Source organism: Salvelinus fontinalis, chromosome 34 (assembly GCF_029448725.1).
Source record: "Salvelinus fontinalis isolate EN_2023a chromosome 34, ASM2944872v1, whole genome shotgun sequence".
In the NCBI taxonomy this organism is placed as follows: Eukaryota; Metazoa; Chordata; class Actinopteri; order Salmoniformes; family Salmonidae; genus Salvelinus; species Salvelinus fontinalis.
Genome location: NC_074698.1, coordinates 12,986,774 through 13,048,850, shown reverse-complemented (window position 1 = coordinate 13,048,850; position 62,077 = coordinate 12,986,774). Strand labels below are relative to the sequence as shown.

The 62,077-nt window shown below is 42.2% G+C and overlaps 5 protein-coding genes across 18 annotated transcripts; 1 reads left to right on the top strand and 4 right to left on the bottom strand.

Annotated features, from left to right (window-relative positions):
- The first annotated feature begins 1,352 nt into the window (after positions 1 to 1,352).
- On the top strand, positions 1,353 to 4,348 carry LOC129833169 (60S ribosomal protein L23). Its single transcript, XM_055897530.1, has 5 exons — positions 1,353 to 1,456; positions 2,585 to 2,668; positions 2,958 to 3,086; positions 3,317 to 3,430; positions 4,219 to 4,348. The coding sequence occupies exons 1-5, from the start codon at positions 1,444 to 1,446 to the stop codon at positions 4,299 to 4,301; spliced, it is 423 nt and encodes a 140-aa protein (XP_055753505.1). The 5' UTR covers positions 1,353 to 1,443; the 3' UTR covers positions 4,302 to 4,348.
- Positions 4,349 to 4,465: 117 nt separating this feature from the next.
- Positions 4,466 to 9,851, bottom strand: LOC129833163 (von Willebrand factor C domain-containing protein 2-like). 5 transcript variants are annotated; one of them, XR_008756046.1, is made up of 5 exons: positions 9,260 to 9,851; positions 8,668 to 8,797; positions 5,974 to 6,227; positions 5,197 to 5,250; positions 4,466 to 5,113 (listed from the first exon to the last, which is right to left on the bottom strand). XR_008756046.1 is itself a non-coding variant. In XM_055897517.1 (4 exons), the coding sequence occupies exons 1-3, from the start codon at positions 9,728 to 9,730 to the stop codon at positions 5,986 to 5,988; spliced, it is 843 nt and encodes a 280-aa protein (XP_055753492.1). In that variant the 5' UTR covers positions 9,731 to 9,851; the 3' UTR covers positions 4,466 to 5,250; positions 5,974 to 5,985. The 5 variants fall into 5 exon arrangements, 3 of the variants coding, with proteins under 3 accessions (XP_055753492.1, XP_055753493.1, XP_055753491.1); XR_008756045.1 differs by having other exon boundaries at positions 5,197 to 6,227; XM_055897517.1 differs by having other exon boundaries at positions 4,466 to 5,250.
- Positions 9,852 to 9,932: 81 nt separating this feature from the next.
- LOC129833155 (SWI/SNF-related matrix-associated actin-dependent regulator of chromatin subfamily E member 1-like) lies at positions 9,933 to 18,083 on the bottom strand. Of its 10 annotated transcripts, none has more exons than XM_055897496.1 (11): positions 17,989 to 18,083; positions 16,532 to 16,583; positions 14,384 to 14,427; positions 13,774 to 13,914; positions 12,901 to 12,993; positions 12,408 to 12,539; positions 12,121 to 12,292; positions 11,846 to 12,018; positions 11,667 to 11,768; positions 11,143 to 11,407; positions 9,933 to 10,906 (listed from the first exon to the last, which is right to left on the bottom strand). In XM_055897496.1, the coding sequence occupies exons 2-11, from the start codon at positions 16,536 to 16,538 to the stop codon at positions 10,686 to 10,688; spliced, it is 1,350 nt and encodes a 449-aa protein (XP_055753471.1). In that variant the 5' UTR covers positions 16,539 to 16,583; positions 17,989 to 18,083; the 3' UTR covers positions 9,933 to 10,685. The 10 variants fall into 10 exon arrangements, with proteins under 10 accessions (XP_055753471.1, XP_055753473.1, XP_055753474.1 ...); XM_055897498.1 differs by having other exon boundaries at positions 12,913 to 12,993; XM_055897499.1 differs by having other exon boundaries at positions 13,810 to 13,914.
- Positions 18,084 to 22,469: 4,386 nt separating this feature from the next.
- LOC129833160 (carbonic anhydrase-related protein 10-like) lies at positions 22,470 to 50,182 on the bottom strand. The gene is made up of 9 exons (XM_055897512.1): positions 49,741 to 50,182; positions 47,631 to 47,705; positions 41,621 to 41,766; positions 33,070 to 33,255; positions 32,201 to 32,296; positions 31,988 to 32,060; positions 28,042 to 28,196; positions 27,725 to 27,899; positions 22,470 to 26,477 (listed from the first exon to the last, which is right to left on the bottom strand). Exons 1-9 carry the CDS (start codon positions 49,796 to 49,798, stop codon positions 26,455 to 26,457), a joined length of 987 nt encoding a protein of 328 aa, XP_055753487.1. The 5' UTR covers positions 49,799 to 50,182; the 3' UTR covers positions 22,470 to 26,454.
- A 1,049-nt stretch (positions 50,183 to 51,231) lies between these two features.
- LOC129833165 (uncharacterized) lies at positions 51,232 to 52,509 on the bottom strand. Its single transcript, XM_055897520.1, has 2 exons — positions 52,373 to 52,509; positions 51,232 to 52,177 (listed from the first exon to the last, which is right to left on the bottom strand). Exon 2 carries the CDS (start codon positions 52,130 to 52,132, stop codon positions 51,383 to 51,385), a length of 750 nt encoding a protein of 249 aa, XP_055753495.1. The 5' UTR covers positions 52,133 to 52,177; positions 52,373 to 52,509; the 3' UTR covers positions 51,232 to 51,382.
- Between the last annotated feature and the right edge of the window lie 9,568 nt (positions 52,510 to 62,077).

Below are 62,077 nucleotides of genomic sequence, written 5' to 3'. Positions count from 1 at the left end.
CACATCTCATTCCAAAATCATGGGCATTAATATGGATTTTGTACCCCTTTTGCTGCTATTACAGCCTCCACTTTTCTGAGAAGGCTTTCCCTTATATGTTGGAACATTCCTGCAGGGATTTGCTTTCATTCAGACACAAGAGCATTAGTGAGGTCGGGCACTGAGGTTGGGCGATTAGGCCTGGCTGCAGTCGGCGTTCCAATTCATCCCAAAGGTGTTCAATGGGGTTGAGGTTATGGCTCTGTGCAGGCCAGTCAAGTTCTTTCACACCGATCTCGACAAACCATTTCTGTATGGACCTCGCTTTGTGCACGGAGGCATTGTCATGATGAAACAGGAAAGGGCCTTCCCCAAACTTTACAGTTGGCACTGCATTGGGGCAGGTAGCGTTCTCCTGGCATCCACCAAACCCAGATTCGTCCGTTGGACTGCCAGATGGTGAAGCATGATTCATCACTCCAGAGAATATGTATCGACTGCTCTAGAGTCCAATCAAATCAAATTGTATTTGTCACATGCGCTGAATAAACATGCATTAATCGAGGTCTGACAGCACTGCATCTTTTTTGTTATTTTGACCAGTTGTCAGTTTCTACAAATAAATGCCCTAAATGACATTATTTTTATTTGGAATTTGGGAGAAATGTTGTCAGTAGTTTATAGAATAAAACAAACATTTTAATTTTACCCAAACACATACCTATAAATAGTAAAACCAGAGAAACTGCTAATTTTGCAGTATATAGTGTATATAAACCCTGGATTGCTAATTCTATGTAATGGCCATTGAGAGGCTTTGAAGCCATATTGGCACTTACTAGTAGGCGCAGTCCTCCAGGAATTAATGGAATTCTACAGTATTTCAATTAAATGTTTCAAGGACAAAATTGCATTTATTTAAGTATTTACATGTTTTCAAGTAAAATGTTTTTATATATTTTTTTATGTTTAGATCACTTAATGTAATGTAAAAGTATGCATTAAGGTGTCTGTAAAATGTCAAAAACTAATGTAGACATAAACAAATGCTTTTATATAGCTCCCCCAAAAATATATATATATATTTTTTTTACAATTGACGAGTATCAAGGTGGCTTCAATACAGCGTCCCCTGTTAGTCATTCAGGGTTTATCCAGACACTTGGTCTTCACTCACCTCATTTTTTCTTTACTGTTTTCAATGTTCCACGTGTGACCCCTGCCATTCATGACTGGACAATTAGTAAATAATTGCACATGAAGTTGCACAATGTTTACTTTGTTTTAATTTTGAAAGCAGAGACGCTCTGGTAGTTGTTTATGACCGCCACCTGTAAGCTGTTGTGCCCAACACCAGAGGGCGATATAGGCTTAATCGACCGGACGTAAAATGTGTGTGGTATGTCTGCGGAACTTTATATCCCATGATTCCTGTTTCCGTCTTCCTCTTTCCCTTTTGCAGCAATGTCTAAGAGAGGTAAGAGACTTGTTAAGAAAAATCCACATTCATCTACCCGTTTGCAGAATGTCTAAAATAGGAACATAATGTTATTTGGATAATGGACGTTTTATGAATACTTGTCATTCATATTGGCTTGAAAATGTGAAGGACTGAGCATCATTCAGAGGGATGATTTTAGGCGCTTGTTACGGAAGCCATTTTTGGTGTCATTTAGCTGATTAGCTTTTGGCGTGTTAGCTAAAATACATGAATTGGTGAGTGTGTTTTCTAATCACTCTCACGTATAAGCACAGTTGCCATTCCAGTACAATGTCCAACAAATGAGTGGCAGGTGAACACATTTTTGAGTGGTGTTACAGCTGGTGCGTGGTAGCATAGCGTCTCTGACTAAAAACAAGGCATGACTGCGAATCATGGACACCGCTGAAGCACCAGGCTAACTAGCTACGTGTGCAGTGTTCGCAATGATTTCCCCGCCTAGCCAAGTTGAGCCACGGTGTATTGTTTTAACTTTAGAAAGGGGGACTCTAACTACAAAACATTTAACCAAAGGCACTGATTTCATCTGTGATTGAACGTTATTTTCCTTGCCAACTAGCTAGTTTCCTCCAACTGTTCTTCCAGGCCATGCAAGTAATTGCTAACTAGCTAGCTATCACCTTACATCAGCCTACTAACAACACATTGGCCAATTGCTTTGCAAGCTACCCTGGTTAGGCGCATTAGACAAGGGGTAGAACTGTCAACATAGGCTGTCTTTTTGTAGTACAAACAGTAATGTTAACCAGTGTTAAGTCACTTCTAATCTTGAGGCCTTATGCGTTGGTTGTATGGTGACTTTACCATGCCTCCAACAGTGCTGTGGCTGCGTGTTCTTGGCAGTAGTGTAAATCTGAAAAGAAAATGACAAAATGTGAAGTTGAAACCCTTTCAAAAAGCACTTGCTTTGTCTGATCAGTAGTTGGGTGAGTTGTCGAAGAAGGGTATAGTAAACATCACTGGTGGGTGAGATGGCAGTCACCTATACTGAACAATCTCAATCCGTGATGGAACAACTTGGATAATATTTGCTTGATTTAAGCAGTGTGCTTTGTCTGTGCACTATGCAAAGTTTACTTAAATGGAATCTCTTCTCTTGTTCAGGACGTGGTGGGTCATCTGGGGCGAAGTTTCGCATCTCGCTGGGTCTCCCAGTGGGTGCTGTCATCAACTGCGCTGACAACACAGGTATGTTACATTCAGATCTGTTAGAATATATACCTTCAAAAAGCACTTGCTTTGTCTGGTCAATAGCTTGGCAAGTTGACGAAAGGGTATAGAAAGATCATCACTGTGGGTGAGATGGCAGTCTCATTTTGGCTGAGCAATCTCAATCAGTGATGAAACATGTCATGTAGTTCAACCTTGTCTTGTCTTGAAATGGCCTACAAGGATCTGTACCTTGAATCAAGCCTGGGCAGTGGAGCCATCTCCATCCTGTCATATATTAACCATCTTCTTCCCCCTTTCTCACCAGGTGCCAAGAACCTGTACATCATCTCTGTCAAGGGCATCAAGGGACGTCTGAACCGTCTGCCTGCTGCTGGTGTGGGTGACATGGTCATGGCCACTGTCAAGAAAGGCAAACCAGAACTCAGAAAAAAGGGTGAGTGTTCTGCATTATGTATTCAATTACTAGAATAGGATGAACTGGGACTAGCTAATCAAGCGATTATGGCGGTTGGCATAGTAATTTGACTGGTCTTTAAAATTACTTGTAGTTTTCACCACAATAGTAGTCCCAGACCAATCGTTTAACTGACTGGTGAAAATCAACAGTGTAGCGATGTGAGTTGTCAGGTAGCTAGATTCTGAAAGTCTTCCTCTTTCCCACAGTGCATCCTGCGGTTGTGATACGGCAGCGGAAGTCGTATCGGCGAAAGGATGGCGTGTTTCTCTACTTTGAAGACAATGCAGGGGTCATAGTGAATGTCAAAGGAGAAATGAAAGGTGAGTTGGGATTTTGAGTCTTTGGTCCCCCAGCCCATCATGAAGGTTCTTCATAAGGATGTTTGGCTGGGCTTCTTTGAGTGCTTTTCCAATTTTGGATGTGGATTTTGAGTAGTACATTTTATTTTCTAATACTCTGTTGCGAAATATAAATGACACCCCTTCAAAAAGCACTTGCTTTGTCTGGTCAGTAGCTCGGTGAGTTGTCGAAGAAGGGTATAGTAAGATCATCACTGTGGGTGAGATGGCAGTCTCATTTTGGCTGACCAATCTCAATCAGTGATGAAACATTTGTGTTCACTGGATAGTGGTCATCCTTTGAATACATTTAGATATAGTGAAATAATGGAGGCAGTGTGATTCACTACCTTTCTACTGGAAGTGTGTACATCCTCACTCAGTCATTTATTTAAAAACATTGGATTGGTATGCACACCTGTCCATTCCTTTCAAGTTCACTTGGGTAGACTACATGTCATATTTTGATGTTACAATGCCAAGTGGGGTTATTTTGTAGGTAACGCTATAGAAATTGACCTGGAAACAGTAGTGATTTGTTTGTCAGCAACCAAAGTAAAGTGTGGATCTTCAAATCAAGACGGTGCAGTCAAATTGAGTATTTAGTTTTCTTGTGGATGCATGAGCTCCATAACTATGTTTTTGTTCACATTGTAAGTGGCAGGTCTACAAGGAGTGAAATGTTACTACACTGATGCAAGGCCAAAAGCATCTTGTTCACTATTTTATCTCATTTTTGTTGTGGGCTAAATTTGTCTTCTGTGTTACAGGTTCGGCCATCACAGGACCGGTGGCCAAGGAATGTGCAGACCTGTGGCCCAGGATTGCTTCAAATGCTGGCAGCATAGCATGATCCTTGACCCTGGCTTGTTGTTTTCAATAAAAACCGTTGTAAAGTCAGTGTCCTGTTTGCAAGATCCCAAGGCAGTGTCAAACTACACAGTATCTACTGTATACATCTGTTTAGTCTCACTCGGTCTAAGAACAAGAGCACATTCAACAATATTGACACAGCTATTCTTTTTTGACCTTTTATTTATCTAGGCAAGTCGGTTAAAGAACAAATTCGTATTTTACAAATGACTGCCTACCCTCCCCTAGCGACACTGCGCAAATTGTGCGCTGCGCTATGGGACTCCCGGTCACGGCTGGTTGTGATACCGCCCGTGATTGAACCATGGTCTGTAGTGGCGCATCTAGCACTGAGATGCAGTCTCTTAGACTGCTGTGCAATTCGGGAGCCCAAAAAATTGTCAGATGGAGCCAGTGAATTGTGGTTCGAGTCAGGATATATTTGATAACTTGTTAATGGATGACTAAATTATGGATAGCAGAGGTAAATTTATCTAAACGGCTGAAAATACAAATCCATATTGCAGGGGGTTGCACATCTAATAGCCTAAATTAAGTTTTCGTTGAGGGATATGAAGAAGGCCCGCACAAAAACAAATTGTATTTAATAATGAGATGGGTACGTGTAGTACCGGAAAATAATATATATTTACAAAGTTACCACGTGGGTAAACATAGAAGGCAAGACAAAAGTGACATTCATGTCAGAGTCCCGAGATCCGATAGAATCCTTGTCCAGGGAAAAGTGTAGGGTGGGGTAGGAGCCCTGGTCCTGTAGTGCCACAGCCACTTCATGTTTTTGATTTAACTAACCTGGAAGACAAGGTGTGTTGAATTTAGGCAATCACTGAACTAATCAATTGGTCATGTGGTGCCTAGTTGGAACAATACCCTACCGTACTTGTGGAACTCCAGGAACAAGGTTACCTATCCCTGGTGTAGTAGCTTGCCTGCAAGTATAAGGATGGGACATTGTCATTCAACTGGGTCCGTATCAAGCGTCTCTGTAGGAGTGTTGATCTGGGGTCAGGGCCCTTATCCATGTAATCTTGTATTCGTTGTAATCTATTACAAGGCGAAACTGATCCTAAATTGTCACTTGAATCTGAGACGCTTGATACATACGGTTCCTGATTATTTGATATGTCCATCAAAGGTACACATCATAGAACTACAAGTCAATTTATATACAGAAAAAGGAACATTTCCATTTCAGCATTAGAACCGTTCTGAGCTGGATATCAATGTTAGTAAAGAAACAACAGTAGTCAAAGAGAAGTATACAGAGCAATGTTAATGTGCACTAGTGTAAACCTGAGATTAATGAAAGGGTGGATGTTGCAACCATCTCTACCCCTAAGTGTCCACTTACACCAGCCCTTTGATGACAAGACCAGACTACTGTAAGTGAAGGAAAATGGAGACAAATTAATTTCACGGGACTATATGTTATAGTTGTGTATTGTCTTGAATGTGCACCATATATTGTCCCTGTGTGCAAAGTTTTACATAATGTTGCACAAACACTACTAGCTAGTAATGTTATTGTGGTTGTATAATGTGTAGTAGGTCATCCCTGGCCCTAAGCCCTATGCAGACTGCACTCAGCAGGGCACGGAAATCAACCTGCCCCATCGTTTCCCCTTGGCGCACTATTACCCTCTCACACCCACCCTCCTGCCTGCTCATGGGATCCAGTCCAGCCTGGGGCGGAAGTCCCTGTCCATCTGCTTGGTTTCGTCTTCCCCAGGGGGCTCAGAGGGGCTGGGGTTGAGATCGGGGTCCGGCAGCGGGCGCTGCTCGCAGGTGGCATGGGGGTGCATCTGCCAGGTGCCGTCCCGGTAGGTGCAGTAACACACAGTCTGCTTGCCTATCTCTACTCGCTCCCCTGCCGAGATCACTCTGTCGCCCACAAAACAATTGGGCCCTGTAGGCAGGATGCAGAAAAATGATGTACAATAAATAGATGTTATATCAGATGTCACCATAAATGTGAATTGCATACGTTTTTGACAGTTAATTGTGTACGTAAAGTGCTCTTTTTATCAGCATTGCAATGAGAAACTTCTGTAGTCTTATTAAAATCATCCTACTGTCATTTGCAGCACCAATATGCTATACTTTGTAGAGTTACTTACACATCCATAAAGGCAGACACACAGTTGTGGCCAAATAAATTGGCACCCTTGTACTTTTCTTAAATAATTCCCTACACAAGAAATGCCTATTGAACTTTGCAAAAATCCACTTAAACAAGCCTAAATTCTGGGGAAAATGTTCTGTGGACCAATACAATACAAATCAGCACTATCTTTACTGGTGACCAAATTAAGCATTCAAAGAAAGACCCTTCCTGCTATCAAATATGGGGGAGTTTCAAAAATGTGTGGGATTGCTTTGCTGCCTCTGGTACTGGGGGCCTTGAACATGTGCAAGGCATCCTGAAATCAACAGATTATCAGTCCAATGTTACAACCCAGTGTACAGGAACTGGGTCTCTGTCGAAGGTTGTAGGTCTTCCAGCAGGACAACAAACCCAAACACGCATCAAAAAGCACCCAGGAATCATTCAAGAAGAAACACTAGACTGTTCTGGAGTGTCCAGCGTTGAGTTCAGATCTGATTCCCATCTAAAACATATGGCGAGATCTGAAAACAGCAGTTGGTTGAAGGCACCCCTCAAACATTGCAGAATTGCAGCAGTTTGCAGCTGAAGAATGGGCCAAACCTCCAGTAGAAAAGAGCTAATTGAAGGCTTCAAGAAGCGTTTGTCAGCAGTTACTGTCTCTTGGCCAAAGGCTGTGCATCCAAGTCTTAGCTCTTGGGTGCTAATAATTGAGTCCATGCCATTTGTTTTTATTTTCTCAATTAATAGAGTAAACTTAAGTTTCAAAAAACAAAATTGCTTCTTCAATGTTGAATATCCAATGTGTGGAGACCAAACTGTTTTTTTTTTAATTCCAACTTATTATAGAAGACAAAGGGAATTATTTAAGAACATGCAAGCAACATGAAACAATTTCAAAGATTTTACTGAGTTACAGTTCATATAAGGAAAACAGTGAATTGAAATAAATTAATTGGGCGCTAATCTATGAATTTCACAACTGGGAATACAGATATGCATCTGTTGGTCACAGATACATGAAAAAAGGCGGGAGAGTGGATCAGAAAACCGTTCAGTAACTGGTGTGACCACCATTTTCCTCATGCAGCGTGACACATGTCCTTCGCATAAAGTTGATCAGGCTATTGATTGTGGCCAGTGGAATGTTGTCCCACTCCTCTTCAATGAGTTTGCGAAGTAGCTGGATATTGTAGTGTTGTGTTATGTAGTGTTATTTAGTGTTGTGGTGTGTGTGGTTGTGGTTTCTTGTTGTGATGTGTGTTTTGTCCTATATTTTTATTTTATTTCAGCTCATGAAACATGGAACCAACACTTTACATGTTGTGTTTATATTTTTGTTCAGTGTACATCTGTGTTGCTTGCTCTTTGGGGTTTTAGACTGGGTTTGTGTATAAGCACTTTGTGACAACTGTTGATGTAAAAATGGCTTTATAAATAAATGTGATTGATTTACTGATTGAACTATATACGGCACACACACAAGCTGTTCCTTTACTGCCTGCTGTTGGATGGTTGGCCCCATGCCCCACTATCCCACCAGGCTGGGGGCTAGTTACTATTCCTGTGTTGGACAGAGCACTATCGAGCTGTTGGATTGCAGCCCTCTTTATCCAGTGTCTAAATTCAGTTATGTAATCTGTGCAATGCTGAATTCCATAGTTTAGTTCTAAGGATGATTGGATCCCACATCAGTGACTAAATATTTGAAATATTTCCAAAACTCCTTGGCTTGACTCTAACTAATAATTGAGCTTGATATGAATATGATGCACATATCATGTTGAACACACAGTACAGATGGTACCAGTGCAGTGGAGCAGTGATTAAAGAAACATTGAAGATATGGATTACCTTAGACTCCAACTGGGGGCAGCAGCCAACTACTGCCATCATAAACATTACATAAGAGCTGCAGCTATCTTTATAATCAATATCACACACTGTGGCAAAGCTAATTATTAATGGTTGACATCAAATCAACGTTTATTGATCGCATACACAGATGTTATAGCAGGTGCAGCGAAATGCTTGAGTTACATATTACCAGGCTTATGGATTCTGTATATTTGTGTAGTATGTTCAGGTTAAATTATACAGAACACATCTGTGTGTGTGTATGTCCACCCTATCATTATAACATCTAAACTAGTGTGGAAGAAATGGTATGTTTTGGTAGAGACCATTGGGTAGAGACCATTAATTGTGTTGGAAAGTTGTGTGTTTGTAGAAGTGAACTCACCAGTGTAGCAGACAGGACAGCAGTGGTTGGGCTCATATGTAGGGTTGACACAGTGTGGTGCAGGACAGTCAGAGATGGAACAATACACCTCCCTGTTGGGCTCGCAACGACATCTCTCACAGCGGGACAACTGAAACAGCAGGTTAGACACACCTTTTGACATTTTCTACCACACTCACTTTCTCTCTAAAGCTAAACTCCGTGTTCTCCTGTCATTTGGAAGGAAGCATAATACTTGAGAAACCTATGAAGCATGCGTCAATGTAATACCTGAATACTGTTTTCAATTCTAAAGAGATCATATGAATGTCACATCATGCCATCTTAACTGCTGACCCCCACATGACCCCTTGTTGATGGAGAGTACTGTTATGATTATACTTGACAATAGGCCTACATCTCTCATGCAATAGAGGATAAATAACCAATGTCCCCATCAGGCTAGACACAAAAAACACTGCTTTGACATTGAGTATAATACAGTATAATAAATCAATTCCAAGATCCAACCTTAACCTTGGATAATGTACACAGTCACTTAAAGTAGATGGAACATATTTTGAGTTATGTTTCTTTAAAAAACAAATCTCACCCTGAATTCCTCGAATATTCTGTACATTTTGCCACCATATACACACACTTTGCTAACTGCCTCACACACTGGACAGCAGGATTTGTATTTAATCCGTGTACATCGAGGATGAATGCGAGGACACTTGGGTCGTATGCACACGGGTCCGTCTTCAGTGCAGGTGCACGGACAAGCAGATGGACTGGGATAGTACACCTCCCCGATGCTATACACAAATCCGTGGTCGTCTATGCACCACTTGCCCCGGTAATCCCCAAACTCGTACTCCGAGTCAGTATTGGTTGAGTATTCCGTCAATGTTTTGGGGATCGGGTAGAGGAGCGCGACGTAGAGGCAAAGCGCGCGGCTGTTCATCATTCCTGATATCGACACTGACCGTCTGGTGTTCTCTCGTCCTCTTTTAAAGAGGTGTGACGACGCATGGACGGCAGACAAGGCGATGAGGCAAGAAAAGTAGGCATGCAACCACATTCACCAATGGTCAACAAGATGTTACTTACAGTAGTAGTCCAAAAGTCAGACATTTAAAAAATTGAAATAATTAAGGTTTGATAATATATTGTCGAGTCATCAAAACTACAATGCTGAGTTATTATTTCTGACTAGGCAGTCTAAGCAATCAGTAAGCCTATATCTAGAGAAACCCAATAAAACATTTGAAATAAGCCACTGGTCCTAAAGACAGAAATTACTTTTATTTGGGCAAGAGGCTTGACAGTACAAAAAAGATGCAAATCGCAGAGGCATACTAAAATCATTCAAATTCAAGTAAAAACAGTCATTTGAAAGGTTGAGGTTTTATCTGAGGTTCATGACCATTTCTCTAGTTGTGATACACAGCAACATGGTTTGACACAGCTGTGCAGTTGCAAACAGCTCATGTAAAACAGTTCACAATCATCCATTTGCTGTGATATAATAGGTGATATTCAAGGACTGGCCATTTCAAAAGAACTCTGAATTTTATCCATCACTAACAGTCCACACCATATTGATTACTAACTAAAAGTTAGATAAAAATAGGCAACAAAAATAGCATGTAAAAATAGTTGTCAATTGGGTATGGAATAAATTAGGCCAAGGCCCTTCCCTGTTCTATCAACGCCAATAGCAAATAGCTAAAGAGGAACTGTTGGCTTGTGGTATGAATCCAGAGGTCCATTGCAAGATCAATAGAAATGTCAAACACACAAACCGAGTGTGGGGATGGTGGAAGAACATCACAGGGTCATATTTAAAAGGGCACAGGGTTGCACGACATCGCAAATAACATACAGAATGTACAAAATTATGGACATCTCTACCCATGAAATCACTTCTGTACATGCCAATATTTTTGATATGCAGCACTGTGCCCACAAAACATGGCCCTAGTCTATAGGTTAGAGGGTGTGCTCAGAGAGAGGTGTGCCCTTCAACAGAGAAGTTATTGGGAGGGCTGGCTGGCTGGGCGTTCCTCTGGGGCAGGCTCAGCTGAAGCAGGGGGGTCTGCAGGGGGTCCGGTGCTGCTTTCGGATGGGGCGGTGCTGTCACTGGTGCCCTCGTCCGTGACGCTCTCCACCGGCGGGCCCTGCTGCTTCTCTGCAGCAGGTGTGCCCTCCTCAGCCTCAGGCTGGGTCTCAGATGTATCTGATGCAGGAGTCTCTTCTGGAGGAGGAAAGTGTGTAGGTCAGGTGTCTGTGTAGATTGTAATGATCATTGATCACAATGCTCAGTCTGAATGCCACAACGGATAACATGTTACTGCAATAAAAGCACTACTTGTATCAGGCTTTTTCTTACTCCAAAGAGCAAGTTACTGAAATAACAATAGAGAAAATGCTTTAACCATAACGCCCCCCCCCATCTGTAGTTAGTGTTAGTGAGATGTTGGTATGACTGACCTGTCTCCATAGGGGTTGGCTTGTCCTGGTCCTCCTTGGTCTCTGCGGTTGGTGGGGTGGTGTTGTTCTGTTCAGTGATGGGCAGGGTAGATGAAGGGGAGGCTGCTGCTGCCTGCTGCTGCTCTTGCTGTTCCTGGGCAGCCTTCTCTGCCTGCTCCGCCGCTTCCTTCTCCCTCTCCTCCGCCCGCCGCCTAGCAGCTTCCTCTGCCGCAGCAATCTCTACTGCCAGCTTCTCCATGTCTACCTCCACCTTCTGACCGCACAGCTGCACACAGACAAACACATCTAGTTTTAGACACTGCAGCTTTGAGCAGTTACGACAAATCAGACTTTTGTACAACACACCAGGGCTACAAAGACAAACTTGAACAGCTACGGAGTGGCACAGAATACAAACCTATCACAGCACGGCTGCTGATAAAAGTAAACAAACTTCACTGGGACAAAAAAGACACAGGCTATCAGCTGTTGCACTTTGTATGAGGTGATTCTCACGTTGGACACTGTGGGGTGGGGGCACATACCCGTTTGAGCTCACTGTTGAAGGAGTCTGTAGTCTCCAGGAACCTCCTCTTCTTGTCCTGGTGCCGGTCCTCTATTTGCAGCAGCTCTGCTTCCAGCTTCCTCTGTGGAAAGGAACAGTGTCAAAACAGACTATTGTGTGATTACAGTCCAGTGTGTGTTTTCCACTAGCTTTACTTACCTGGTGCACCATGAGGGACTGGACCTGGCGCTTGAGGACTTGCATGCGTGCAGTGGTGACGACAGAGCGCACATCTGGCACCACAATCTCACTGAGGATGTCACTGATGAGCCGGTGGTTCCTCTGGAAGCGAGCGGTGGCCGTGTGCTTCATGGAGAACCCATCATCATAGTCTACGGAAAGGATACACAAAAACGTTGGCTTTCAATACACACAATATGGATGAACAGAAAAAGGTACAGGAGATACAGAATTTCTAGTCCCCGGGCCATTACCATCTGGGTCTTCAGCAGGCTGGATGCTCATGTAAGGTTCTCCCTTCTCAACGCGCGTCTGCCGCTGTCTGCTCTCCTCCTCCAGAGCCGCCTCTGCACGGTTCTTGGCGTTGATGTAGGCCAGGTAAGCCGGTGAGTTGTGGTAGGCCTTCAGGGAGTCGTTGTACTCAATCTATAGAGAGAGGCAGTAGTTATAAAATCTCAGTGAAAGGACTGGACTTATTTACCCAAGGCAAAATAGCTATGGCATTGTAAAACTGCAGCTCCCAACTGCAAACTGTCCTCACCTTTTCCGCTTCATATTCATTCAAGTAGTCCTGCTTCTCCTCTTCAGTGAGGTCCCTCCACATGCCACCAATAATCTTTCCAATCTCCCATAACTTCAGATCTGGATTGGAGGCTTTGACTTGGTCCCAGACCTGGCAAAAAGGAGGCACCGTGGTCAAAACAGAGCAGCAACTAAACCGGAAAATGTATATAAATACACAAGAGGAAGAAAGAGGGAGAGAAAGATTTGATTTGGAGGAGACAAAGGGAAAGCAAGCACAACAGGTCACACAGAAACAAGGACAGACAGAATCAACAATGAAGACAGGTGTTGAAGAGGAGTGGATCCGGATGGTGGGGTAACTCAGCTGTCTCCGACCTCCAATCCAGAGGGGTTAAGATGTGAGGAACATACCACCAGGGGTCATCAACAGTGGGGTCCACGGCCATCCAGACGGTTAGCTGGGTGACCCCCTGTACAAGCAGTAAAAGTAGACACCGTGGGTGTCTTACCTTCCTGCTTACCTTCCGGCTGTACCGCATGTAGGGCATCAGCGGCTTGTCTGGTGGTTTGGGCGGCTTGGGAACAGTGATTCCTGAGGAATTCTGGGAAAGAGAGCCAAAGAAAAGAAAAGATCAACAGGTCAAACCAATGGACATATTTATTACCGAAAACACTTACATAACACTTATGTACTACTATGAAAAAGGGGCAGGGCCACAACTGAATATGACACAATCTGCTTTAAGTGGAGCTCTTAAGGAGACTCATTCCAAAATGTTGTACCTTATTTTTGGGATAGTGTTTCATGCATAGCTGGTATGTAGAGGACACATTATTGCCCTCTCAGTGTTAAGGGCTATAATTCAAATTAATACTGCTACCAGTATTGGCTGCCTTGTGATTAAAACACAAACCAGTATGAACCTCTGACATGCCAAGTCATGAGCCTTGGATGGACGGGGCAACATGCTGCTGCTCCCTAGCAGGCTGTACAAGCAGGGGAGGGGAATGTCAGAGGGGCAACTGCTCTAACATTAAATGCTTTTGCATCAAGGAGTGGGACAAGATGAGGGGAGCTGGTGACACTTCTAACAAACAATCACATGTGGTTGGTGGGTCATCAAGCGGAGCATCAAATCAGTTGGGGTAAGATGATCGTGACTGTTTTACAGAATATTATAGGAGGACTTTGGGGCAATCACTGACCTCACTTGACCACGACCAGCAGCTGTTTTTGTTGTACCATTTATCCCCCCCAAAAAGTATCCTTTCCTGCATGTTGAATATATATATATTTTTCCCACCCTTCTATTCTTGTAACAAACACTCATTCCCTTTTCTCCAAATTATAATTTTCTCACTCAGGGAATAGCCAGCCTTACTCCTTGGGCTGTAGCCCTGGATGGCATTGGTCCTACCATTACCCTGTTGTTGCTGCCGGTATTCCCTCCCAGCCTGTAGTTGTTGTAGGCCAGATGGCTGTATGGGTTGTACCCCACAAACCCAGGGGTGTTGGGCACTTGCTGATGGAGACAAATGAGACAAAACACAAATGAGAAATGACACAAACAAGGGGGAGGGACCAAAAAAAATGAAAAGGAGAGTTTTGGGGGTAATGATTTGCATAGCATAGTCATGCGAAAGCAGCCATTTTGAAAAGAAAAAAAAGCAGTGCATAGTCATTGGCTTGTTTCTGTCATAGGAGCATCACAAAATAAAAAGATAGCAAAGGGGGAGGTAAACAGCTGGTAACTGGCCAGTTCTACTTCAATCTATTTATGTTCAAAATGTATAGCAGCATGTGATTTAGATGAAGGGAAAATGTTTGTCTGAGCGCCACATACTTGCAAATGTATTGACAGAACATCCTGAGCTAATATGTCTGTGCGGTCCTGCAGCCCAACAGTACATTACTGAGCTCCCGTTGACTGTATAGAAGACCCACTCCCCTGGCATTGGGAGAACTGGTGTTAGATGGTGTGTGATACTTACAGTTGTGGGGGCTGGGGTGGGGGGAGGTGCATATGATGGCCTTTCTGTGTAAAATAAATGTGAAGACAAAGTTTAGACATACAAAACAAAAAGAGTAAATTGGACTCCCTGTATCATATAAGCTCTATAATGCAGTTAGCGTTTAACCTGTATCTAAACCTACATGTCAGTTATATTGGTCCCATGTACTCACTAATAACAGTTTTTACAATACAGGTCACAGATTTCTTTAAACTGGTGAAAATTCTCAACCCATGTCGCTTTTTAGTCTATTTGTACGCTTGAGGTGAATCCGTGCAGTATTTTCATTTGGACCACTTTCATTTTTTGGGGTTGTCATTTAGCAGACGTTCTTATTCTTAACTAGAGCGACTTACAGGAGCATTAGGGTTAAGTGCCTTGCTTAAGGGCACAGACATATTTTTCACCTAGTCGGCACAGGTATTTTAAACAGAGACTTTAATGGCCCAACGCCCTTAACCGCTAGGCTACCTGCCACTCCAATTCAAAACAAATTGACATACAGTTGAAGTCGGAAGTTTACATACACTTAGGTTGGAGTCATTAAAACTAGTTTTTCAACCACTCCACAAATTTCTTGCTTGCAAACAATAGTTTTGGCAAGTCGGTTAGGACATCTACTTTGTGCATGACACAAGTAATTTGTCCAGCAATTGTTTACAGACAGACTATTTCACTGTATCCCAATTCCAGTGGGTCAGAAGTTTACATACAGTAAGTTGACTGTGCCTTTAAACAGCTTGGAAAATTCCAGAAAATTATGTCATGGCTTTAGAAGCTTCTGATAGGCTAGTTGACATCATTTGAGTCAATTGGAGGTGTACCTGTGGATGTATTTAAAGGCCTACCTTCAAACTCAATGCCTCTTTGCTTGCCATCACAGGAAAATCAAAAGAAATCAGCCAAGACCTCAGAAAAATAATTGTAGACCTCCACAAGTCTGGTTCATCCCTGGGAGAAATTTCCAAACGCCTGAAGGTACCACGTTCATCTGTACAAACAATAGTACGCAAGTATAAACACCACGGGACCACGCAGCCGTCATACCGCTCAGAAAGGAGACGCGTTCTGTCTCCTAGAGATGAACGTACTTTGGTGTGAAAAGTGCAAATCAATCCCCGAACAACAGCAAAGGACCTTGTGAAGATGGAGGAAACAGGTACAAAAGTATCTATATCCACAGTAAAACGAGTCCTATATCGACATAACCTGAAAGGCCGCTTAGCAAGGAAGAAGCCACTGCTCCAAAACTGGCATAAAGAAGCCAGACTACGGTTTGCAACTGCACATGGGGACAAAGATAGTACCTTTGGGAGAAATGTCCCCTGGTCTGATGAAACAAAAATATAACTGTTTGGCCATAATGACCATCGTTATGTTTGGAGGAAAAAGGGGGATGCTTGCAAGCCAAAGAACCCCATCCCAACCGTGAAGCACGGGGGTGGCAGCATCATGTTGTGGGGGTGCTTTGCTGCAGGAGGGACTGGTGCACTTCACAAAAGAGATGGCATCATGAGGGAGGAAAATTGTGGATATATTGAAGCAACAGCTAAAGACATCAGTCAGGAAGTTAAAGCTTGGTCGCAAATGGGTCTTCCAAATGGACAATGACCCCAAGAATACTTCCAAAGTTTTGGCAAAATGGCTTAAGGACAAAGTCAAAGTACTGGAATTGCCATCACAAAGCCCTGACCTCAATCCCATAGAAAATTTGTGGACAGAACTGAAAAAGTGTGTGCGAGCAAGGAGGCCTACAAACCTGACTCAGTTACACCAGCTCTGTCAGGAGGAATGGGACAAAATTCACCCAATTTATTGTGGGAAGCTTGTGGAAGGCTTCCCAAAACATTTGACCCAAGTTAAACAATTTAAAGACAATACTACCAAATACTAATTGAGTGTGTGTAAACTTCTGATCCACTGGGAGTGTGATGAAAGAAATAAAAGCTTAAATAAATCACTCTATTATTCTGACATTTCACATTAAAATAAAGTGGTGATCCTAACTGACCTAAAACAGGGAATTTTTACTCTGATTAAATGTCATAAATTGTGAAAAACTGAGTATAAATGTATTTGGCTAAGGTGTATGTAAACTTCCGACTTCAACTGTAAATATCTACTTACTTGACATCTTGGCTGAGCAATTGTGGATTTCAAGCTATTCTCGTCATTGGTGCTGTAATAAAAACATTGAGCTTGTTATAGGAAAATAATAATAACAATGCCAAAAATGGCTAGTGCTGCCCAGTGCAAGAGATTGAAAGATTATGGCATCTGGGAAACAAGACAGTAGGATTCACACTGTTGTTGGCTCATTAATTCAATGTAACCAGTAGGCTGCATACAAAACATGGTGTAATTTCCTTAAAATACGAAATAAACTAATTTAAAGCACTTTCTATACTGACAGACTAGCTCTCGTACACGCAGGCAGATCCGACTCAAACTCATGGACCGGACCTAGTTTGGCGGTATAGAAAATGCAAAAAAAACGCATACATAAACGCGTATACATACGCGCATACATAAACGTTCTCCAGAACCATAGTAACATCTTTACTTTCATAAATTAAGAAAGTATAGTTTAGCTAGTCATAAACGCAGAGCCTCTAGCAAATGGGAGGAGGCTGTAGACCCCACGTTGGTTGAAACCGGCCTATCAAACTTATTTTGTTTATGTCAATTTCGTCAGGCGTTTAACACTTAGATTGATTTACTAACCAATTGCAATTAGTAATTGACTTGAGACAGATACAAATACAAGATACCAGTGTGTGAGAATCTAGCCGACAATGCTAATGTGATGACGCATGTGATGACGCAATGGTTGGAAAATGTCGAGAAGTTTAAAGCCTTTTCCATTTGAAAGGTTTTCAGCGGTTACATTCGCCCACATTTGGTTCCATGTTAGTTACAATTCCGACGCTGTGTTTTAACTTTCAGATAAAGTCAATAGCCACTCCTTCAAACCAATTTTCTAAACATATGCTGATATACCCCTTACCGTTCATATCAGTGAGAAATAAACTATACAAATACAAATTAAACACTTAGAGTATTGCACAGACGTTGTGTTTCTCCAGTTGAAGAACTACACTTCCTCCCCACTGTTGCATACACAGCCAGGTGTTCGAAGCAAGCTAGAAAGCTCATTAGCACAGGTGGCCGCTTATGTTTTCTGTCTGGCTTCCGTAAACAAGAGCTAGAGATATGGCCTTGTGGGAACACCAAAAAAAAAGGTGTAGTAATTTAACCTTTAGTTATTTCAATTACTTCTCGCTGATATGATACGTTCCTTAAGTTTCCAAAAACGTATCGCAAGCGATGCGTGTTAATGTTCAGAGCAGGCGTCGGGGCTCTTAACAAAACCTCCCCTGGTCAGGAGATATCGTTCATGGGCGCTAAAGCAGTTAGCTAGCGAACGTTAGCTAAGCCTTGCTTGCAAGTAAATGCTGATTTTATTTAGTTTGAATGTAAATACAATTCTATTCAGTTGTGAAATGATCTCCATCTGACCTTTTCAAAAAGTAAAATGCAAAACTATCGAAAGAATATACACTTGAAAATGAACTCACACCGACCTCCTTTCTTTGTTCCTTCAAAATCGCGTCTGTTATTTTTTTCTCTGGTAAATAACTGCGGATCAAAACACGATTTCGTAGAACACGCCGTCTACTGTTTCGGAGAGGAACCGCTTATTTGCAGCCAGTGAGTTAATATGCTTTGTCTTTGCTTACCGCTAGGTGGCTGCAGAACACCGCCACTGATTTTATGCAGACTGCGTTTAGGTATTGCATGGCTGCACCCCTTGGTCATGGCTTGAGCAAAGATAAAACAAAACTGATCTTGGGCCAGCTCTCCATCCCGTACCGTTATTGTTGAATTTCAAGCACAGACAGATACCTGATCCCGATTGTCCTCCCCTCCTCAAGATGTTTCAGCTCTTGTCTTTCTTACACTTCTGTGCACACATAACACATAAAAAGGGTATGTTTGAGATTCAAGCTCCATTTTAGTTATTTAGCCTTTATAAAGCCCTGTAACTTAGTAAAGTACAGTTTCAGTTCACTTGTATAACACCACCACTTCTTGACCAAATTGAGGGCGAGATGTGTGGTAGTATGTCCCCAGAGCTTCCATGTTGCTGTGAGTGACCTGGATATGTATTAGTCTTCTCCGTTTTATTCAAAGGATTGCTGCTAGAGTGCATCCCCAGAAAGAAGCAGACAGGACTGTGAGGTAAGCCCTAATAATGAAGGGGAACTTTTCTCCTGAATACCAGACATCTAGGCTAAACCTCTTGTGTGTATGTTGCCCAACACCAAGGCGCAAAATGTCCCCATGAGTGTTTACTTATGTCTTTTTACATTCTTACTGTCCTGTGAGCTTAATGAAGATGTAATATGTATGAGTGCTATATTCTGTTTCTGCTCAAGGTTTGAATGGTGCCACTTGTGTGCGTGATGAGTCTGTGGAAGAGGGTGAACTGGGTTTTGTCTCCACTTGACATTGTTGACAACAGAGACAGATGGATGCTGTCAGACGTTGAAAAATGTATATCCAATATGGAGTGTCCTTTCCCACTCCCACTTCTCCATTCTGGCTAGACTGCATTGAGAGAATGTGCTGTTCTTGCTCTGTCTGTACTTTTACAAACTGCTCCAAATGGAAACGTCCCCAAAGTAACATAGCAGAGAGCAGAATGCAACATTTTTTCAATGATTCTGTGCTTATTTTTCAAGCCAGCAGCTGCATCATTTATTTTCAGTCAATCATGAAACCACCAATATCCTTCAGGATTGTCAAGTCATTAAAACATAGCTTCATGACGAGGACATGATACCGTAGTACAATTATACTAAAATGTAGGCCTACTTGCAGTGCATAGAACTAATATGGTCCAAAGATAGCGACAAGATATGACTTGAACATAAATAGGAATGATGAATATCTCTGTCTGAGATGAATATCTCTGTTGTCTGAGGAATGCCATAGTAACCGTGAACACCAATCACCTGCACACAGACATGCATATTGAAGAATAATGAATATTCATTTCCGGGGGCACAGATGGTGTAGTAAAATAGGTTGCTAGGTAACGCTAGCTGACCAAGGCTGGGGCTCCTGCAGAGAATACATCTGATGAATGCTTATAAGATTTCTCTTTGAGAGAGAACATATACACTGAACAAAAATATAAACGCAACATGCAACAATTTCAAATATTTTACTGAGTTACAGTTCATTTAAGGAAATCAGTCAATTGAAATACATTTATTAGGCCTTAATCTATGGATTTCACATGACTGGGAATACAGATATACTTCTTAATCAAAGATATTTTTGAAAAAAGTAGGGTCATGGATCAGAAAACCAGTCAGTATCTGGTGTGACCACCACTTGCCTCGGCTCCCGAGTGGCACAGTGGTCTAAGGCACTGCATCTCAGTGCTATAGGTGTCACTACAGACCCTGGTTCGATTCCAAGCTGTATCACAACTGGCCGTGATTGGGAGTTCCATAGGGCGGTGCACAGTTGGCCCAGCGTCGTCCAGGTTTGGCTGGGGTAGGCCGTCATTGTAAATAAGAATTTGTTCTTAACTGACTTGCCTGGTTAAATAAATACAAAATAAATGCAGTGCGACACATCTCCTTCACATAGAGTTGATCAGGCTGTTGATTGTGGTCTGTGGAATGTTATCCCACTTCTCTTCAATGGCTGTGAGAAGTTGCTGGATATTGGCGGGAACTGGAACACACTGTCGTACACGTCGATCCCAAACATGCTCAATGGGTGACATGTCTGGTGAGTATGCAGGCCATGGAAGAACTGCCACATTTTCAGCTTCCAGGAATTGTGTAGAGATCCTTACGACATGGTGCTGTGCGTTATCATGCTGAAACATGAGGTGATGGTGGCGGACAATGGGCCTCAGGATCTCGTCACAATATCTCTGCATTCAAATTGCCATTGATAAAATGGAATTGTGTTCATTGTCCGTAGTTTATGCCTACTGGGACATAATCCCACCGCCACCATGGAGCACTCTGTTCACAATGTTGACATCCGCGCTCGCCCACACGACACCATACAGTGTCTGCCGTCTACCCGGGATTCATCTGCCGTCTACCGGGATTCATCCGTGAAGAGCACACTACTCAAGCGTGCCAGTGGCCATCGAAGGTGAGCATTTGCCCTCTGAAGTCGGTTACGACGCTGAACTGCAGTCAGGTCAAGACCCTGGTGAGTACGAGCATGCAGATGAGCTTCCTTTGGACAGTTTGTGCAGAACTTCTTCTGTTGTGCAAACCCATAGTTTCATAGGGTTGTCCGGGTGGCTGGTCTCAGACGATCCCACATGTGAAGAAGCCAGATGTGGAGGTCCTGTGCTGACGTGGTCTGCGGTTGTGAGGCTAGTTGGACGTATTGCTAAATTCTCTAAAACAACTTTGGAGGCTGCTTATGGCAGAGAAATTAACATTAAATTCTCTGGCAACAGCTCTGGTGGATATTCCTGCATTCAGCATGCTAATTGCACGCTCCCTCAAAACGTGAGGCATCTGTGGCATTGTGTTGTGTGACAAAATTGCACATTTTAGAGTGGCCTTTTAATGTCCCCAGCACAAGGTGCACCTGTGCAATGATCATACAGTTTAATCAGCTTCTTGATATGCCACACCTGGCAGGTGGATGGATTATATTGGCAAAGGAGAAAAACTCACTAACAGGATGTAAACACATTTGTGCGTAAAATTTGTAAAATTTGAGAAAAAAGCTTTTTGTACGTTTAGAACATTTCTGGGATCTTTTATTTCAGCTCATGAAACATGGGACCAACACTTTACATGTTGTGTTTATATTTGTGTTCAGTATATATATATAGTGGGACAAAAAAGTGTTTAGTCAGCCACCAATTGGGCAAGTTCTCCCACTTAAAAAGATGAGAGAGGCCTGTAATTTTCATCATAGGTACACTTCAACTATGACCAGTCCCTGGCGGCGTAGTGTGTTACTGATGGTAGACTTTGTTACTTTGGTCCCAGCTCTCTGCAGGTCATTCACTAGGTCCCCCCGTGTGGTTCTGGGATTTTGGCTCACCGTTCTTGTGATCATTTTGACCCCACGGGGTGAGATCTTGCATGGAGCCCCAGATCGAGGGAGATTATCAGTGGTCTTGTATGTCTTCCATTTCCTAATAATTGCTCCCACAGTTGATTTCTTCAAACCAAGCTGCTTACCTATTGCAGATTCAGTCTTCCCAGCCTGGTGCAGGTCTACAATTTTGTTTCTGGTGTCCTTTGACAGCTCTTTGGTCTTGGCCATAGTGGAGTTTGGAGTGTGACTGTTTGAGGTTGTGGACAGGTGTCTTTTATATTGATAACAAGTTCAAACAGGTGCCATTAATACAGGTAACGTGTGGAGGACAGAGGAGCCTCTTAAAGAAGAAGTTACAAGTCTGTGAGAGCCAGAAATCTTGCTTGTTTGGAGGTGACCAAATACTTATTTTCCACCATAATTTGCAAATAAATTCATTAAAAATCCTACAATGTTATTTTTTGGATTTTTTCTCATTTTGTCTATCATAGTTGAAGTGTACCTATGATGACAATTACAGGCCTCTCTCATCTTTTTAAGTGGGAGAACTTGCACAATTGGTGGCTGACTAAATACTTTTTTGCCCCACTGTATATATATATATATATATATATATATATATATATATATATATATATATATATATATATATATATATATATATATATATCTTTAGGCATAGTGGTATTATCATACAGAAACAGTACATGTATGATATTGTGTTTAGACAGACTTCAGCCACCCAAACCATGGACGGCCTCTCTGCTACCGTCCAGCAAGCGGTACCAGAGAATCGGGTCTTGGACCAACAGGCTCAGAGACAGCTTCTACAGTGCCTTCGGAAAGTATTCAGACCCCTTGACTTTTTACACATTTTGTTACATTATGGCCTTATTCTGAAATGGATTTAATATTTTTTTCTCAGCAATCTACACACAATACCACATAATGACAAAGCGAAAACAGGTTTTTAGACATTTTTGCTAATTTATTACAAATAAAAAACAGAAATACCTTATTTACGTAAGTATTCAGCCCCTTTGCTATGAGACTGAAATTGAACTCAGGTGCATCCTGTTTCCATTGATCATCCTTGAGATGTTTCTACAACTTGATTGTTGTCCATCTGTGGTAAATTCAATTGACTGGACATGATTTGGAAAGGCACACACCTGTCTATATAATGTCCCACAGTTGACAGTGCATGTCAGAGCAAAAACAAAGCCACGAGGTCAAAGGAATTGTCCTTGGAGCTCCGAGAGAGGGTTGTAAAGGTTGTAACGTAATAAAACGTGGAAAAAGTCAAAGGGGCTGAATACTTTCCGAAGGCACTGTATCCCCAAGAATAAGACAGTTGAATAGCTATCCAATGGTTACCCGGACTATCTGCACTGCACTATTTTGCACTCTCACAGGACTTGATCCACACACTCACACTGACACTCTCACACAAAGACACACAAACACACACTTTCACACATGTACACATACACTCAGAAAAAAAGGTGCTAAGTAGAAACATATAGAGTTCTTCAAAGAAACCCGTGCAGGGTTCTACCTAGAACCCTCTATAAACAATTCCACCAACCTTATTAGCCTTTAAAATCAGGCCACATCAGGCCTGCAAGTCACATTATGCTGGCTTGCAAAGTGATGTGTAATTCCTATTGGAATCAAGCCACTTAGTATATCCAACAAGTGGAATTGTTAAATCACCCACAACCTGCATTCAGAATGACTGTCAGGTTATGGAAGATTGAATACGGAGACTATCTCAATCATCTAAACTGGAACAGCCATCTCAGTTACGGGTGCAACAAATCCAATTACTAACAGATTGTATTATTTCAGCAAACTGTATGTTATTTGTCTTTGTGTAGCATGAAATTAATCAACCAATCAATGTACCTGCAAAAACACAGATAATACAGTAAAACAAACTGGGAAATATTATGTATGGTTTTATGTAGAACCCTTCTTGCCTTCCAAAGAATCCTTCTTGTCTTTTAAAGAATCATCAAATAACCCTTTCTTCCCAAAACGGTTCTTAGGATGTTAAAGGTTCTAGGTAGAACCCTTTGCCTTACAAAATAACCATTGTCTTCCAAATAGGGTTCTTTAGATCAGAACGGTTCTTCGTAGAACCCTATCCCTCCACAAATAACCCCTTTGTAACCCTTTTTTCTAAGAGTGTACACTCATCATATACGCTGCTGCTACTTAGTTTTTTTTACTCTTATTATTATCTATCCTGATGCCTAGTGACTTTAACCCAGCCTACATGTACAGTGCATTCAGAAATTATTCACACCTACTGATATACACACAACACCCCATAATGTCAAAGTGGAATTATGTTTTTATACATTTTTACAAATTAAGAAAAAATGAAAAGCTGAAGTCGCTTCAATATTCAACCCCTTTGTTATGGCTAGCCTAAATAAGTTCAGGAGTACAAATGTGCTGAACAAGTCACATAATAAGTCGCATGGACTCGGTGTGCTATAATAGTGTTTAACATGATTTTTTAAATGACTACTTCATCTCTGTAACCCACACATACAATTATCTGGGTCCCCCAGTCAAGCAGTGAATTTCAAGCACAGATTTAACCACAAAGGTATTTGCCAATACCTCACAAAGAAGGGCGCCTATTGGTAAATGGGTAAAAAATAAAAAAGCACACATTGAATATCCCTTTGAGCATGGTGAAGTTATTAATTACAATTTTGATAGTGTATTAATACACCCAGTCACTACAAAGATACTGGCGTACTTCCCAACTCAGTTTCCGGAGAGGAAGGAAACCGCTCAGGGAATTCACCATGAGGCCAATGGGGATTTTAAAACAGAGTTTAATGGCTGTGATAGGGGAAAACTGAGGATGTATCAACAATATTGTAGTTACTCCTCAATGCTACCCTAAATTACAGAGTGAAAAGAAGGAAGCCTGTACAGAATACACATATTCCAAAACATGCATCCTGTTTGCAATAAAGTAATAATGCAAAAAAATGTGGCAAAGAAATTAACTTTTTGTCCTGAATACAAAGCATCACTGACTAACAATCTTCGTATTTTCAAGCATGAAGTTGGCTGCATCATGTTGAGGGTATGGTTGTCATTGGCAAGGACTAAGGAGTTAATAAATAAATAAAGGAATAGAGCTAAGCTTTCCAACAGACACTGGGAGACATATTCACCTTTCAGCCGCACAATAACCTAAACACTAGGCCAGTTATACACTGGAGTTGCTTACCAAGACGACATTGAATGTTCATGAGTGTCCTAGTTAAAGTTGACTTAAATTGGCAAAAAAATCTATGGCAAGACTTGAAAATGGCTGTCTAGCAAAGACCAATAACCAGAGCTTGAAGAATTGTAAAAAGAATAAAGGGCAAATATTGTACAATCCAGGTGTGCAAAGCTCTTAGAGTTACCCAGAAAGACTCACATCTGTAATTGCTGCCAAAGGTGATTCTAACATGTATTGACTCAAGGGGTTGAATACTTTGTGTTTTATCTTCCATTTAATTAAAAATAAAAATGAAAATTTTTCTTCCATTTTGACATTAGACTATTTTGTTTAGATCGTTTCCAAAAAATTACAATTCAATTCATATAAATCTTACTTTGTCAACGGGTGTGAATATTTTCTGAAGGCACTGTATATACTTACCTCAACTACCTCGTACCCCTGCACATTGATATGGTATATTGGTGCTTCCTGTATTTAGCTTCATTATTGTGTGTTATTTCTCTTGTGTCTTTATCTTCTTGTTTTACTCTGCATCGGTGGGAAAGAGATTGTTAGTAAGCATCACTGTGGACCTGTTGTTGTATTTGACGCATGTGACAAATACAATTGTATTTGTTTCGTTGCCACAAAACGAGGAGATTTACCCTGTTTAATGAGAAATACAATTCCCAGGAGAGAGCGCACACACACACACACACACACATACAGTCATGTACACATGCGCGCACACACACAAACCCACATTGCCTGTAACGCCATACACAGCTCTGAATTGAAAATGAGGATAAATAATTGATAAGGAATGCCTTGTGACTGCTTAAAGAATTTGCAGACAAATCACGTCCCATGCTCTATTCAGTGCTAGACAATATACAATTCTTAAACAGCATATACTATATAGGCCTTATGTAAAGTGATATTTTATCTTAGATAATTCTCTGAAACATGTTAATTGGGCTGCTATCATTGAAATAAACAGAGTGAATGAAATTGTAAACAATTAAACAGAGAAAGGGCAAATGGCCCAAAATGGCTTGAAAAGTTTAGCAAATACAGTATAAAATACTGGATCTACCAAGTCTATGGCTAGGAGTGTTTCCTGACTATGTGGCCTAAACAGGAATATCTCGTGCCCTGGTGTTTTACTGGGATACAGAGTTTTTCCTGGTTAGGTCACATGGTCAGGAAAAGTTTCTGCATTTGTGACATTTATTCAGTACACCTTTTGCTTGTGACATGTTTATGTAGAAGCTTTCATCACCAGAAGCACCCTCTTATCATATTCAGATTCTTAGCTTGTTGTTAGATCTGATGGTTGTATCTGTGATTACATTTAGCTAATTTCAAGAAGTGTTGGTCCTTTGGGATCTTTGGGTACTCAAGTGAATCTGATGTTGGTGATGATGTCATAAAAGAGGTCCTCATTGTCTCCACTGCAGAGGTCAGTAAATGGCGGAGCCTGCTGAATTTCTATACAGCCCATTTCCATAAGCTCTGTAAAATAATTACATTTGTGCAGCCTTAAAAGTTACACTTTTCAATCTTTACTTGTCTTACTTTGCAATCTCAAACATATTCAAAAAACAGCCTCTGCTGATAATGTAGTATTTCCACATTCAAATAAAGTCTTGAGAATCAGGATCCCATATTTAGTTTTTATCCTGTTGTATTGTACAGCATGTTCATCTTTTTCCTACTTCAGAAGCCACTGGTTTACTGGAAAGAGAACAAAGAGATGTGGAGGTTAGCATGAACTGCTTGAACTGGAAACACAAAGGCAATGCTTGAGACATAGAACCTACAAAGAAACTGTTCATTTTGAGGGACGAGGCATTTCTCTATAGACATCTCAGAACTATAGAAGACTGAGAAAACATAGTTTATTAGGTACACCCATCTGGTACCGGGTCGGACCCCCCTTTGCCTCCAGAACAGCCTGAATTCCTCAAGGCATGTAAACGTCGCTCAATTGGTATCAAGGGACCTAATGTGTGCAAGGAAAACATTCCCCACACCATACACCACCGCCACCAACCTGTATCGTTGACACCAGGCAGGATGGGGCCATGGACTCATGCTGCTTACGCCAAAGCTTGACTCTGCCATCAGCATGACACAACAGGAACTGGGATTTGTCGAACCAGGCAATGTTTTTCCACTCCTCAATTGTCCGGTGTTTGTGATCGCGTGCCCACTGGAGCCGCTTCTTCTTGTTTTTAGCTGATAGGAGTGGAACCCGGTGTGGTTGTCTGCTGCAATGCCTTTCTGCACATGGTGTGTGCAGAAATTATTTTTGTTGTATTAATGCTATTTAATCTCTCCTCAGACTAATATTATTCTGTTTGTCCTGTGGGTATCTTTGCCACTGTTCCACCCCTTGTGTATTGCGCTGTCATGGTGTATTTGTACTGCAATGTTATTTACCTATTTGTGGCCAGCCTGTTAGCTTGCACGATTCTTGCCATTATCCTTCAACCTCTCTCATCAACAAGCTATTTTCGCCCACAGGACTGCAGCTGACTGGATATTTTTTGTTTGTCACACCATTCTCGGTAATCCCTAGACACTATCATGCGTGAAAAGCCCAGGAGGCCGGATGTTTCTGAGATACTGTAACCGACGCACCTGGTACCGACGATCATACCACGCTCAGTCGCTTAGGTCACTGGTTTTGCCCATTCTAATGTTTAATCGAACATTAACTGAATGCCTCGATGCCACTGTTTGTAGGAGCGAACCATTTTTTGTGAATGGGGTGGTGTACCTAATAAACTGGTCACTGAGTGTATATATTGAATTTCTAAAAACACAAACCGGTTTCAGAATACAGTATGTGCAGTTTATATTACTATGACAAATTTCTTTCTCACAGTCTGTTTTTACCAATACCTGAATTTTACCGGAAAGTTTCAAGTAACCTTGTTGATTGAATAAAGATCCTAAACACATGCGTTCAGACACACCTCGATACTGGGGCCTCAGGGCACGGTTGTTGGGGCAGTCTCGGCCCTGCTTGCTGAAGTTGATGTTGGTGCGGATACAGCGCTGTAGGAGAGGCTGGGCGGGCCGCGTGTTGTCACTCATACTGAGGAATATCTTATATGGCTCATTCTGACTTAGCAGTCGCAGAGAATGCATCTAAACAGATGGAGTGAGAGAAAGTTGGACAGATAAGGTTTATGGTAAAGAATTTACAGTCTCAAATATGGCCAACTATCAAGTAACTTCTGGCTAACATGAGTTAATGTTATTATTGAGTCTATGATCGAGGGTGAGTTACCTGCATCTGTGTGACGTACACAGGTTTGTTCATGAGGATCCAGGTGGCTGTCTCGAAGCAGGGTGGGATAGTCATGGAGCCCTCGTATGTTATAAAACGTATAGTGTCTGGATATAGATCTGCTATGTTGAGCCCCATGAGTAAGAATGCGTCATCTGGAGGTGGACCAAAACAGAGGTAATCAGATTCATACTGTACCATCCTCAACACTTTATACACTGTATTACAGAATAATAATAACACATTTAATTTGTATAGCGCTTTTCATTACAGTGCTTTCTCAAAGCTGAGGCAAAAAGTAATGATAATAAAATAAAAACTACAATAAAAACAAATCAAGGCAGGAAATAGCAATAGTAGGGTAGTTGCTAAAAAGGACTTTCCAGATTAGGTCTATAAGAAAGACAGATTAGGTCTATAAGAAAGACAGAAAGACAGATTAGGTCTATAAGAAAGACAGATTAGGTCTATAAGAAAGACAGAAAGACAGATTAGGTCTATAAGAAAGACAGAAAGACAGATTAGGTCTATAAGAAAGACAGAAAGACAGATTAGGTCTATAAGAAAGACAGAAAGACAGATTAGGTCTATAAGAAAGACAGATTAGGTCTATAAGAAAGACAGAAAGACAGATTAAGTCTATAAGAAAGACAGATTAGGTCTATAAGAAAGACAGATTAGGTCTATAAAAAAGACAGATTAGGTCTATAAGAAAGACAGATTAGGTCTATAAGAAAGACAGATTAGGTCTATAAGAAAGACAGATTAGGTCTATAAGAAAGACAGATTAGGTCTATAAGAAAGACAGATTAGGTCTGTAAGAAAGACAGATTAGGTCTATAAGAAAGACAGAAAGACAGATTAGGTCTGTAAGAAAGACAGAAAGACAGATTAGGTCTATAAGAAAGACAGATTAGGTCTGTAAGAAAGACAGATTAGGTCTATAAGAAAGACAGATTAGGTCTATAAGAAAGACAGAAAGACAGATTAGGTCTATAAGAAAGACAGAAAGACAGATTAGGTCTATAAGAAAGACAGATTAGGTCTGTAAGAAATACAGATTAGGTCTGTAAGAAAGACAGAAAGACAGATTAGGTCTATAAGAAAGACAGAAAGACAGATTAGGTCTATAAGAAAGACAGAAAAACAGATTAGGTCTATAAGAAAGACAGATTAGGTCTATAAGAAAGACAGATTAGGTCTGTAAGAAAGACAGATTAGGTCTATACAAAAGACAGAAAGACAGATTAGGTCTATAAAAAAGACAGATTAGGTCTGTAAGAAGGACAGAAAGACAGATTAGGTCTATAAGAAAGACAGAAAGACAGATTAGGTCTATAAGAAAGACAGAAATACAGATTAGGTCTATAAGAAAGACAGAAAGACAGATTAGGTCTGTAAGAAAGACAGAAAGACAGATTAGGTCTATAAGAAAGACAGAAAGACAGATTAGGTCTATAAGAAAGACAGAAAGACAGATTAGGTCTATAAGAAAGACAGAAAGACAGATTAGGTCTATAAGAAAGACAGAAAGACAGATTAGGTCTATAAGAAAGACAGAAAGACAGATTAGGTCTGTAAGAAAGACAGAAAAACAGATTAGGTCTATAAGAAAGACAGAAAGACAGATTAGGTCTGTAAGAAAGACAGAAAGACAGATTAGGTCTATAAGAAAGACAGAAAGACAGATTAGGTCTGTAAGAAAGACAGAAAGACAGATTAGGTCTATAAGAAAGACAGAAAGACAGATTAGGTCTATAAGAAAGACAGAAAGACAGATTAGGTCTGTAAGAAAGACAGAAAGACAGATTAGGTCTATAAGAAAGACAGAAAGACAGATTAGGTCTATAAGAAAGACAGAAAGACAGATTAGGTCTATAAGAAAGACAGAAAGACAGATTAGGTCTATAAGAAAGACAGAAAGACAGATTAGGTCTATAAGAAACACAGAAAGACAGATTAGGTCTATAAGAAAGACATGTAGAAATGTGTTTAAAGACCCGTTTTAAAAGCTCTGATTGATGGAGCGGCTCTCAAATGATCAGGGAGTGTATTCCATAGGCGAGGGGCAAAGAAGCAGAATGCTCGGTCCCCCATAGTACGGAGATGTGTCTTGGGGACTTGAAGCAGTGGTGAGTTGCTGGAGTGGAGAGTGCGAGGTGGCTCATTGATATAAATTATATTGTTGATGTAGGTGGGACTCAATCCATTCGAGGCTTTAAACACTAGGAGGAGTATTTTAAAGTCAATCTTATAGTTGACCGGTACCCAGAGGAGTTCAGCAAGGATGGGGGTGATGTGGGCTGACTTCTTGGTCCTGGTAGGACTTCTTGGTCCTTGTAGTCTCTGAAGTGATTTGGTTGAAAGGCCCCCGAACAGAGCATTGCCATAGTCGATCTGGAAGAAGATGAAGGCGTGGACGAGTTTCTCTGCATCTGGCTGGCAGAGCGATGGTTTGAGCCCGGCAATGTTTCTTAGATGGAAAAATTATGTTTTGCAGATATGTTTTATATGGGCATCAAATGACAGAGAAGGATCAAACTTAACTTCCAGGTTAGAGATGACAGAGGATAGATGGATGACTTGACCGTCACTAGTAGGGCCGATGTTTCCAGCACTGGTGACCTGCTTGTGTGTCCCAATAAGCATAGCCTCAGTCTTGCTGCTGTTCAGCCGGAGGAAGTTCTCTTTCATCCATGCCCTGATGTTATCTAGGCAGCTGCCAAGTTTTGCTAGGGCTGAGATGGTGTCCGGATTGATGTAAATATATACTTAGGTATTGTCAGCGCAGCAGTGGAAGTTGATGTTATAGACTCTGAGGATTTGGCTGAGAGGGAGCATGTAGATTAGGAACAGAATAGGAAGCAAAACGGCCCCCTGTGGGACACCGCATGTGACTGTAGACTCCACCAATCTGGACTCTCCAATCGGGATGTATTGCTTCCTATTGGAGAGGTAAGAGAACCAGTTCAGAGCAGTTCCAGAGACTGAAGTGTGCTCTCTGATGCCGCAGGATGATGTTGTGGTCAGCAGTGTCAAAAGAGCACTGAGATCTAAGAGAAGTGGGAGGCTAGGTGATCCAGATTCTGCAGCCATCAGTAGGTCATTGGTAACTTTCACCATAGCTGTTTCGGTGCTGTGCAAGGACTGGAAACCTCACTGGAAAAACTTGATCAGTTAATTGGAAGACGGATGGGATTGAAGCTGGTTTGCAATCACTTTTTCCAGTACTTTTGATAGGAAGAGGTTGGAGATGGGCCTGTAGTTGGATAAGAGGTCAAGGTTGGGTTTCTTCAGTAAGGGGGTGACTGCATCTGTTTTGACGAATGATAGTACCTCCCCGGTCTGCAGGGACTTGTAATACAGTATAACATCCAATTATTATAGTAATGGGATACAAATAAAAGGATGATTAGTGATTTATTTAATGTAATTCGTTTAATTTAATTTAATTAATGAAAAAGGACTGAAAATTAAATTAACCAGACTTAATGAAGAGCATAAAACTGAAATAAAAGAGAGTTTGGGTAGAGGCTGTTAATACTAACTATAGCAATGTTACATAATTGTTGTCTTTAAAGGAATGCCAAGTTTCGACATTCTGAAAGTGCCACAGAGTTATTTCTGTCAGTTAGAAACAGGAGATGACTCAAACATCTCTCAGGGTTGGGGGCAGTTTATATTGTTACACATCTTACATATTGAACCAGGAGGATCACATTGGTAATGTAGCTGATTAATTCAGAAGTTGGAATGAATTTCACTCAATCTCTGATTAAGTCAATCTCTGGCAACCTTCCAATTAGCCAAATTAATTCAGTTGCTAGATATTCTTTTTTATGACGGATCCAGAAATGGGACTGACTACTATTCTATCTGTGACTACTGTAGATTTGACAATGTGTGTGCATAAACCCACACATCTTAAATGCCTGAGGGTGCTTACGTTTGTATGTTATTCTCGTGATGGTGTCTCTGTTCAGCATGCGATTCAGGAATACATTTGGAGACTCGGATATCTGAGAAGGAAGAGATGTAAAGGAACATAAAATATTCAGCATCCGCAGCACAGTCCCATGGGATTCTGAATATAAAGCCCACTGTCACTACAATAAAACACCACAGAGAAGGAGATTGTCTGCATCAAGCACAAACTGACCTTTATGAATATGGACACAATTGCTACGCCATTGGGGCTCTTGGCTGCCTCACTGTAGTTGGCATAGAGTTCCTGGTTGTAGTGTATAAGTTGCACCTGTAAGTGAGGCAAGATAAAGACAAAACAAACAGTGAGTCCTTCATTTCCTGGTGTTAGACCATGTGAGATAGAAATGTGAATTTGTCTTGCACATGAAAGCATTATGTCAGATTAAACTAATCTTATCCATCCAACCCTCATTTGAAGATAAACTCAAGAAATTCAGGAATGTTTTACTTTTGACACTTATCTCCTCAGTAGAGTTCCAATTTAGAACGGGATTTAGCTCTAATTATCTGGGCAGCCGCTTACTTTTGGCAACATATCTTCCTCACTTAAAAATAGTGATAAAGGACTGGAAAGTGTTTGCCAAATCTAATTTAAATCGAGACAGATAAACTCAGTTTGGCACCCGATAAGTTTACTGCTTTTACTTTTATGTCATTATAATATTGCCCTCCTCCACTGAAAAAACCCACTGCCACTAAAAACCCACTGCCATTTGTCGATCCTGCCTTCATTTACATTGTTAGGATGCAGATTGTTGATGCTCTTCTACCCCACCCTTCAAAGGCCCTGTACATGTGATTAATGGACTGAGTGATAGAGGTAGTACAGCATATTTTATCATTATCCATTGTTTGAGGAAATCTTCCACACAAACCAGCCTCAGTAGGGCTGTGTAAAGCAGTAAAGCCTCAACTGTAATGCACGTTTGATTGAATTGAGCTCTTAGTCTAATGAAAGCAACTTTCAGTGGATTGGATTGTTTATAGACACAACAAAGATAAAGATAATCCCTCTCGGCTCATTGGCTCGTTCCCTCTCACCTCTGCAGGGAAGGACTGTCCATTGAGCAGGTGCTCCGAGCCCTGGCCGTCCTCGCTGCCGAAGTGCAGGCGGATCTCCTCCAGCCGGTGACTGTAACCCAGAGGCCCACCGGAGATGTTCACCAGGTGAGCCTTGTCTGGCCGCAGCGACACGTGGCGCCCTGTGTTGTACATGGTGCCTCCCATCTGCACAGAGAGGAATCAAGTGAGGTGTGGTGGATGTGTTAAAAGAGAAGGGGAGCAAGTTTCTCACCTGAGAGACCTCTACAGAAGAGGAAATGGAGATAACTCATGTTAACACACTGAACTAAAATTTAAACGCAACATGCAACAATTTCTAAGATTTTACTGAGTTACAGTTCATATAAGGAAAATCAGTCAATTTAAATATAAAAATATCCGTAATCTATGGATTTCACATGACTGCAAATACAGATATGCATCTGTTGGTCACAGATACCTTAAAAATAGGTAGGGTTGTGGATCAGAAAATCAGTCAGTATTTGGTGTGACCACCATTTGCCTCATGAACGACACATCTCCTTCGCATAGAGTTGATCAGGCTGTTGATTGTGGCATGTGAAATGTTGTCCCACTCCTCTTCAATGACTGTGTGAAGTTGCTGGATATTGGAGGGAACTGGAACACGCTGTTGTACACGTCGATCCAGAGCATCCCAAACATGCTCAATGGGTGATATGTCTGGTGAGTATGCAGGCCATGGAAGAACTGGGACATTTTCAGCTTCCAGGAATTGTGTACAGATCCTTGCAACATGGGGCTGTGCATTATCATGCTGAAACATGAGGTGATGGTGGCGGATGAACGGTCTCACCACAGTATCTCTTTTTGTTCAGTGTAATTCTTTATCACTTCCATTATGGATAGAAAAAGAAATTGCACCTTCCCATTACTGCAATGTAAAATTATAATATTCTTCAGGCTCCTAATCACAGAATAATAATTTGGGATTGGCTGTAGGCCTGCAGTAAATTAGGTTTTTAAAATAAAAAAATGAGAAAATCATCTTCCATGTCTCATCTCATTAAGGAAGCAGGTGAAATGAATAATAAACTGAGAAACCAACTCTCACGTTGTTTTAAGTGACACATCGAAATGCCCAACAGGTAAAGGAAGACCTTCAAAGCTTTGTTCCATTCTTTCATATAAAACTAGGATAACATCAAGACTTATAATGAAATGAGAGGGAGGTAAGGAGAAAAAGTGAATGGAGGGAGTTCAGTGTTATGCCCGTGTAGATCTTGATGGAGTCATTCATCATAGGGTGATCCACTTAGTTAATTTATTCAGAGACAAAGAAATACTGAAAAATATATACAACAAATACTGCCGATGATTAAATGAAGTATGAAAAGCAATATATTTCACTTGACATGTTTTTTTAATAGCCCTTTAAACAGGGGCCCGTTCTACTCCATCTTAGTGCATAATGCATGTAATCAAATGAGCAAAATGGTGAGAGCTGAACATTAATTCAATTCCTCAACAGTGTTATGTATAATACCAAATCTTCCACTGACACCTATTCTAATTACTAGGCAAAAGAAGCACTCAACAGGCACTGAGCTGGTACTGGGGCCAATACTTTGTGCATGAGAAGACGGCAATATGGGTTCCGAGTTGTAGGTTCTGTTTTGGGGAGGATATAATCTCTACTGGCTAGTAAGCAAAGAAATGTGATGAGGCCCTTTGGGATGTGATAATGTAGCTGGCTTGCTTTGTCATAAAAATATGTTTTCACTAAATACACCTACGGTTCACCAAACAGCCTTCAAAATCCTTCTGATAACAGTGGTGCATTAAAATCTGATAGACAAAGATATAATAAGAACATTTAGAGTACCCACTTAACAGTGCATTTAAGGTACAGAATGAGTACCTTGAATGAGTAAGTGTGTCCACATTTTTGACTGGTACTGTATATATATATATTAAAATAGTTGCAGACAGATTTTAGGTCATATTAAATTTTTTCACAGGGTAATGATTTTTTTTTTTATAGCAGCAGATGTTTAAGGTTTTTCAGTTACTGTATTCATTTTGTGTAGCGACCGACTATACTCTAAATCGGTGCTTTTATACTGGCCGGGTATGGTCACGTGGCCACTCAATCAAACCAAATGAAATCTCTTAACATAACTTCAATTTATTAAGAGTAGCATATTTCAAATGCTCTCCATTCTGTGCTGTCTCATTGACACCACAGACTAGGCCTACCTAACAGGCAGAAATTCTGCAGATGAACCTCAATTCCATTCAGATTCACAATGATCATTGATTATCACAACGCACAATGCTCTAGCTACCTTGAATGCAATGTATTTGGACGTAAAGTCATGCTAGAGGAGGAGCTGACACAATAACACTCCTGTTGAGGGATTTACCGATTTTGCTGTCCGCATTAAGCATTCCCAAACAGAGCATAAAAGCTGCTTACCATGAGCAAAAATCCCCCCAAGCTTCATTGAGTTAAAAAGGCTTGGGACTAATTGCTGTTCTGCTTCATTGAATTGAGTCCAAATATTGAGGGCTTACGTTTTGGGGACATTTGATTTTAATTTGAAATTTGTTTTATATCAGGTTAGGTGAAACTTTTCCCCTCTGCTGTACAGTGGACTGTCCCTCGGGCTTGAGAGATAGGTTCTACAGTGCCTTCAGAAAGTATTCACACCCCTTGACTTTCCACACTTTGTTGTCTTACTAAGTGGGATTCAAATGGATTTAATTGTCCTTTTTTTGTCAATGAAGAAGGGCACCTATTGGTAAATGGGTAAAAATAAATAAAAAAGCAGACATTGAATACCCCTTTGAGCGAAAACCTCCCTGATCTTTGTGGTAGAATCTGTGTTTGAAATTCACTGCTCGACTGAGGGACCTTAGAGATAATTGTATGTGTGGGGTACAGAGATGAAGTAGCCATTCAAATATAAAGTTAAACACTTATTTCCCATAGAGTAAGTCCATGCAACTTATTATGTGACTTGTTAAGCCAATTTTTACTCCTGAACTTATTTAAGCTAGCCATGACAAAGGGGTTGAATACTCATTGACTCAAGACATTTCAGTGTTTCATTTTTAATTAATTTGTAAAAATGTCTAAAAACATAATTCCACTTTGACATTATGGGGTATTGTGTGTAGGCCATTGACATACAAATCTAAACGTAAACAATTTTATTAAATTCCCCCATCAGTTTTCTCTCAGTTCCCTGGAGGCCCTCTACTGTCTCTGCCTGAAAAAGACACATTTTACATTTACACCATTTAGCAGAGGCTCTTATCCAGAGCAACTTACAGGAGCTCAAGGGCACAGCAACAGATTTTTCACCTAGTCGGCTCGGGGATTCTAACCAGTGACCTTTCGGTTACTGGCCCAACACTCTTAACCGCTAGGCTACCTGCCGCCCTCTAACTGTGGCCTTTACACTCTGAAGTGAGCTCCTCTCTGTGGGGAAACTCATTCTAACGAGGCACGTCTACTTGCTCTGTTTCAAAGTTGGGATTTTACTGAACTTCACACACACTCAGCATGAGATCCACAATAGTAGTATAATGGAGAGAATTTTGTCTGGGGCTCAACACGAGCAGCAGAGAGAATCTCCAGTAAACACACGTTGACAGAAACACTGCCTGTTCCTGGCAGTTCAATGCAGTTGGGGTGGTAAAGCAACAGAAGGCATGTTATTTGTTCCGCCAACACAGTAAGGTTACAATATGCAAAATAGGTACACAGAAATCCTCACAAAATCGTCTACGAGAAGCGCACCAGTAGCTCCCCTTTTGGCTGGTTAACCATCATTTTGCAACATGAAAGACAAAATATGCTAAAACATCTCCACCAATAAAGTGTGTTTTCTAAATTACCTTTTCATGATGTCTGTTTGAATGTTGTGTGGACCTCAGACAACCCCTAAACATCTTTGTTAAAGGGATTCTCAGTACTTTTGTATACTGTTTAGCCAGTAGTTCTGAAAGTAGCACTCAAGAGGCAAAAGAGGACCCCGAAAATGATGTACTGCAGATACGTGCACCACGTCATTGCTCTTGCTCTAGCTCTGCTGTGTGGCATCAAGTGCATCTTGCTAGCTGTCACTCATATGGCGAGGGGCTGAAGCTCATTGGTTGAACTCAAATTGCTTAGGGGGCAAATGTAGGGAAAATGGTGAAACACAGCTTCCAGAAAAACAGTTGCTTTCAACTATGGATTTCGTGGATAATTCAGGTAAAATGTTAATTCTGCTCATAGATTATGCGTTTATGAACTACATATTGACACATCCAGCCCAAAGATGTAGGTTTAAAAAATAATTCCTACTATGCGGTGCATTTTCTGTCCCCAGGAAATATCACTTCTTATTTAGTTTAAAATGTGGATTCCAAAGACTTGAAATATAAGGTCAGGTATCCTTTACCTTAAAAACACAAACATTTGGATCTTGAAAGGAAATGCCTTTTGAACACTTTTTTAGTGTGGATGTAGGCGTTTTTGTCGTGTCCCCGGGTGTTATTCATCAACTTCCAACTTTATAAGCCATAAAATAACGGAATGCATGTTACTTGCTCCGCCAACACAGTAAGGTTACAACACGCAAAATAGGTACACAGAAATCCTCACAAAATCATCCACGAGAAGCGCACCCGTAGCTCCCTCTTTGGCTGGTTAACCATCATTTTGCAACATGAAAGACAAAATATGTTAAAACATCTCCGCCAATAAAGTGTGTTTTCTAAATTCCCGGTGTCTGTTTGAATGTTGTGTGGACCTCAGACAACCCCTAAACATCTTTGTTAAAGGGATTCTCAGTACTTTTGTATAATAATATATTTTTTTATTATTTTTATAGTCCTAGTTAAATTCTCTCTCAATCATTTTCTTCCATGATTATTGTATTTTTATAATTTTATTTAATCCTGTTCAAGTGTTCACCATTACGATATGATATACTTTATTGTACATTTAAATGGAAATTCATTCTGTGACGCCAGAATATAAATACACAAACACAACACAATATACTACATGCAGTACAAAAAACTGGAAAGTTAGTACACAAGTCACACATTTACATTTCCACATATTCAAAGTCTCTGCGGCCTACTGACCGGCCGTGTATTGGGCCTGCATCTGTCCTATGTCCCACTGTTCAGCATTCTACATCTGTCCTATGTCCCACTGTTCAGGATCCTGTATCTGTCCTATGTCCCACTGTTCAGCATCCTGTATCTGTCCTATGTCCCACTGTTCAGCATCCTGTATCTGTCCTATGTCCCACTGTTCAGCGTCCTGCATCTGTCCTATGTCCCACTGTTCAGCATCCTGCATCTGTCCTATGTCCCACTGTTCAGCATCCTGCATCTGTCCTATGTCCCACTGTTCAGCATCCTGCATCTGTCCTATGTCCCACTGTTCAGCATCCTACATCTGTCCTATGTCCCACTGTTCAGCATTCTACATCTGTCCTATGTCCCACTGTTCAGCATTCTACATCTGTCCTATGTCCCACTGTTCAGCATTCTACATCTGTCCTATGTCCCACTGTTCAGCATTCTACATCTGTCCTATGTCCCACTGTTCAGCATCCTGCATCTGTCCTATGTCCCACTGTTCAGCATTCTACATCTGTCCTATGTCCCACTGTTCAGCATTCTACATCTGTCCTATGTCCCACTGTTCAGCATTCTACATCTGTCCTATGTCCCACTGTTCAGCATTCTACATCTGTCCTATGTCCCACTGTTCAGCATCCTGCATCTGTCCTATGTCCCACTGTTCAGCATTCTACATCTGTCCTATGTCCCACTGTTCAGCAGCCCTATGGCTGATGGAATGAATCTTGCCTTGGTCCTATTCTTACTGAACAGTGAGACCCTTAATCTCTTTATGCTAACTCAATTTTGCTCACTCACAGAGCTATGTGTAATTTAGGCTCCAAATTTCCACCCTGTTAGGATTATGCACCTAACAGGTTGGAAAATGCACCAAATAAAAATAAGTGCCTGAGCTTGACCAATATGTTTTTCTGAAAGTCAAACTGGTAGAATACAAAAAGGTCTAAAAGGCACCGCAATGTAGGAATGAGTCACCAAAGTTCCGGAGCATGTCTTTAAGTGGTGACACTCCATGTGAAGCCTGTCAGAATGATGAATCCTCCTGTTACTTGACTCAACACTCACCTCACCCACCTTACTTAACTTTTAGTCTCTGTCACTCCTAAGCCACTTTGTACTCCCTCCCTTCCTTGAGGATTCAGAGTCTGGGATTTGAACATAATTGAAGCTGTGACAGACTGAGGACATTGAAGTCCTTCAACTTTCGAAAGGAACTAAGGTAACTTTTATCTCATCTCAAACTTGTCTCATGGTAATAGCAGGCTGTCCATTTTCTGGATAAACCAAAAAATAAGGATATTCTAGCCCTGAATTACATTACATGAAATTGGTTATGCTGTATAATTGCACCAATATTTTCAAAGGAATGACATTTCCCGACTGACAGTTTTCCTCATGGGTGCTTTGCAAAATGCCAACTTGTTGCCTACAAATGTTTTCTATGAGCAACTGTTTGAGCTTTACTAGGGTAAGTTAATGAGAAACTACGTCTTCATGAGTGAATTTGGTGACAGTGTGTGCGAGTGAGTATGGCTTTGTGGACAACATGGGAGCAAGTGAGATAGGAAATGACTAATGTCCTGCTATTGACTGTCGCAGCATCCAAATTATTACTAAATGTCAACACGTTGAAGTCAATTCAAAGATGCTGTGAACAGAACCATTTATCAAGCAAAGGCTTATCACCACAGTTTCATGTTGTCTTTTGTCTTGACAAAGATTGCCACACTAAATCGCTTCTTCTGATTAATTGTCTTAATCAAGTATCTAAAATGCAAATTGCTATTCAGTCGCTGCCTGAGCATACAAGTTGAAAACATTTCCCTAATATTCAAGTGAAGTGAAAAAATACACTTCTGTAAGAGTGCAGCTTTTGGCAACTGCATCTTATCGTTTGATCTTTGACCATAACAAGTAAATTTCACACTTTCTCCAACAGTTAAATGTCTTTACAAAAGAGTTTCCTCAGAATCTCAGCATCACCTCCACCTGAGCATCTCTCTCCGTCTGAAGTTTTCTGTGGTAAAGTAAGACTCCTCCACAAGGTCTAACATCCCAAGTGCTTAATAATAAGATGGAAATTCATTTACACAACCACCTTTTTCAAGCAACCGCCTTTCATCAAGCTGTAAATCCAAGCTCAATGTTAATCAGGAATAACATCTATTCTACTTGTGTGTGAGCTGAGTTCGTTGGTGTGTGGTGCTGTATGTAGTGTGTAAATGGCACATGACAATATTTCAAACTAAAATAGTGTATACATCTCAATAAATAGCTGCAGGAAAAGAGGCAATTAATTGGGAGAGTAAACATGTCCATCTGTTGATGGACATATATCTGGGAGTATCGAGTAGACGAGCTGTGGCGAATGTAAAAACATCCTGGCTAACTTCATTTGTCCCCTCTCCCACAGTCCTCCCACAGACACACGCCAGCACAGATGGCCCAGCTCTCTGCGCTCTCGCTCAGCAGATGCAGACTAGCATTAATCATAAAACAAGACTTACAAAGAGAATTTAACCCTCTCTTACATGTACTGTTCTTTGCCAATCCTCCCTGGCTCCTTGTGGTATTTTTCTGATTCTAACAACATGAGAGTCCTATTCATGGGAACCAAATGTTGGGGGAGGGGTGTGGGGGAGGTGGACTGTCTTAATCAAAGGCTTTTGTCCTCTGAAAAATGGCCACCACATACCTTACAGTAAGTCAATTTTCATTCTTACACAACACTGCAAAGAACCAAAAGATACATAAATAAAATGTAATTGCATCAAATAGGCTCGGTAATAGTTTTGTCCCCATTTGAACTACAGTACTGCGTGTAATTCTGTTGTCGTTCTCATTTTACACGATTAGTGATTTCCCCTATTCCCTAGTGGACTTTATGCCCTGTGGTGAACGATGGTCATGCCCCCTTGTCCCCAGCTTGCAGCTTGAGCTTGGGGCATCCTGCCAACACCCTTTGATAATGTTAGTGAAATCCTACAATAAATACTATCTGCTATATGGGTCATTTGATGGGATCGGGATGGGAGAGATTCATAAGGCAACTGTGAAAGCAGAGCATGATGTACAACTACAGGAGAGCCACGGGGCTAGATAGCGGGGGTGTTGCTAGAGGCATTTAGAAAATTCACCCTGTCTGTGTAGTCTAAAGAATTCTGAGAAGAAATTTGATGTTACTTCATACTATAAATCTATAAATGTTTATTCTGTAAACAGAACACCTTGTTTTGATAATGGCTGAGCATACTAGTCCTCATTACACATTATTAATATAATATGAACACACACAACTGGAATCCAATAATAGCCTGCAGATTATCAACGTCTCCTGAAGTTTTAGACCTGATGCCCTTCAGATCTACAAGCTCAAGAGTCATCAGTGAGTTCAAGATCAGGCGTTCCACAATCTTCTTACCTTGCTGCGTCCGCCTGTGTTGAGACGTAGAGGGGTGAGGAAGGGGTCAAAGATCATGTGACTGGTCTCGACGTTGACCGGCGACTGCCTCTTTCCCATGGAACACAGGTTCCAGGCGGAATTCACTAGCCCCCAGAAGGATGGTACTGTGGACAACAAGCACAGTGAGTTCAATTTCCTTTATCATGTGGATGTCTAATATCATGTTGATGTGTGAGATGAGTATGTTCTTAAACAGCACTTGGACTATAAAAACTTTGACAGGAACCACTGAGGAGGAAACACTGAGTAAGGACATGAAGTAAAGATATCCCTTTAAAGTCCTCGCCTTACTGTAACCAAACAGCAGCAGTTAGAGTATGGAGTATGCAATCAGCACAACATTCCATATTATGATTGTACAGTACTAGGAAGAGCTATTTTGAGAGAAGGGCACGTGAGTAATGCCAAAGTTGATTATGTATGTATGTAGATCCTACTATGGATTTAGATAGAATCCCTCTATATCAGAATCAGTTTAAATGCTTCCAGAATCTGATTTAAGATCAGCTGAAATAATCTTAGTTATCCCTCCCTCGTTACTTGCACATGACAGAAAGGACTGGGGAGAACCCCTCCTCTCTTCTTAGTAGGGCTTAGAGCCTGGCAGTGGCACAGGAGCAGGGCAACTGTGACAGATGTGGGAGGCCTCAAGAGTGCAATCACTACCCCTTTCTGACACACGTGACGTCACCCAGCCGTGATTACATCATGTGGGTCGGCTTGAGTGGAGAGGGCCGCCCAGCTGTGAAACAGATGAGGGTTCAGGACTTTTACACTCTCTCCCTTAGAACAGGGATTAGAGGCTGATACTCATCTGGACTGCTGGACGGAGACTCCTGGGACAACCAGTACTTTTTCATTGCTCTTAATTCATGGGCAAGGGGCATGCCTTCTGGGCAAAGCCCAATGGTTGTTAAGGACTATCAGATCAGCGCCACAACCCCTTATAGATATTTCTACAATAAGAGGAAATCATGACTAGGAGTCAATTTCAGAATTAAGAATCAGCTAATGAATCAGCTGGTGAATCTGCTAGTGAATCAGCTGGTGAATCTGCTAATGAATCAGCTGGTGAATCTGCTAGTGAATCAGCTGGTGAATCTGCTAATGAATCAGCTGGTGAATCTGCTAGTGAATCAGCTTAAACTAGCAAATAAGCAATGAATTAGCCACCCTAAGCTGATCAGTGACCTATATTACATGCTGATCTTGGCCAAACTACTCTTAATGCATAATAATGAAATACAGTAGATGAGGATCTGGAATGATGTTGAAATTTCTGAATGTCAACAAAAATCATGTTGCATATCTTCCTGCTTTCTGAGCCACCACATTGTTTACCAGTTGTAGCTGCACGTGTAGTGGGTTCAATATAGTGTTAAAAAAAATGTGTTTAGTAAAATGATCACAAAATGAAGCCTAGGCATTTTTAACTAAACTATCATTGTTTTAACAATTGATCCAGGGAAATATTGACACTGTTGTTGATAGTTTCGAAGGCAGTATTTTGGCAACAATTGTTACTTTTGCCCCAAAATTAGGTAATGTGACATATATAAAAGCCTTTGTGTCCTAAAACAGTGATGGAACTATGTTGTAATCCCACTCAGTGACATTTGGTGAGCACAACAGTCGGAGGAAAGAGAGGATATGTCAAACTGAGAACCATGCTCAAAGGAAATATAAGATAGCATTACACTCAACTCATGGCAATCTAACTGTTGCATTAACTTGTTAACCACTTTAATTGCTTGTTGGTTTGGTGGCGCAAGAGCGATAAAAACATCTAAATAAATGACGAGGCATTCATTGTTAAGGATGATTCAAAAAAACGTTATAGTTTTGGCAGCGAAAAGTGCTGAGAGGTGCTCCTAGACATTACTGAGACTGAGCAGGAAAGGCAACAATTTCCATTAGAAAACTCAGCTAGAAAAGTATAAGTATGTCTAAACCCTCACGTGTGAACTCTCACCCCCTTTACCCATGCTGCATAGTGTTCATGATCTCTATTCCAGTACAGGTATATTATTGGATCAGGTAGCAGGTGCATGCAGCAGGTGCAATGCAGTATGTCCCAGCCAAGAGCTGAAAACCAGACCCTACAGTACAACTATCTCTAGGGTGACTTCACAACACGTGTTGGGATATGCAGCTAATTGAGGTCTAGAGGTTTTTTCCAGAGCAAAATAGTCAGGATATAAACATAACGTTACAGAGAACAAACTAAAATGAGAACATTAATGTCAATGGGTCTGGAGAGACCACTAGGACCGAGGACTGGCCAATTCACAGCAATCACAATTCACAAAATTCACTCTGATTTTATATCAAAATGACCAGGGAAATCCTCCCCTCAGATCGTAGGGATTACATTTCCAATTTTCGAAGCAGCTTAAACAAAGAAGACAAAATTGGGACATGTTGCCATCTATTGAACCTGCTGGACTGTGCAGAGACACTACCGACTCCAGTGTATTGCCTTTTCTAAGATCCTGTGGATATAATTAAAGTGGAGGAATAGCTGATGATCCATCATGCAGTTAACATCAGAGAGCAGATGTCTTGGGACGTGAGAGAACTACAGATGGAACTACAATTAGTTCAAATAACTTTGTGTTGCAACTGCAATATTGTCTGCCAAATACTAGGACACGGTAAACCTTTTCACACTCAGACAAACAACTCTTGAAAACTATAGGCTATGGAGTGTGAGACAATCAGAGAGTAATGATGAAGGAAGAATTGTTCTTCAATAAACAGTGCTTAAAAGGGTGCTGTAAGCCAAGGGGCAATTCCATGCAAAAATGTATTTAAAAGGCAGACGGGTGTTTTGGGTATTGGTGGGCAGGTAGCAATATCAATTCCAAAGTGGTAGCCTGACAATGTACAACAACTAGCTAGGTTTCCATCCAGTTGGTGACAGATTTTCATGCGAATATTCTAAAATCTGCATAAAAACAACATACACATTTTCTTACCAGAAAAGTTTCCATCAAGTAACGGACTTGTTTGAGGATAAAAGTCTGTGCGTGAAGACGTAACGCACATAAAAATAACTTTTGCAGTTAAATTTCCATCTACTGAATAAAAAAATACACGTTAGATGGGTTTCCATGACATTTTCAACTCTACCGATGGAAAAGGTTGAATGTAAACCTAGTTACTGACAAGCTTCTGGTTTGACAGGATAATATTCCTAGGTCCAGACCTTCTTCTCATCATAGAGGATTTAACACCATCTGCTGTAGGAGGTTATTTTGCTCAGGCCCTCAAACAAATAAAATCTTACTTTGACATGGCAAGGAGGAATAAGCCACTGCTTTTCTGACCTTTCCTTTGAGCATCTTCCTTTATCACAGCTGTAAATTACTTGGCTGGCTCGCCTATAAATGATTTGGTTGTTAACCGTCTTAAATGTCATCCATAATCTAGCACCTTCACATAATGTTTTAGCTTTGAAGGCAATGGTGTAGCTAGTGTTGCTCCAATACCAAAACTATCCGCTCATCCTCCAGGCCGCCATACCCGCAGGTAGAAATACAGCAGCAATATGCTAAAACATATGTATGTTCATCACATTAGTCGGTGGGTGGGAAAAGGAGGAAGAGGGGCTTAACATTATTATAGCTCTGAGTGAGAGTGGAAATGTAAAGTGTCCTGTGAATATGGCCTTTTAATACCATTAGAAGATTATTGAGAGCATAGTAATCATAATTCTATTCTAGCCTCCTCCCATTCCATTTAAATTCCCTCATAACCCTTTGCGTGGGAGAGATTCTGTTTCTTCCTTCCGCACTTCTTTTTTGCCCCTCAGTCTTTGCAAGGGCGTCTGTGTATGTGTGTGTGTGAGAGAGAGAGAGAGATAGCTGGCTGTGATCACTAACTTGGTGACCTACTTTCCAAGACTGCAGCACATACAAATAATAATACAGAGTTATGCTCCTGTAAGAATATACAGAAGGAAGGTGATACCTTTGTTTCTGACAAAAGGTGCAGTTGAATTGAAATCTGTATCAAAAAGTTAATGGGCCAAGGCATAATTGCACTCTTCTTGAGCCTGTTTAGATCAATTCGATTTCCTTTCTATTTCAAAGAGTAAAGTCTTTAATTAGATGGCTACAAATGTACATTCTAACTGTAGAGTTTCCCATTTTCATCCAAAAGGGCTTGAGGCGAATGAATGTACAATAGCAAAAACCTCCCACCAACTTGGCTTCCACCCATATGACACACAGCACATACACAGAGTCACTGTCACTTGCTGTGTGTGGATGTCTCCTCTCCTGTGTAAAGGTCTCTGTGGTGATAGACAGGAAGCTTCCCTGCAGCTAGGCTGAGAGGCTGAAAGGGCTCACCCCCTGAGTCCACACACTGATACACTAGCAGGAGACATAAAGTAAAAGGTCAGGGAGCATCCCACAACCTTCTACAAAAGACTTCCAAAGGCCTCTGTGTCACCTGCTGTGCTTATCTGTCACAGCTAATAAATAGGCATTTCTCCTCCTAGCCCTGCTGCCCTAAAGGAGAGGAGAAGAGAGGTTGAAACTAATGTAATCCAATGACATAGTTACACATGGAGCAGTTGAGGACAGTGCTGGCCCTCGAGGCAGCAGTTTCTGCTGTTTTCACATATCCTTATATGAGCCCATTGGCTCATCCAAATTTGCACCCTTCCTTGAGGCACACATTGACAATTGGGGTGGGATGATACCAGTATTGCGATACTCGTTAGTATCGTGGCAAAGGAAACAAAACCCAAAGCGGATTTAACTTCTTTAGGAAAACAGAGCTAATGTTGGAAACAAACATCATTATGTAGTCATCCAGAGCAGGCACGGCTCCAGGATAAAGTCACTAAGGGGGCAGTTGACATCGGTGAGGGGGCTACATTTTGGGGTGCTCTTGCATTGGAATTATATTGAATTCTGCTTATCACGCTATACCAAAATAAACATAAAGTTCAAATGCAGAGACTACGAAATCATTGAGTGCTTTTGAAGTGACAGGTTGGGGCGAAAACTGTAACCTATCTCCGCTACGCTGTAAAATAGGGGCCTTCTAGCAGTCATAAGGACAAATATTCAGCAGGAGGCAGGCAGGCAGGTAGAGGTGCAAATGAGTGTTGGATTTATTTACACAGCACTGGGGTTTCAAAGATGATGGTGATATTTACAAATATATATACAAAGTTCTGACTTCAAAATGTCAGCATTCAAAAGAAAATTAACAGTAAACTGGTAAGTACAATTAAATTAAAATGCCATTCAATAAACCAAAAGTTCTTTATCACGAGTGTTGCGCAGTTTGTGAGCTCTCCAAACGTTTCCACATGCGAAATGGTATGAATGTATAATTATATTTAATGTTGAATTATTTAAATGTTACCCGACTACACTTGACTACACAGTTATATTGGTTATTCATCCTTCCTCATTGAAAAGGTCTGAGACCTCTATTGTATTCAATGTGCTGCCATTCTTCTTCTGTATACTTGTATGTCTGTGCTCCCCTTGATTATGGAGTAAAGAAGCAGAGGGAGGGAGGAAGATGGAGAGGAAGATGGGCTGTGATAAAAATTTCATAAGACCTGCAGTCAGAACAGTTGTGAACCTGAAGCTCCTGCTGCAGAGACAGAAAGCGGAGGAAGCAGCCAGCCCATGTCAATAACACTGCCCAAGAGCAAGAAAGTTAGTAACAAGCGAACCCTCCTGGTTAACAAGAAATGTTCCCTTCCCAAAACAGAAAGGACTGTTTGGTCTGGCTTTCTGTTACAAAACAACCCACTGGACAAAAACTGGTTGAATCAACATTGTTTCCACGTCATTTCAACAAAAATAATTACATGTGATGACTTTGAATCAATGTGGAAAACTGATTGGACCATCTCCTTATTTAATAGTGGGCCATGGGACACCAAGGCTTTGAGTAAATGTGATGTCAGTGTTTGTTCAACATCGAAAATAATTACCTGGAACAAAGCTCCCTTGGACAGCATCTTTGTATGCCCACCAACCGTCATGAATCTTTGGTGAAATTAGCTGTGCTGCAAAAGGAAAAAAAAACACAGTAACTATCATGTCGCTGAAAATGATCATCAACTCACTTGTTAGAACACTATTAACTTTCACTTCTTCTTAAGTCTATTATTACCTTTAAAGAGACAATGATAGAAATTAGAAATAAAAACTGAATTGAGGCCCTGGCTTTTGTGGTCAGCCTGCCCACATTAAAGAGACGTAGGGTTTGGAATGATCAAGTGGATACCTCCATTTAATAGGATATGTTATGTTACAGTACAAATAGAATAATGGTCTGGTTACTTAAGACAGAAATGAAAAGTAGGGAGGTTGGTCCATAACCAAGGGAAGTAGGGTGCACAAGCATTTCGCTACACTCACAATAACATCTACTAACCATGTGTATGTGATCAATAAAATCTGATTTGATTTTGATTAGGGGTGCTGAGGGTACTGCAGCACCCCCTGAAAAATCTGAAAAAATAATTCAAATAAAGCAACCAAAGGTTGTGTGTTCGAGTTGCGTCGGGGACAACTGTAGCATTAAGCAAGCACTTTCCCTAACCTCAACCTCAACCTAATTCTACTAACCTGCAACGTAAATTCTCCTAACCTTTGTCCTTACCACAAATGCTAACAAAAGAACAAGCAGCCTGTAATCAGAGCAAGACATCTAATACTTATTTTTTTTACTAGGCAATTCAGTTAAGAACAAAATCTTATTTACAATGACGACCTACCGGGGAACAGTGGGTTGACTGCCTTGTTCAGGGGTAGAACGACAGATTTTTAACTTGTCAGCTCAGGGATTCGATCCGGCAACCTTTCGGTGACGGGCCCAACGCTCTAACCACTAGGCTACCTGCAGCCCCATTTGTCCTCCAAGATGCATTTTACATTTCATCATCCAATTTGTATGATATTGTACGGCCGGGTAAGACGTTTCCCGGAGGGAAACAAATGTAGATCCCAAATCCTATGAATTACCCTGAGGCCAAGTTGTTGTGGTACAGGTGGTAGAGCACCTGCCTCTGCACCACACAGGATTTGAGGATTGTGCCCCCTGTCAGTTTTCCTCTCTCTTACTCTCTTGCTATATTGGTGGCAGGCAGCAATGGGATCATTCCGAAGGTTTCTAGGGTGCTGGTTTGCAGGTGCGCTCTGTGCGAATGGACAAGTCTCAAAGGGAGAGAATACTGAAACACTGTTTATGTGAGTGTTCTACTGCCTCTATCCCAGGCCCAGGGTTTTGTGGTACATCACTTGCCCTCTGCACTTCTGGATCTTGGGGTCAAGCCCCACGGTCAGCTGTTCTTCCCACTAAACATCATGTCAGTGGTCATGATGGTAAGAGCATAAGATACAATTTATTGCTGTCTGGCAGATGTAAATAAGGACAGAAATTAAACATACTTGAAAAGTTCCATCTATTGACAAATGAGTCTCTGTCATAGCTTATTTTGGGACAGAGGCCTTCTAGGATGCAGACAAGATATTCTATGTGTTTGCGATGATGTAAGATGTGGGTAATAATGATATCCATGCAACATGTAAAGAGCATCTGTATGTGGAACACGCCCAATGTTGAATCTAATCTCAGCATTACAAATTTGACAGGCGCAAAGAGATTTTGTAAAATGTTCTCTCATTTGTACCAAATTGGGGGGCGTGACAAAACAAATCTATAATCCTAAACACAAATAGCCTATTATATAATATTATGACTAAGATTCAAGAGAACGGCTAGATAATCAACGATTACAGTAATTGTGTTGCCAACTCACGCGCAAGTGGAGTAAATATTTGCTTTAGTGACCTTTAAAGACTTGTCATGCTTAAACCTACACTGAAACAAGTCTTGGTAGACAGCTGCAACACCCGTGCCCTACATTGCACGATTTACAGTAGCAACCGTATCACCAACAGAAGACTATTCTGTATTTCCTTATCCAAATACATTTAAATGTGGCACAATATTCTGGGGTTTGTTCAAACCCTGCAGTTGAGCTCATCACTTCATCTCATGTATTCCATTTAATAACCGCAGGCTTCAAGGCTTACCTGATGTACAGATGAAATATGCTTGAAAAATCAAAAATATTTCCCAAACGATATGCATTCTTCATTCATTCCAAGTTAATTTTGCAAAAGCTTAAATATATTAATTGCAAAGTTTGAGTTCTTAACGATGACAAACTTCGATGAGGCATTTTCCCGAATCCGTCAACTATCCAAGGTGTCACATTCAGAGTGGTGCGCGCTCTGCCAAAATGGTATGTCAAAAGAACGCGCGCCAAAAACCACGACCGCTCAAAACACGTTGTAATGTGATCCATAAAAAATATATATTATATAATTACGACACGATGCCGTAGTTCGCTTCGCCATTGAATGTGTTTGAAGACCGAGTACAAACTAAAGCTACATGACTGGGAATCTTTGAGTGGACTCAACTTGTCACTGCGTGCCGCAGACCATCACCGTAGACAGACTGGTCTCGTGGACTAGACGTAGCATAGTAAACGTAAGTACGGGACAATCAAATTAGTATAATACTGTATGTTTGGTATGCTTACATAAGATACTAGGTTACTTAAGGCAAAAATGAAAGGAGAGTGGTTGGTTGGTCGTGGTGGATGACGTGGTGGATGAGTGAGTCTAGCAACCCAAAGGTTACATGGTCAAATCTTATCACAGACAGCTTTTGCATTTGAGTTAATTAGCAACTTTGCAACTAATTACTTATTTTTAGGTACTTTGCAACTACTTACTTATTTTTAGGTACTTTGCAATTACTCCGTAGCGGTGCATGGGTAATATCACTGAGGAATCCAAGGCAGTACAAAAGCCATATTACATCCTATGTTGTGATAATTGCGTTATTTGCTTTATAAGCTATTCGTTCATACGCCACCGTGATATACAATAAGGCAGTGACAACAAAAAGACAACAGTCACGCAGTGGCGGAATAAATTCAAATACACATATGTTAGTTTCGTCACAAAATTGGAGAGCAAAATCTGTCCAGTGAAGTCCACAGAGCAAATATTGCATTTAACAAACAGTTATATGACTTGCAGCATGGTCAAGCGTGTTAATGTTTTCAACAGTTTACCTAACAACGACTGATTTTGAACCATGGAGTTACAGCAAGTCAACACAAAGACAACAGGAGCACTGCCTCCGCTATTCCAGCACCATTTCAATTTAAACATTTAAACATCATCAAATCAACAAGGCTATATATGCTTAGTTTAATTCACTGAAAACAAACTTAAAGATACCAAAAACAATTGAACCTAATCAATGTTGCTAAATATCATATGGCTGTCCATGGTAGAGATTTGTGTCTGTGTGTGTGCGCAAGTAAAATAATAATAAATAAATTGGACTTCACCCTACTTGTATAGTTGAATGCAAATGTCATCCTCTTCTCTTTCATATTGGCAAAACGGTCTTTGGCTCTGTCATACACTAGTACACTTTTCATTTTTGTTTTCATAGGCTACCTAGCTAAAGTGCTTGCTAGTCTAACTTCATTTACATTTACATTTACATTTAAGTCATTTAGCAGACGCTCTTATCCAGAGCGACTTACAAATTGGTGCATTCACCTTATGACATCCAGTGGAACAGCCACTTTACAATAGTGCATCTAAATCTTTTAAGGGGGGGGGGGGGGGTCAGAAGGATTGCTTTATCCTATCCTAGGTATTCCTTAAAGAGGTGGGGTTTCAGGTGTCTCCGGAAGGTGGTGATTGACTCCGCTGTCCTGGCGTCGTGAGGGAGTTTGTTCCACCATTGGGGTGCCAGAGCAGCGAACAGTTTTGACTGGGCTGAGCGGGAACTGTACTTCCTCAGTGGTAGAGAGGCGAGCAGGCCAGAGGTGGATGAACGCAGTGCCCTTGTTTGGGTGTAGGGCCTGATCAGAGCCTGTAGGTACTGAGGTGCCATTCCCCTCACAGCTCCGTAGGCAAGCACCATGGTCTTGTAGCGGATGCGAGCTTCAACTGGAAGCCAGTGGAGAGAGCGGAGGAGCGGGGTGACGTGAGAGAACTTGGGAAGGTTGAACACCAGACGGGCTGCGGCGTTCTGGATGAGTTGTAGGGGTTTAATGGCACAGGCAGGGAGCCCAGCCAACAGCGAGTTGCAGTAATCCAGACGGGAGATGACAAGTGCCTGGATTAGGACCTGCGCCGCTTCCTGTGTGAGGCAGGGTCGTACTCTGCGGATGTTGTAGAGCATGAACCTACAGGAACGGGCCACCGCCTTGATGTTAGTTGAGAACGACAGGGTGTTGTCCAGGATCACGCCAAGGTTCTTAGCGCTCTGGGAGGAGGACACAATGGAGTTGTCAACCGTGATGGCGAGATCATGGAACGGGCAGTCCTTCCCCGGGAGGAAGAGCAGCTCCGTCTTGCCGAGGTTCAGCTTGAGGTGGTGATCCGTCATCCACACTGATATGTCTGCCAGACATGCAGAGATGCGATTCGCCACCTGGTCATCAGAAGGGGGAAAGGAGAAGATTAATTGTGTGTCGTCTGCATAGCAATGATAGGAGAGACCATGTGAGGTTATGACAGAGCCAAGTGACTTGGTGTATAGCGAGAATAGGAGAGGGCCTAGAACAGAGCCCTGGGGGACACCAGTGGTGAGAGCGCGTGGTGAGGAGACAGATTCTCGCCACGCCACCTGGTAGGAGCGACCTGTCAGGTAGGACGCAATCCAAGCGTGGGCCGCGCCGGAGATGCCCAACTCGGAGAGGGTGGAGAGGAGGATCTGATGGTTCACAGTATCGAAGGCAGCCGATAGGTCTAGAAGGATGAGAGCAGAGGAGAGAGAGTTAGCTTTAGCAGTGCGGAGCGCCTCCGTGATACAGAGAAGAGCAGTCTCAGTTGAATGACTAGTCTTGAAACCTGACTGATTTGGATCAAGAAGGTCATTCTGAGAGAGATAGCAGGAGAGCTGGCCAAGGACGGCACGTTCAAGAGTTTTGGAGAGAAAAGAAAGAAGGGATACTGGTCTGTAGTTGTTGACATCGGAGGGATCGAGTGTAGGTTTTTTCAGAAGGGGTGCAACTCTCGCTCTCTTGAAGACGGAAGGGACGTAGCCAGCGGTCAAGGATGAGTTGATGAGCGAGGTGAGGTAAGGGAGAAGGTCTCCGGAAATGGTCTGGAGAAGAGAGGAGGGGATAGAGTCAAGCGGGCAGGTTGTTGGGCGGCCGGCCGTCACAAGACGCGAGATTTCATCTGGAGAGAGAGGGGAGAAAGAGGTCAGAGCACAGGGTAGGGCAGTGTGAGCAGAACCAGCGGTGTCCTTTGACTTAGCAAACGAGGATCGGATGTCGTCGACCTTCTTTTCGAAATGGTTGACGAAGTCGTCTGCAGAGAGGGAGGAGGGGGGGAGGGGGAGGAGGATTCAGGAGGGAGGAGAAGGTGGCAAAGAGCTTCCTAGGGTTAGAGGCAGATGCTTGGAATTTAGAGTGGTAGAAATTGGCTTTAGCAGCAGAGACAGAAGAGGAAAATGTAGAGAGGAGGGAGTGAAAGGATGCCAGGTCCGCAGGGAGGCGAGTTTTCCTCCATTTCCGCTCGGCTGCCCGGAGCCCTGTTCTGTGAGCTCGCAATGAGTCGTCGAGTTACGGAGCGGGAGGGGAGGACCGAGCCGGCCTGGAGGATAGGGGACATAGAGAGTCAAAGGATGCAGAAAAGAAGGAGAGGAGGGTTGAGGAGGCAGAATCAGGAGATAGGTTGGAGAAGGTTTGAGCAGAGGGAAGAGATGATAGGATGGAAGAGGAGAGAGTAGCGGGGGAGAGAGAGCGAAGGTTGGGACGGCGCGATACCATCCGAGTAAAGGCAGTGTGGGAAGTGTTGGATGAGAGCGAGAGGGAAAAGGATACAAGGTAGTGGTCGGAGACTTGGAGGGGAGTTGCAATGAGGTTAGTGGAAGAACAGCATCTAGTAAAGATGAGGTCAAGCGTATTGCCTGCCTTGTGAGTAGGGGGGGAAGGTGAGAGGGTGAGGTCAAAAGAGGAGAGGAGTGGAAAGAAGGAGGCAGAGAGGAATGAGTCAAAGGTAGACGTGGGGAGGTTAAAGTCACCCAGAACTGTGAGAGGTGAGCCGTCCTCAGGAAAGGAGCTTATCAAGGCATCAAGCTCATTGATGAACTCTCCGAGGGAACCTGGAGGGCGATAAATGATAAGGATGTTAAGCTTGAAAGGGCTGGTAACTGTGACAGCATGGAATTCAAAGAAGGCGATAGACAGATGGGTAAGGGGAGAAAGAGAGAATGACCACTTGGGAGAGAGTGCCAAGAAGTCGAGGGACTGGAGGGAAGCATAGGCTGAGATGAACTCTGCCTTGTTGGCCGCAGATCGGCAGTTCCAGAGGCTACCGGAGACCTGGAACTCCATGTGGGTTGTGCGGGCTGGGACCACCAGGTTAGGGTGGCCGCGGCCACGCGGTGTGAAGCGTTTGTATGGTCTGTGCAGAGAGGAGAGAACAGGGATAGACAGACACATAGTTGACAGGCTACAGAAGAGGCTACGCTAATGCAAAGGAGATTGGAATGACAAGTGGACTACACGTCTCGAATGTTCAGAAAGTTAAACTTACGTTGCAAAAATCTTATTGACTAAAATGATTAAAATGATACAGTACTGCTGAAGTAGGCTGGCTAGCAGTGGCTGCGTTGTTGACTTTGTTTGAAAGTGTAGCTGGCCAGGTAGCCTCGATAGCTGGCTAGGTAACCTCGGTAACTGGCCAGATAATTAGTCTAACTACACAATTGTCCTAGATACAAGGACAGCAAAGACAACTATGTAGCTAGCTAACACTAGCCAGCTAACACTACACTAATCAAATCGTTCCGTTGTAATGTAATAGTTTCTATAACTTCCTCACATGGTCAACAATGAACCAGCTAGTTAAAACGCGAGCCTACTAGGCTACATCTAGGCTAGATATTGAACTTCAATCGTCTCAGACACAATATATGAATTTATGTTTTTTTTTACTAGATTACCTGTAGTTTTTCATGTTGTCTATCTGTAATTGTGTAATGACTTGGTGCTGCCTATCTTGGCCAGGACGCTCTTGAAAAAAGAGATTTCACATCTCATTGAGCCCTTCCTGGTTAAATAAAGGTTAAATAAAAAATAAAAAAATGGTTAGAGCAGAATCGCTGTCATAATCATTGGCCAGAGAATTAAGTCAAAACCACAAGTTCAAATCCCCATCTCCATTCACGGCTTAGGAAAGGGCCAATTTAGCAAGATAGCTACTGCAGGACATCAACACAAGCAGACCAGAAACAGACATGTTTTTCTGACAATGGCGATGTTTTGCTTAGGATGTGACTTGATTGGTGTGAAGCCAAATCCAAACGGGCCTCCCATGGGGGGTGTTTTGCTGTGCCAGGATAACCCACAGTTTGGCTAATTATTATTATTTATTTTTTTATCAAGGGAGGCCAAATGCTTGCTGGCATCAATCAATCAATCAAATGCTACGGCAGCAACATGTCATACTCATTTTTTCCAGACATCATCAGATACATGGGCTTGGATGATTTCTCCCGTGAGATTATGAAAACACAGAGACAAAAGAGACATTATTTTATAATTACATTTTTTTATTGGTCAAATATTTTGGGAAGCCTGGCTTCCCTTGGCAACCATGACTACACGCCATTGCAACTACTTAGCATGTTAGCTAACCCTTCCCCTAACCTTAACCCTTTTTGCTAATCCTTCCCTTAACCCTAACCTTTACCCTAACCTCTAGAGCTAGCTAACGTTAGCCACAACAAATTGGAATTCGTAACATATCATACGTTTTGCCACCTCATAATATCATATTGTATGAATTGCAATTCGTAACATATCCTACAAATTGTAATTTGTAACATATCATACAAAACGGATGATGGACATCCACAAATTAATACATACCATACGAAAGGAAACATATCATACTAAATGCAGTGTCTTAGATTTATGTACAGAATAATACGAAGTGCTCTGAGACTGAGTTGCCATGAGACAGTGACATGCCAGAAAGGTGTGAAAAAAAGAACGACGATCATCAGTCAATAGATAGGCTACTCTGAATCTGTATTACTTTACTTTTATTAATTCATGTAGTAATGCATTTTAACAGGGAGGGCATGTACCCTACGTTTTGACAGTTTGCAATATATCGCCAATGGCCATATTTATAAGGTTACAAGTTTTAATTCATGTTATTAAATCTGTGCTTATAATACCCACAAACCATGACAGGCCTACACAATACAACAATATAACATAACCCCTACCTAGCCCATAATATTGGGGAAAATGTAGATACATTTCATAATTTACCACATAGCTCGAAAATACAAGTTCAATGCAAATTAATGGATAATGTGAACACTTAGAGACATCTGGTGGTTGTACTTAGCTAGTACATCTTCAGGAAAAATGTTAGCCGATATACAAACATGGAGGTATTCCACCCATTATAGACTATACTGTACATAGTCCCACTGCAACACGTATATAATTGAGTTGAGAAAACAATTATTGTTGGGAACCTATAATTGGTAGTCAGCTTTCTCCTGGATCAGGTGTTGGACTAAGGGGTAGGCCTATGCTGTATGACAGACTGGAGTTTGGGGCCACTGGCAACTATGGGTTCCGATGAGAACTCATGTTGCCACTAATGTTAATACTAATATTCTAACTGCAGGCTAGTAATTCAATAGCCATTTCATTGTTACATGTGAAATTCACTTATTTTGTTTCCTGCGGTTGATAGCCTCCTCAATCTCCCTGAGGATTTCCCCTTATTGTTTCTCATGTTTGCAGATGCCTTTTCTAGAAGGTGATACATCTTCCCTACAATGTAAGACAGTACGAATGTGGTGTACTCAACCATCTCCTCTTTATTTCCTCCTCACCTAGAGACATGATAAGAAACATCAGGATCAGACACACCAAGCAACCAAGGATACAGCAAGAGAAGGAAAGCATAGAATGAGATTAAATATCTTTACAATTCTGCATATTGAAGAGGGCATGTATATGATGGTGGGGTCACTCGGTTGCCCCTCAAACACGAAGCAGTCCTTTGGATGTTTTTTTTTTCCTTTGTCACACTGCCGTCTATTTTGGGAAAAGGATTTGCCATAATTTTTTAGTAGTCCCTGGAGTGCATCACAATCTGTGGCTAAAGAGGGTATTCGGGTGTGTCCCAAATGGCACCCTATTCCCTGTATAGTGCTTTACTTTAGACCAAGACCAGGGGCTCTGTTCAGAAGTAGTTCATTACATAGGGATCACGATGCCATGTCGGACGCAGACTTTGAATTTGGCAGAACCATCTAGGCCAGGGGTGTCACAGTTGGATAGAAATATAGTATTATACATCAAAGGAGATTTCGAAGTGGAAACTGAAGGGTAGATTTTCCTTAAATATGTCCACTGCACCGAACACCACATCTCAAAACACTTCACCAGTTCGTTTTCAAGCTCTCTGGCTCCAGTGTAAAATGTGTCGTATCATCATTGTCATCATCAGCAGCATTACAAACAATCATAGTTGTGACTGGATACAGAACCAGAAGCCTTTCTTTGTGTCCAAGTTCTGGGGGACACGGGATAGCTTTGGGATAAATATATTCCAAATTATTTTTGTTCCAGATTCCAAATAATATTTATTATTTTTCTCCTGTCATTTATTCTAATTTATTCTCTCCCTCTGTACCAATCTAAGAGCACAGAGTAATACCTTTAATCCAGTCAGTTGTGATCTCCTTTTCATCTGCCAAAGCACATCCCAAGATATCTGTAATTAGTGGCATCACCATTAAAGAACATACAGTTTGTGTGGCTCAAACTGATTCAATTAATCACAGGTGTTCATGTATCTGTTACATAGTATTTATAACAGGGCCAACACTAACTATAACACATAAAAGTGCAACATACTGTATCTATGTACCATCTGTTAGAGATGGGCACCAATATGGAAAATCTATTGATCAGTTACATTTTTCGATACGATTTTGATATCGGTTTACAAAAAACATTGCAAATGTCTCTGGGCAGAGAACTGCTCGCTAATTGCCACATGGGCCAGGTGTGAATGTTCTAGGAGCGTAAGCCTACTGTGCACAGACCATTTGGGGGGCAGGTGCTCAAACCAAAAAATCTGCAACCACAGTCACAGACTCGTTGAACAAACCTGACTGATTATTTAGTTACATAGAAGCAATAGATGGCCACATCTTAATGGCTAATTAAATGAAATATATTCTACACGAATTTAACGACGACTTGTGAGAAGTGGGTTCAGAACAACAAGGACAAAAACTGTATAGATGTTTCTTTTTTAAGGGGCATGTGCTCTGTACAGGTAGAGCCCTATTTAGAAGTTTTGTGGGAGGAATTTGTGCATGCAGAACAGTCATGTGTTGTTGTTTTTTGTTGCATAATAGTGAAGGTTAACAGAAAGGATCAACTGATATCATGATATTCTTTGCTTATATTGATATCAAACAATATTGATATCGTGGGCTCCCGAGTGTCGCAGCGCTCAAAGGCACTGCATCTCAGTGCTAGAGGCATCACTACAGATCTTGGTTTGATTCCAGGCTGTATCACAACTGGCTGTGATTGGGAGTCCCATAGGGCGGCGCACAATTGGCCCACTGTTGTCCGGGTTAGGGTTTGGCCATGGGAGGCCGTCATTGTAAATAAGAATTTCTTAACTGACTTGCCTAGTTAAATAAAGGTTACATTTAAAAATATATAATAAAAAAATAAAGGGTGAATGGGCAAGACAAAAGATTGAAGTGCCTTTTAATGGGGTAGTAGGTGCCAAGAGCACCAGGTTGATTGTGTCAAGAATCATCTTTCATGATCCCGGCTGCTGTGAAGACACCCCAGACATCTGTGAGAGGGAAAGCCCTCCACCTCCACTCTGTCGGTTTGGACCTCTCCAAAGCCCACACTGGGTCCCTTTATGGTCTCAATCATTTTGTCTGGACGCCAGGCCGCTTCTTTGTACAGGGAAGACATGCTCCTGTGTGTGTGTGTGTGTGTGTGTGTGTGTGTGTGTGTGTGCAATACACAATGAGAATCTTGGGTTATAACGTGCTATCAAAATCAATGCATTTTCCTTACTGCTAAATACATATTTAAGATTTCTTTCCATGAACCTACTTGCTCTTTACTTGTGTTCTAATGTATATATTTACTGTACAATGATACACGGTATCTGTCTGTGCTTACCAGGTGGACTCAGACACCACACACACATACAGGAGGCAGTCCAGCAGGTCATCCAGGCCCATCTGATGAAGACACCCGAGCATGGCCACTGCAGCCCTTTGTCCACCTGCTGAACCTAGCAGCGCTATGTGTGACACGTCCTGATTGTTTCAATATGAAAAGATAATAAACAAAGAACTCCAAACAATCATAAAGGTTGTGTTCTTTACACTTGGAAACCTCTTACTCATGTGACTGTCTACCTTTAATTCAGTTTCACACTGTTAAGTTGAATACATTTCATGCAATTAATTTTGCTGCCATGAGAGGAGGAGAAATCCAGGGGTACCTGACAATTTGATCCACATACCAGTTTGCAGTTGATGTCATTCCTCCTCATGTAACGATACTCTAAATCCTCCTCAGACGAGGAGAGGAGAGAGGGATCTGAAGACCAATATGCAGCGAGGTATGATGACATGATTTATTGATTTAAACAAGACACGACATAGACAGAAAACGAACTATACTTGAATAACTACAAAACAACAAACGACGTAGACGCACCTGAACATAAGAACTTACGTATAACGAAGAACGCATGAAAACAGGAACAGACTACATAAACCGAACAAACAAAACCGAAACAGTCCCATGTGGCGTAACATCACACAGACACAGGAGACATCCACCCACAAACAAACAGTGTGAAAACACCTACCTTAATATGGCTCTCAATCAGAGGAAATGAAAACCACCTGCCTCTAATTGAGAGCCATATCAGGTCACCCTTAAACCAACATAGAAACAGAAAACATAGACTGCCCACCCAAACTCACGTCCTGACCAGCTAACACATACACAAACTAACAGAAAACAGGTCAGGAACGTGACATAACCCCCCCCTCAAGGTGCGTACTCTGAACGCACCACCAAAAGTCTAGGGGAGGGTCTGGGTGGGCATCTGACCACGGTGGTGGCTCCGGCTCCGGACGCTGTCCCAATCCCACCATAATAAATCCCCGCTTCTGTGTCTTCCTCAAGGTGGCGACCCTCGCCACCGACCTTGGACTGGGAACCCTAGACATGGGTCCCGCTGGATTTAGGGGCCGCCCCGGACTGAGGGACGGCAGCTCCGGACTGAGGGACAACACCGGGACAAGGGGCAACACCGGGACAAGGGGCAACACCGGGACAAGGGGCAGGTCCCGGCTGATAAACTCTGGCAGATCCCGGCTGGCTGGCTCTGGCTGGTCCTGGCTGGACGGCTCTGAAGGCTGATCCGGTCTGACGGAAGGCTCTGGCTGATCCGGTCTGGCGGAAGGCTCTGGCTGATCCGGTCTGGCGGAAGGCTCTGGCTGATCCGGTCTGGCGGAAGGCTCTGGCTGATCCGGTCTGGCGGAAGGCTCTGGCTGATCCGGTCTGGCGGAAGGCTCTGGCTGATCCGGTCTGGCGGAAGGCTCTGGCTGATCCGGTCTGGCGGAAGGCTCTGGCTGATCCGGTCTGGCGGAAGGCTCTGGCTGATCCGGTCTGGCTGACGGCTCTGTAGGCTCTTGGCAGACGGGCGGCTCTGTAGGCTCTTGGCAGACGGGCGGCTTTGCAGGCTCATGGCAGACGGGCGGCTTTGCAGGCTCATGGCAGACGGGCAGTTCAGGCGCCGCTGGGCAGACGGGCAGTTCAGGCGCCGCTGGGCAGACGGGCAGTTCAGGCGCCGCTGGGCAGACGGGCAGTTCAGGCGCCGCTGGGCAGACGGGCAGTTCAGGCGCCGCTGGGCAGACGGGCAGTTCAGGCGCCGCTGGGCAGACGGGCAGTTCAGGCGCCGCTGGGCAGGCGGGCACACCTGTAGGGAGGAGACGGAGAGACAGCCTGGTGCGTGGGGCTGCCACAGGACCCACCAGACTGGAGAGACCTACAGGAGGCTTGATGTTAAAAGGCACCTGAAGGACCGGGCTGTGGGGGAGCACTGGAGCTCTGGTGCGCAGCCTTGGCACCACTCCCCCAGGCTGGCATACTACTCCAGCCCGTACCCTCCAGAGTGCAGGCACAGGTTGAACCGGGCTGTGGATGAGCACTGGAGATCTAGTGCCTACTACGCGCACCTCTCCCTTAGGCTCCACTCCCACATTTGCCCGGTACGAGCGGAGCGTAGGCATAGGACGCACTGCACCCTCCCAGCGCCCAGGAGACACAGCACGCAGAGCCGGCGCAGGATACCCTGGACCGAAACTGCGTACCGGAGACCAGACGCGCTGAGCAGGCACAATACGCCCCGGCTGGATGCCCACACTCACTTGACACTTTCGGGGGGCTGCCCTATAGCGCACCAGGCTATGGGCACGCACTGGCGACACCATGCGCTTAACCGCATAACACGGTGCCTGACCAGTGACGCGTTGCTTATAATAAGCACGAGGAGTGCGCTCAGGTCTGCTACCTGGCTTAGCCACACTCCTCTCTAGCCCCCCCCCAAAAAAATTCTGGGGTTGCCTCTCGTACCTGTCCCGCTGCCGTGCTGCCTCCTCATATCGCCGCCGCTCAGCTTTCGCTTCCTCCAGCTCAGCTTTGGGGCGGCGATACTCCCCAGCCTGTGCCCAGGGTCCTTCTCCATTCAACTCTTCCTCCCAAGTCCACAAGTCCTGGGATTTCTGTGGTTGCTTTCGCTGCCCTTTTCCCCGCTGCTTGGTTCTGGTAATTTGGTGGGTGGTTCTGTAACGATACTCTAAATCCTCCTCAGACGAGGAGAGGAGAGAGGGATCTGAAGACCAATATGCAGCGAGGTATGATGACATGATTTATTGATTTAAACAAGACACGACATAGACAGAAAACGAACTATACTTGAATAACTACAAAACAACAAACGAAGTAGACGCACCTGAACATAAGAACTTACGTATAACGAAGAACGCATGAAACCAGGAACAGACTACATAAACCGAACAAACAAAACCGAAACAGTCCCATGTGGCGTAACATCACACAGACACAGGAGACATCCACCCACAAACAAACAGTGTGAAAACACCTACCTTAATATGGCTCTCAATCAGAGGAAATGAAAACCACCTGCCTCTAATTGAGAGCCATATCAGGTCACCCTTAAACCAACATAGAAACAGAAAACATAGACTGCCCACCCAAACTCA

Coding starts and splice junctions, on each gene's coding strand:
- LOC129833169 (XM_055897530.1), top strand. Junction 2,669..2,957: donor CAACTGCGCTGACAACACAG/GTATGTTACATT, acceptor CTTTCTCACCAG/GTGCCAAGAACCTGTACATC. Junction 3,087..3,316: donor ACCAGAACTCAGAAAAAAGG/GTGAGTGTTCTG, acceptor TCTTTCCCACAG/TGCATCCTGCGGTTGTGATA.
- LOC129833163 (XM_055897516.1), bottom strand. CDS start 9,730: ATGTGGTTGCATGCCTACTTTTCTTGCCTCATCGCCTTGTCTGCCGTC. Junction 8,798..9,259: donor GAATATTCGAGGAATTCAGG/GTGAGATTTGTT, acceptor CTGCTGTTTCAG/TTGTCCCGCTGTGAGAGATG. Junction 6,228..8,667: donor CTGTCCTGTCTGCTACACTG/GTGAGTTCACTT, acceptor TCCTGCCTACAG/GGCCCAATTGTTTTGTGGGC.
- LOC129833155 (XM_055897496.1), bottom strand. Junction 12,540..12,900: donor GCCGGAAGGTAAGCAGGAAG/GTAAGACACCCA, acceptor CCTTTTTGCCAG/GTCTGGGACCAAGTCAAAGC. Junction 12,019..12,120: donor GCCTGCTGAAGACCCAGATG/GTAATGGCCCGG, acceptor TCCTTTCCGTAG/ACTATGATGATGGGTTCTCC.
- LOC129833160 (XM_055897512.1), bottom strand. CDS start 49,798: ATGCATATCGTTTGGGAAATATTTTTGATTTTTCAAGCATATTTCATC. Junction 47,706..49,740: donor ATATTTCATCTGTACATCAG/GTAAGCCTTGAA, acceptor TTCCTTTTGCAG/CACAGCTAATTTCACCAAAG. Junction 32,061..32,200: donor TTGTGTCCATATTCATAAAG/GTCAGTTTGTGC, acceptor CTTCCTTCTCAG/ATATCCGAGTCTCCAAATGT.
- LOC129833165 (XM_055897520.1), bottom strand. CDS start 52,132: ATGACGGATCACCACCTCAAGCTGAACCTCGGCAAGACGGAGCTGCTC.